Here is a 72,089-nt window from a genome sequence, read left to right on the forward strand (position 1 = left end):
AAGAGCATTTAAATTAGCGGGAGGGCGGTTAACACCCGCAGCCCCGGCTCCCCTGCACGCCTCGAGGCCCGCTGGGGTTCCCTCTACGCCCGGCGTCGGCGCGAGACAGAATCCAGCAGCGCTAACGGCCGCCGCGCAGCAACGGCTCCCGGGCAGCGCGCGGCGAGCGTTGCGCGCTCGGGACTCGCAGGCCAGCGGCGAGTTGGCCCGGCGCAGGGAGGAGGGCGGGCCGAGCCGTGGGCGGCTCTTGACGAACAGTCCTTACGGCCAATTGGAAGCCCGGTCGACTTTTCCGCCTGCCAATAGGGAGCGGGGCCCAGGCCGGGGGGCGCTTCCCGCGGGCTGCGGCTGGATTCGATCCTGCGCGGCGGCCGCGAGGGCGGGGGCGGAGGCTCGGCCTGGGCGGCGGGGAGCGGATTAGGGGAGGAGGGAAGACCGGAAGCCACGGCCGCGTCCCCATCCTTAGATTCGCTCCCCGGGGCTGGAAGCAGAGACGGAGGAGGAGGGAGAGGCTGAATGTGGGCTCCGTAATAAAGGGGAGCGGCCGCTCCGGAGCCTCCTCCTGGGGCGCCCCCCCGCCCCCCGCATCCCGCCCGCCCTCGGCGCCCGCCCGGCTCCCGCGGCCCGGCCGGCAGCGCGGACCTTCGCTCGAGAGGCTCGGCCAGTGGCGGGGACCGGCCGGCGGCGTCCGAGGCCCGCGCCCCGCCGCCACCCCCACCCGCTCGCCCGCCGGTCCCTCCGGCCGCCGCCATGTCCTCCTCCTCCTCCTCTCCCAGGGAGACCTACGAGGAGGACCGCGAGTACGAGAGCCAGGCCAAGCGCCTCAAGACCGAGGAAGGGGAGATCGACTACTCGGCCGAAGAGGGCGAGAACCGCCGGGAAGCGACGCCCCGAGGCGGGGGCGATGGCGGCGGCGGCGGCGGCGCCGGCCGGAGCTTCTCTCAGCCGGTAACAAAGCGCGGCGCCCCGTCCGCGGTGCCTGGCGGCTCCCGGGGAAGCAGGGCCGGGCGGCGGGGCCCTCCGCGCGCCCGGGGCCCCCTCCCTGCTGCTGCTGCGCGGGGCCGGCCGGGATTAGCCTGTCTGCCCTACCTGTTTCGCGCATCCCGACCGCGAACCCGGCTCCGGCCTGGCCGCAGGCCCCGCGCGCGCGCGCTCGTCCGCCGGCCCTGAACTCGGGGAGGGGGGCCGGGCGGGGCGCCGGGGCGGGGGCGCCGGGGCGGCGTTGCTTCCGCGCCCGGGGGGGCTCCCGAGCGCCGCTCGAGCGCCGCTTGCTCTTTGTTAGTTCAACTCCGCCGGCGGGCGGGCGTCGGCACGACCCTCGGTCCCCGCCTCCTGCCGCGGAGCCCGCAGCATCCGCGCGCCGCGCTCGGCCGCAGGACGGTTTGCGTGGGTTCCGCCGGGGTCCCTCTCCGCCTGGGGCCCGAGCACAGTCACCCACTGACAGGTCGCGCCCCGGCGCTCGCACCCCAGTTCCGGAGGTTTAATTTCAAAATTTTCACTCTTGGCAGGCATGGCGCGCGCGTGCATGCTTTTTTCCTACCCAGTTGCAGGATTCTTAGTACAGATTTTAGCCCTTCTCTCCAAAAAAAAAAAAAAGTGTTGGTAAGGTCTTAACACCGCCCTTGTTTTTAAGTAAAATCTTAAAATCGCCTTAGTTCTTCATTGGCCGTTTGCTCGTTGCACATTTGCCCCACGAAAGGAGGAACAGAACTGTGACTGCCTTAAACACACATTCCTGCATTCTTGTTGCTCTTGTTAGCTGGAGGCAGAAGGAATGTGAACAGTCGCCTGGTCCACAGCTAGTAGTAGTAACTCGGCTTCAGTTGCAAGACTTTAAGGAAACAAAGCAAAGCAAGTTGTCGCCCTTTTTTGGGTGTCCTTAAGGGGTCTTAATAGCCTAGGTGTCCTTCAAACATTTAACACAATTGTGATTTTCTTTTTTGAAAGGAAACTTTACCTGAAGTTTAAAAAAATTGTGCACACATATTCTACTTAGGATGTTTTCACTTTTTATAAGAGGCGAATTATATAAGTCTTTAGTAATAGTTTGAATTTTTACGTAAAAAATTCTGGTCAAGTAGTCCGTGTTAGAGTTTCCAAATGCCAAACAGGTTTCAACACGTTAGAAAAAAAGGAACTTTTTCTTCTTCTAAATAAATGTTTCCTCCTGGCTAAATAATAGCTTTTGATTTTTGTGCCTAGGTATTTGGAATATTCAGAATGTAACTTGAACATGCGAATAAAAGAAATGCATGTTTTCTTAAAGTTTCAGTTCAAAGACCATTCCACTGTGGAATTGAAACAGGAATATTGTAACTGATATTTTAGATGGATCTCATGGATCACTGTATTTCTTTTGCCAAAAGTCAAGTTTTTTGCATAGCAGCATGAAATATCTCCCTTCAGTGTCTTGGAAAGATACTTTAATCTGTTTATGAAAAAATTTTTTTTGAAAAATTGATTAAACATTAGGGCAATAGTATTATTTTGGATGTTGGTAAGAAAATAATATATAATTAACATATCCAAAGTGAATTGTATCTGGCAGTGGAAATAGCACTGGGCAAGGCTTGAGGAGTCAGAAGTCTTAGCTAGCATACAATCTATGTGCCTTTGGGAAAGTCAGTTAACTACTACTCTTGAATTTGCTTTGTCTGTAAAATATAAAAAGTTGAATCTTTCCATACGTGATGTTGTAGTTCAGTGATTAATGTAATGCTGCTTTTAAATTACCCAGGCAGGAACTAACATATGCAGATTAAGTTAAAAATTCTAATTTTTATCTTACAGTTTTGTTTCTTAGGGGAGAGTGAATTGCTTTTATTCAACTGTAGAATCCAATACTGTACTGTGAAATCTAATGAAGGCTTATTTTTCCTGTCTTTAAACTTTTTTATTCGTGTAATTTTTGGTACTATTTTGAAATTATTGCAACTGTGGAAACCTGTACATAATAAAATTTTATTAGGATAGACATTCCCTAGATAGAAGTTTAATGTCTAGTGCGTCAGCAGCCAGAAATATGATAATTCATCTAACTGAAATGGGTTTGGCTCAACCTCCAGCCATAGAAGAAATAAATACCTGGTGGTCAAACTGTTAAAAACAGTAAACGTAGATTAGATACAATAATAATCAAGCTTTTCCACTTCAGTTGGAGGTTTGTAAGATGCAAAGACTTCAAAGATTTATATTATTTTGCTTTGGATAATTAAGTTTCCATGAGTGCTTTAAACCTATTAGGTTTAAAGACGACCGTATTTTAGAAAAGCAGTGATGGGGCTCCTGGGTGGCTCAGTGAATGTCTGACTCTTGATCTCGGCTCAGGTCCTAATCTTAGGGTTGTGAGATCAAGGAGTCTCCCCTCAAGCTCTGTGCTTGGAGTCTGCTTGTCCCTCTCCCTCTGCTCCTCCCCTCTCACGTGTGCTCTCTCTCAAATCTTTAAAAAGAAAGAAAAGGAGTATTTTTATAAATATTTATAATTTAAAGATGAATTGATCATTGTGAATGATCATGTTGTTTTAAGGTGTATAGACAAATGAGTTAGGAAAAGAAGAAATGAATTTGGATATGAGAAATAAGACCCTTTAGATTTATGGCTTCTTGTACTTAATTTGAAGATCAAAAATTCCTAGAGTGTTTCATATCCACTTGACTGCATTGTTGCACAAAGCTGGATTATGGAGGTTTGTGCTATGTATTATACAATTACTTTATTCTTGTAGAGTGAGTAGTCTTAAATTTAGCAGTCATGACCTTCAAGATCATATTAATGGTACATTTCTGTATCTGCTTTATTTTATTTTTTTAAAAGATTGTTTATTTGAGAGAGAGTATAAGAGAGAGAAAGCAGAATATGAGGGGATAGGCAGAGAGAGAGGCAGGAGCAGACTCCCTGCTGAGCAGGGAGCCTGATGTGGGGGCTCAAATCCTAGGACCCCGGACCATGACCTAAGCCAAAGATAGATGCCCAACCAACTGAGCCACCCAGGCACCCCTGTATCTGCCTTTTTTTTTTTTTTTAAGATTTATTTATTCGTGAGAGGCACAGAGAGAGAGAGAGGCAGAGGGAGAAGCAGGCTCCCTACAGGGAGCCTCATGTGGGACTCGATTCCGGATCCAGAGATCACACTCTGAGCCAAAGGCAGATGCTCAACCGCTGAGCCACCCAAGCATTCATATCTGCTTATTTTTTAAAAAGCAGTTTGACTTACAAATATTAGGACTTTACTTGGCAAAACCAGTTGAGGAATTAAATTGGGAGGTTACATAGAAAAGATCTTTTATAAAAGACTGGTATCAAAAAACATTTATAGAGTGCTAATTCATTTTGGAGGCTTTTAAATTTTTCATTCACTGTATTGTGCCGGTGAGTAAACAGGCAAATCAGATTGTTAAAGTGGTTTGTTTGCTGATGTGAGAATTTATTTCTCAACTTTTTAATAAATAGACTTACAAGATGGCAAAATGCCAAGATAAAAATGTAGATCCTAAGATTTTCTAGTGATATATATCATATAGAGAATCTAGTTTGAATTTATGATACACTACTATACTTTAAGGATCTGAATTTCAAAGATGCATAGGAATATTATGATGGCTTGTTGGATGAATGTGGGATGGGAGATGAGATGAGGTCACTTTGTTAGCTTAGCTCCCACAGGAAAAGTTTAGAGGCTGACAGTGAGCATGGTAACTATACCCTGGGCAATAAAAAAGTTAAAGGATGTGTGCCCTGGAGGGAAGTGCCAAAGTCTTGAGGCTTCTATAGTGTTCCCTGTCTCCTTTAGCTAAGCTGCTGTAGTAGCGTGAGGATTTTCTGGCCTGATATTAGGAAAGAAGTGAAAAGTAGTAGATTTTACTATTTTTTTTTTTTTAAGATTTTATTTATTCATGAGAGACACACAGAGGCAGAGACATAGAGAGAGAAGCAGGCTCCCGGAGGAGGGGAGCACCATGTGGGACTCTGATCCCAGGACTCCAGGACCACACCCTGAGCTGGAGGCAGATGCTCAATTGCTGAGCCACCCAGGCGTCCCTGCTATCTTTTGGTTTTAACAAGTGACTATATTTCATCATGTTAGTACATAACAGTGAAAAGAGCTGTTAATAGAGCCATAAGCCCAACCAAGGCAGTTGTCTTGGATCTGCTACCAACATGCTTTGTGACTTAACCTCTCTGGAACTCAACTATCACATGGGGAGGTTGGATTAGATGATCACTGTGATCTCTTAATTCATCAAAAAACAATACTTGAGCACCTTTTGTGAGCTAGATGCTATTCTCACTGATGGGGATATAAGAAAAAAATTACATATCTAAAAATCTGTGATTCTACATCTTTAGTACTTTTTTTTTTTTTTTTTTGCCTCTATGAAATTGGATACAACTTTCAAAGCTTGCAGTTGCAGCCACAGCAACAGTTCAGGTGAGCTTAAGCAAAACAAAAAGTTGGCAGATGTGGGGAATTTTACTGGCCCATGTCACTGGAAAGCCAAGTTGTGGTGGTGGTTTCAGGCATGGCTAGATCTAGGGATTTAGGTGATATCATTGTGACTTGATTCTGTGTGCTTTATATCTTCTGTGTAGTTATAAAGCTAGACTTACATTCTTAACGCTAGCAAATAGAGAACACTCTCTTCCTCAGTGTCCATATGTATCCCTTCTGATCAACACTTTTTATCTTTGTTCTCCCTGCAGCTAATCACTGGGCTACCTCAGAAATCGGGCAGGCATGATTGTGTGATTGAGAACACTGGTGGAAGAACAGAGTTCCAAGTGTGTGCGTGTGTGTATGTGTTTAACTAGAAGAAGGGGACGGGGCTCTAGGTAGGCAACCCAAATAATTTCTACTACACGAGCAAAACGAAGATTTTTTTAAAAAGTCATTTGAGTCATATGGCTGTTCTTTTTAATCATAGCTCTGTTATGTGATCAAATGTACCTAAAAACTTTAGATAAGAAAATTAAAGGGTTTCCCATATTTTGGATCTGCTGTATTTCTTTAAAAAAAAGAAAAGAAAGGGGCCCCTCAGCTCAGTCAGTTAAGTGTTTAACTCTTGATTTTGGCTCAGGTCATCATCTCAGGGTGGTGGGCTCCTGCAGCCCTCTTAAGATTCCCTATACTGACCTGCCCTTCCCCCCACTTCACTTCCTCTCTCTAAAAAAAAAAAAAAGAAGAAGAAGAAAAAAGAAGTAAAGAGGTGTGATTTGTTTAGTAAGAAAAATTATGTAGTTAACTCTAAGCATAGTGTGAATTAAAAAATATTTGCAGCTGCCCCTTAAAACCCCTTTGACCTTCGTTTGTATGAAGTATCCAAAGTAAAAGGAATATAAATATCTATTGTGTGTGTTTTTTTAATGTTGATAAATTCTAATTCATCCAGAGAATGATTACCAGCATGGGAAAGACATTTGAAATCACGTTATAAGAGAATTGACAGAAGAATCTGGAGCTGTGTAGCCTGAAGGGTATATTTAGGTGTAATTTGAACAATCATTACAAATATTTGGAAGGTTGTCATGTAGAAAAGGGAAATGTAGATAAGGGTAGGGGGTGCCATTTAATATTTCTTGAACCCTTGTTAAATAACTGTATCAGGGTAGGGGGTGCCATTTAATATTTCTTGAACCCTTGTTAAATAACTATATCTTGCAACTGTGCTAGACATTTTATATTTGTTGTCCCCTTTATTGTAATCTTATGTGATCAGAGTTATTTTTTTTTTTAGTAGTGAAACTGAAGCTCAAAAAGTTAATTAGTCTAAGATCACTGAGCCAGTGAATGTCCAAAGATTCAGACGCTGGTCTGACTTCAAAGGTCATTTTGGATACGAAACTATGGAGAGACAGATTTGGATGCATATTATGAAGAATTTTCTAAAAATTTAATGGATTGTCTCATGAGTAGTATGTTTCCTGTCATTGGAGGTGTGTAAGGAGAAGCTAGATAATCTCTTGGCAGTGGTTCTGTGTCTGGTGTTGGGGACTGAATTATTGAATTTGAGGTTGCTCTTTTTTTTAATCCTCTAATTATATAAGAGGGCAGAAGAGGGTTGTTCAGTTGCTGTTTAGCATTTCTTGTGTTGTTAAGCATGTGTTGTGCATGAAGATGTTGGGAAAACAAAGCCTAATAAGGATGTTGTGCCTGGCCTTTACTGGTTTATAATTGTTGCTTTACTATGTGAAGAGACGTTATGGGCCCTTCCTAGTCCTCTCAGGTAGAAGCTTCATCTATACTCGCCTGAGCTTCCCTTCTCTTCAATAGAGCATGGTCTTCAATCAGCAGTAGTCAAAATTAGCACTTAAAGTTGGTATTATTAGAGTTGGTCCTTGAGATAGCCTTCACGGGACTGGGAGTTTGGAATGGTTATGACTAGACTGGTCTGTAGCCTGCAAAGGGGAAAATAATGCCTCCATTATAGTTGACAAAGTTTGGCTAAAGAAGGGATAGCGTGATTAAAAAAGACAAAAGGTATATGTGAAGTGCAGCAATGGCTTCATTTGCTGAGTGCTACTTGGATTACTGTTTTTAGTCTGATAAGTAATCGACAAATAGATCAGGAGGGAATCTAGATAACTAAATATTTGAAATGGAAAGACTGGACTTCTGTATGAGAAAGGTTTTAAAAAAAACTGAACTGGAGAAGACATGATCAAAGTGTAAATACATGGATAGGGTAAATAATATTTATTTACCAATTTAGAAATTAGATTCATAGTATGATGCTTTAAAGAGGTAATTTTAGGGTAAGTAAAAGAAGTTGTACAGATGATTTCAGATTTCTTATCACCAGTGTATAGCATAGCTAGAGATAAGAAAATACTGATTTGAGAAAAGTTTTAGGGGGCGCCAGGGTGGGCTCAGTAGGTTAAGCAACTGACTCTTGATTTTGGCTTGGTTCATGATCTCAGGGTTGTGAGACTGAGTCCCACATCCGGCTCTGCTGCGCTGAGTGTGGAGCCTACTTAAGATTTTGCCCCTCCTTCCCCTGCTTGCTGCACATATGCTCACACACCTGTGCGCGCTCTCTCTCTCTTTAAAAAAAAAAACCCCAAAACAAAAAACAACAAAAGGGGGGCGTGTGAAAATATTGTTTGAAAAGATGTCACTAATATATTGGTTTTATATTTGGAAACAATCCCAGGGTTTTTTTTTTTTTTCCTTTTTTTTATTTAAACAAAGGATGAAAAAATTTGAAGTTCAAGAAAAGAGATCTAAAGATTGGAGAACTATCAAGGTAGATAAACTCATGAATGGAAGATTCATTAGTGGGGATAAGAGAAATGCAAGGGGGATATGATATATTTTCTGCCTTGAAGTTGAGATAATTGTATCTTCCCCCTAAGTATGTTTAATAGCATTAAAAAATACTATTTTTTAAAAATGTTTTTTTTAATAGCCTTTGCCAAATCTTTTTTTAAAGATTTTTATTTATTCATGAGAGACAGAGAGAGAGAGAGAGGCAGAGACATAGGCAGAGGGAGAAGCAGGCGCCATGCAGGGAGCCTGATGGGGGACTCCATCTTGAGACTCCAGGATCATATCCTGGGTGGAAGGTAGATGCTCAACCACTGAGTCACCCAGGCGTCCCTATTTAATTGCTTCCAGCTTCAGAAGAATGACTTAAGTCTTGAATTGTTCCATTTAGAAAACAAATTAAATAATAATATATTAACAGCAGTTATTTTTGAGGGATTTTAAAAAATTGGTCCTATAATCCACTTCTTTGTGAGAAGATCAATTTGCAAATAGTCATATTTTTTACCATTATATTCAAGGTAGTGGTTATCCATGATGGGAAGGGAGGTAGGAGAATATTCAAATGATTGGTAGTGTTTTTTTGTTTTTTTTTGTTTTTTTTGATTGGTAGTGTTTTATTTGTTCAACTGGGTGGTGAATTAATGACTACATTGTTCTTCATACCTTATTGTAGACCTTAAATATTATATAATAAAATAATTTTCCAGTTTTTTATTATGTGAAATAATCCAATTACATATGCCCTTTACCTAGTTCTTAACATTTTGCCATTTGAGATTTTATCTCTGTACATGTATATCCATATTCATATACATTTTTCCCCCTAAACTGTGAAAGTAAGTTGCACACATCATGACAATCCATCCCTAAATATATCCCAGCTTTCCTAAGAATAAGGATATTCTTTTCACATCAACATTACCATTATCATAATGGTACCTAAGACAATAAATAGTTGTTACATAATATAATATCCTATCTGTATTTAAATTTCTCCAATTGTCCTTAAAATATCTTTCATAGCAGTTTTTATCTGTTATAAAATGAAGACTAAGGTATTACCTTTGATTGTTGTCTCTCTTTAGTCTTAATCTAAGATCTTCCACTATTTTTTCGTGCTAACTTTTTGAAGAGCCTTGGCCAGTGTAGTTTTCCTTTGCACATTTACCTTCGCCAACTGATTTTTAAGGACCGAGATGACTGTCTTATTTCTTGAAGTTTACTGTTGCATTATTTTTAGAGTAAAACTTGTTAACTTAAACTTTAAATATATGTATGATTTAGAGCTTTTTTTCTGAATTGTTGTCCAGTTATATTTAGTAGCTTATTGATGTTAAGGTACATTTGGTTATTGAACTTTACTTAGGCAGAGTCTCATTTAAGGTTGTTAATAGAGTGTTTGGTTGCATAGTATACAATCAGAATGATTCCTTTCAAACTTAGTGGTGTATAATGAATATCTACTTAACCATAGAAAAGACTCAGCATAAGCAATTCAAATGAAATTCCAAGTTATTAGTATTTGGAGAGGACTGAATTTATGTTGAATTTGACAATAGTGTAAGAGAGTGGGATCCCTGGGTGGCGCAGTGGTTTGGCGCCTGCCTTTGGCCCAGGGCGCGATCCCGGAGACCCGGGATCGAATCCCACATCGGGCTCCGGTGCATGGAGCCTGCTTCTCCCTCTGCCTATGTCTCTGCCTCTCTCTCTCTGTCTCTCTGTGACTATCATAAATAAATTTTAAAAAAATTAAAAAAAAATAGTGTGAGAGAGTAGTCCCATGGTTAATTTATATATTTAAATCAGCTCTTTAAACCATTATGTAACTTTTTTATTGGCAGGGCACTAGACTGTTATATTTTTCTAACAGTCTTTATAGTAAAGAGAAATTGGTGAATCTTTTAAACTAGCCATAAAGAGATTTAGTTTTCTTAACATGATTCTTAAGTTTTAAAGGTAAAACATTTGTGCTTTTAGGTTAGTCTGTAAGAGAAAAAAGCTTTTTATTTAATAGATTTTTTTTCTGTGTGTATGGATCATATATGGAAGTCATTTCTGAAGTGATGTAAGAGAGATGCCCAGTGCTAGTTGTTAATACAGATTTTTGTCTTAATAGTACTTGACTAAGCAGGTGAGAAAGCTATTTTCATTTACAAAGTAATTCTTTTTTTTTTTTTTTTTAAAGATTTATTTATTCATGAGAATGCACAGAGAGGAGAGAGAGAGAGGCAGAGACACAGGCAGAGGGAGAAGCAGGCTTCATGCAGGGAGCCTGACGTGGGACTCCATCCAGGGTCTCCAGGATCACACCCTGGGCTGCAGGCGGTGCTAAACCGCTGAGACACCGGGGCTTATATATAGTCCATTTACTTACATTTAAAACTGTCTGCTGGGTGTACTCCAAGACATACAGTACTCTAGAAGCCCTGGGAGGCTTGCATTTTTGAGTGATACTTGTTTGTCAATAGAGAGGTATCTTGTATAAATGTGATTGTACTGCTTAAGTAAGTAACTTCAAATTATAGTGGGACTAGGTAACCAATTAAGAACAAAAGAGGATATAAATAAAGTTTATAATCTTTATATATATATATATATATATTTTTTTTTTTATTCATTTATGATAGTCACAGAGAGAGAGAGAGAGAGAGAGAGAGAGAGGCAGAGACATAGGCAGAGGGAGAAGCAGGCTCCATGCACCGGGAGCCCGATGTGGGATTCGATCCCGGGTCTCCAGGATGGCGCCCTGGGCCAAAGGCAGGCGCCAAACCGCTGCGCCACCCAGGGATCCCTATAATCTTTATATTAAAGAAACATTTAAAATTAAAATATTTTGTTCATTTGGACTACTTGAGATTTTGATTTTATGGACGTGAAACTATAAAATTATGAGTATAACATATAATTCCAGTCATAGCATACTCCGTATCTGCTAAAAATTTTTTGGAAATTGAAGTTGAAATAAGTTATTATGTTGTACTTATTAGAGAATCCTACCTTTTAAGAAATCAAAATTTTCATGCCAAACATTTAATTGATGATTTTATTCTTAGGTCCTTTTGCTAACTTGTGAATGCAGTTTGGTTTGGATTTTTTTTTAATGTTTGCTTTTTAATGCAGAATTGAATTTACTAAAATGCAATTTAGACTTTTAAAGTTTTTAACTAGGGGTGCATGGGTGGCTCAGTTGGTTAAGTGCCTGCCTTTGGCTCCTGGTGGTGCTGGGGGATCCTGGGGGATCCTGTTCAACAAGGAGCCTGCTACTCCTTCTCCTTTGGCCCCTGCTCTTGTGTGTGTAGTGCTCTCTTTCTCTCAAATAAATAAATAAGATCTTTTAAAAATGAAGTTTTTAACTAGAAATTATTTTCTCTTGCTAGGAGGCAGGTGGAAGTCATCATAAAGTTTCTGTTTCACCTGTTGTCCATGTTCGAGGACTCTGTGAATCTGTGGTGGAAGCAGACCTTGTGGAGGCTCTGGAGAAATTTGGGACAATATGGTAAGGCTCATAGGGACTTTGTGCAGATTGAAAACAGTATGGTAAAACAAGCCTTGCTTGCTTGCTACAATCCTTGATGTTTAACCATAATTTATATTAAGTTTGCCTGTGAGTGTATTTCTTTAGAACCCTTTGAGCCTCTTATTTTTAACCTTCTGGGATGATGCATGGATACATTTTTGTGGATCCATGCTTGCCTCTCACTCCGCAACCAGGTGTTGTATGTAAAATAGATTATGGCATCTTTCATCTGATTTTCAAATGAGTCCATGATTTCTTGTTAAACACTGCTTTAATGTTTAAACGAGTTGATTACACTCTTCATCTTTAGAGTTTTAAGTAGTGGTACTTAAAAACTGATTTTTTGTTGTTATTTATTTTGGAATTTTTAAGAATTAATTGGCAAGTAAAAGTGGGTAGGTTAAGGGTAGGCATTATTTGCTTAGGTGTGTTGCTATGAGTTCTTAAGCAGATCATGAGCTGTCAGTGTTTTATCCTAGTTTTATTTTTGTGTTTTGTATTCACTCAGGGTCCTCTTTTCTCTTCCCACAGCTGGTGTGTGCTTAAGAATATTGACTTAAGTGAAAACATAATCAGAAAAGTGAATCTGTTGCCAAAAATAGACACTCAAAAATTCTTTCTAAATTATTTTTGGACTATGCCGGGCTGTTGTTCTCTTCTTAGTATGGATAGTCTAGAGTTGATTTTATTATTTTTTCCTTGGTGAATATGTTTGGAGTTTTGGTTATAGGCCTTAGAAACACAGACTAACTCAAAATACAGAAACAGCAGAGAAGTTTCAGTGTATTTGCAGAGATAAATTGGTTGCTTGATTGCTTCCATCTTATAAAACTTGATGTGGAGTTCTGAGTATTGAATGCATGTATAAATAAATGGTGAGAGATTGATCAGACATGTCCAACGGAAAGGAATCATTGCTTCAAAGGAGTAGGAGTAGTGTTAGGTGACACCTTCTATCATGGTATCTTTTTTATTAATTTTTTTGATGACCATGTTATAAAGAGGTGGATGACTTGGCAAACCTGTTATCTTCAACTTATGTACCTCAGAAACTACAGTTATGTATTGTTTATTCTTGGAGGTACAAATTGGCAATCCACAGGGGCAGAATAAAGCCCATTTCTTAAAGTGTCATTAAGATGACTATCACTTCTTAGTCATTTTAAGTGGATATTGGAAATAAATTTGTCTGGAGCTTTATATATTGAAGCAAACCCCTTAGACCTTACTTAGACTTGCATGTTTGCTCTAGACTAACCCTATGGATTGCATTGTCGCATGGAGTTAGAAAGAGATGGTTATTTCTGGGCTTATTTTTTCTTCTATTCTTTTATATTGGGCTTTTAAAGTTATTTCCTTAAAGTGAAGAAATACCGAAGCAATGTCAGAAAACAAGCTGATGAGCAAATACTGGTGGAAACTTTAGAGAAATAATAACTGTACTGATATTTTGATGTTAATTATGACCATGACCTGAATGTTGGGCCTTAAAGAAATAAGACTATTTGTTGAAGTTGGTGAGTTATTTGAATCCCTTTTGAGTGGCCTCTCTATTTTTAGCCTGTGTACTTTTTGATACTTAGTCCATGATAAAGTGTTTTATATATGAATGTAATTCAGTTAATTTGCATTCTGCCTTCAGGATTGGTAGTTTTGTGGGTAAAAAGTTGCAAAATAATTGGAAAAATTAGTGTATAATTAAAAGTTTAATTGGGATAAATATGTGTGATAGGAGTTTTATTTATATGCAATGATCTTGAATAAGAGATGGCAGCTGTTAAAGCTGAAAGAACCTTGAATAGCCTCCAGTGAGGAGTAGGTATTTTGCTTCAAATGTTGCATTTATAGAATCTTTTCTCTGTTTATTTCTTTAGTGGTGTGTCTGGGATTATAAGATTATATAGAAGCTGCACATATTAAAAGGATGTGTCACTAAGTTCAACACATAGTAAGTTTATGCCTAAAAACTAGATGTGTAGGAAAGAAGTTTAGGAGAAACTATAAGATGTTGAGAATGGTTGTGTCAGTATAATAAAATTCTGTTTTTGTCTTTATTCTTTAGTGTATTCATGTGTAGGATCAAAATAATATTTAAAAATCTATACTGGGGATCCCTGGGTGGCGCAGCGGTTTGGCGCCTGCCTTTGGCCCAGGGTGCGATCTTGGAGACCCGGGATCGAATCCCACGTCGGGCTCCCGGTGCATGGAGCCTGCTTCTCCCTCTGCCTGTGTCTCTGCCTCTCTCTCTCTCTGTGTGACTATCATAAATAAATAAAAATTAAAAAAAATTAAAAAAAAAATCTATACTGAGGGGCAGACTGGGTGGATCAGCGGTTTGGCACAGCCTGCAGCCTGGGGTGTGATCCTGGAGACCCAAAATCGAGTCCCGCGTTGGGCTCCCTGTGTGAAGCCTGCTTCTCTCTCTGCCTGTGTCTCTGCCTCTCTCTCTGTGGGTCTCTCATGGATAAATAAATAAAATCTTTTTTTTTTTTAAAGCATTTATTATTTTTTTATTTATTTAAGATAGTCACAGAGAGAGAGAGAGAGAGGCAGAGGGAGAAGCAGGCTCCATGCACCGGGAGCCCGACGCGGGACTCGATCCCGGGCCTCCAGGATCGCTCCCTGGACCAAAGGCAGGCGCTAAACCGCTGTGCCACACAGGGATCCCAATAAATAAAATCTTAAAAAAAAAATCTATACTGAGTCTCTCTTTCTCCCTTTCCCCCTTCCATTAAAGGAGAGGATGCTATGTATAATTAGCTATGTTGGTTTAAAATTTTAAAACAAAACTTTTGGGACCTAATTTGTATAATAAATCTTTTGCTTCTGTTTTTATTTAAAAATTAGTAAATGTGTTTTGAGTTATAAGTTGAAAGCACTGACCCCCCTACCATGTCCTTAGGCCTTTTACTTTTCTATTTTCTTTGTTCTTCCAATCTTCCTCATATTAATGCTTTTAAAGGTTTCTTACAAATTACATGCCCAATACTTTAGGTGCGTTCTAAAAATATCTGCAATATTCTAATTTCTTCTTCTTTATCTCCACATGATGCCACTTCTTAACTTTTTTTTTTTTTAAGATTTATTTATTCATGAGAGACCTAGAGAGGCAGAGACACAGGCAGAGGGAGAAGTAGGCTCCCTGCAGATAGCCCAGTGGTGGGACTTGGGACTCAGGACTCATTCCGGATCCTGGGATCAGGCCCTGAGCCAAAGGCAGATGCTCAACCACTGAGCCACCCAGGCATCCTGCCACTTCTTAACTTTTAAATCTCTAGCTCACTTAGTTTAGTTACAGAGGGCAGTTTTACTATGACTATGTCTAAAATAGGCCAATAAAGAATTTATTTTTGAACTTTTATAATTTCCTGTGCTAAAGAATAAAAAGGCATTATTATTTTTTTTAAGATTTTATTTATTCATGAGAGACACAGAGAGAGAATCAGGACATACGCAGAGGGAGAAGCAGGCTCTCCACAGGGAGCCCAATATGGGACTTAGTCCCAGGAACCCAGGATCATGACCTGAGCCAAAGGCAGACGCTCAACTACTAAGCCACCCAGGCGTCCATAAAAGGGCATTATTAACATATTTACTTGGTAATACCATTTATTCAACCAACTTTTTTTGTTTTTTGTGAGAGGAGAATGTTTAGTCTTTAATTTCTTTAGTGTAGTCCTGATTCCAGGGTTTTCTGTTTTTTGTATGCAACACTTGAGAACTTCAGCCAGAAGTTTCTAAAAGGAATGTTTCCCTCCTGGGATTTATATTTTGCATTCATGATTGGTAAATCTTTAATTCAAAGTCTATTATTTCGGGCAGCCCCGGTGGCGCAGTGGTTTAGCGCCGCCTGCAGCCTAGGGCGTGATCCTGGAGACCCTGGATGAGTCCCACGTCAGGCTCTCTGCATGGAGCCTGCTTCTCCCTCTGCCTGTGTCTCTGCCTCTCTCTCTCTCTTTCTCTGTCTCTATGAATAAATAAATAATCTTTAAAAAAAAAGTCTATTATTTCTGTATTGTTTAATTTGAAACAGTGTGTGTGGGGAGAGCTAGCAAGCTTCATAGACCAGCAAATATTGATTGAATGCCTGTTAATGTGTCTGCTCTGTTTCTAAATTCCCAAGGATTTGAAGATGAATGAAGCAAGGCAAGCAGTTTGTATGCAGTAACATAATCTTGACAACAATCCTTCCAAGTTTTATAAATGAGGAAGCTGAAAATCATAAGAAATTACATAATTTGCCAGGCCACAAAATAAACCATTTGCCAGTTTCTAAAGGATAGCAGTAGGTCTGGATGCTTGATTGAGAAGCAGTGCTGTCACTGAGTACCCGACCTGATATTTTTTTTTCCTGCAGCCTTCTGTTATTATAAAACCATAATTGTATTTTAAATATTTTTAAGGTGTTCGTTCCTGTGAATAGAGGGCATGTAATCCCTCTGGTGTAATCCACGTGCTTTGATTTCTTTGTTCCCTTCTTCCCTTCATTGCTTTATTTTTCATTTGGTGTACTAAAATATGTTCCTTCCCAAGAGTATACAGTGAAATGTAAATAATATCACCCTCTTGCTCATAGGCAACCGCAGTTACCATAATCTAGTGAGTATCTTTTCATGGATTAATTTTTTTTTTTTTTTTAAGATTTCATTCATTCATGAGAGACAGAGAGAGAGAGAGGCAGAGACACAGGCAGAGGGAGACGCAGGCTCCATGCAGGGAGCCCAATGTGGGACTCAATCCCAGGACTCCAGGATCACTCCCTGAGCTTAAGGCAGATGCTCAACCACTGAGCCACCCAGGCATCCTAGATTCTTTAATATTTAAAAATATTTTGGAGATCATTTATTTGTATGAAATTTGGTTGGTTTGGAGTTGCTTCCATGTATCTTTTGGTTCCCTTGTTTTTAGTAAGATAAATGAAAGTATATAGTCATTTCTTAATTATTAGTGTGAGCACTTATTTATTTAGAAAATTCAATAGGGGTAGTTTCTGTTGTTAGGGGTCCCATCTGCTACTCTACAGTTTTATTCCTATTGGTTTCTGTATCTCTCTATTTTCTAATACTGCTTTGGCAGCCTGAAGAATAAAATGGGGCGGTGTCATTAATGACTGATAACAGACTTGTGCTTGAGAAGGGCAAAAGATGGACAACCTTTCAGTCATAGGAGGATAAGCTTTCAAATATGAATCATCTGCCTGGTGTACCACAATTTATTTGGATGATTTAATAATTGATGAAAACTGGATATAGTAAAGAATACTAATCTGTATTATTTCACACATTTTTATTAAAGTCTACTTTTTCTTGATTGAGAATAACAGTAACTGAATTTATTATATTTGGATATTCCTTCCCAATCTGCCTTTCAGCTATGTTATGATGATGCCATTTAAACGGCAGGCTCTAGTGGAGTTTGAAAACATAGATAGTGCCAAAGAATGTGTGACATTTGCTGCGGATGAACCTGTGTACATTGCTGGTCAACAGGCTTTTTTCAACTATTCTACAAGCAAAAGGATCACTCGGCCTGGAAATACTGATGATCCATCAGGAGGCAACAAAGTTCTTCTGCTATCAATTCAGAATCCTCTTTATCCAATTACAGTGGTATGTATTTTAGGATAATAAGCTAAATTAAAAATGATTTTGAAAATTGCTTCTGGAGTGACTTACAGTTTTCTTCACTGCCTTCTAGATATTTAAAAATAGTGTTTTTAAAAGGATTATTAAGATGAATCTTAATTTTGGCTATCATGTAACAAACAGATTTTGAGCACTGAAGCTGAAAAGGTCAGACATGCAGTTGTTACAATTAAATAAGCACATTATAAATTTTGTACATTCAGCATCAGTGTTAACTCTGTTTTGGATAGGGAATTAGACTTGTTAGAAATGATCAAGAAACTTCTCTCACTCATGTGCAAGCACAATTGTTAAGGGCAACTATTAAGAAAGGACAGAAGCCCAAAGATGTATATATCATTTTAAGTGGTTTGAGATCACGTATTAAAAACCTGTCTGAGGGATCCCTGGGTAGCGTAGCGGTTTAGCGCCTGCCTTTGGCCCAGGGTGCGATCCTGAAGACCCGGGATCCAGTCCCACGTCGGGCTCCCGGTGCATGGAGCCTGCTTCTCCCTCTGCCTATGTCTCTGCCTCTCTCTCTCTCTCTCTCTCTCTCTCTGTGTGACTATCATTAAAAAAAAAAAAAAAAACAAACCTGTCTGATTTTCTTAAAATTCTGTTATACCCTTTAAAAAAAGTGATATTAGCAGAATTTTTATAAAGCATTCATGTCCTGAATCAGTTAAGTTTTTTACTCCATAATCACATGCTGCTTCATAATAAATCAGTGACAAGGGAACTTTATTTTTGTGATGAATAGAGTATCACAGTAAGGGAAGCTTCAATTAGTATGATTTCTAGTAAGGGTATGTGATATTGGGACATAAAGCATAAGCATAAGATACTATTTAAATTTTACTAGATGTTATTTATCTCTGTAATATTTCTAGACTTATTAATAAGCAGTATCAATATAGTTCTAGTATTTTGTGTTTGAGGAAAAAGAACAAATCTGATCTAGTACAAGTACTCTCATTGGTTTATGGTTGTATTCCTAGTACCTAATGGTGCCACCATGTAATTGTAGGTGCTCAAGAAATTTCTTGACAGCTGAAGAGTTGTTGTTAAGTGGGTATTTTAGTTCTTTATTATTTAATTCAGGGATCTTGTTTGTTGATATCTAACATTGTATAAATGATCTTCCCAGAGTCTTGTCTCTATATAGTCATCCCTTAAAAAATGAATACCAAGTTGGTCTGTTACTACTTTTTTTTTTTAAGAAGTAGTAACACTTCTTAATAAGTATTTATTACTATAATTTAAGGGATCATAAAACATTTCAGAATCACATTTGGAAAATGAAACATATATTAATTGATTATAGGTTGGCTTTATTGTGTATTGTCAGACGTTATTTTAGGTACCTGTGAAATAGGAATCAAGTATTTATTTAGGAGATAAAATAGGTAACAGTCCTTTTGAAATATTTCATTGTAATTTTTTTAAAGTTAGATATACTGTATGGATGAGGAAATAATTTAGAAGTGTAACAGTTTTTAAAAGTTTAATAGTAATGAATAGAAATGACATCTTGACAGGTTTTTTTTAAGTTGAAAAAGGTATAGTATAACTTTCTTGTTTTTCCAAATATAAAATGTGAAGAAATCTTGTTTTCTTTCCTTCATAGGATGTCTTATATACTGTATGCAATCCTGTTGGAAAAGTACAGCGTATTGTTATATTCAAGAGAAATGGGATACAAGCAATGGTTGAATATCCTTTACTTATAAATTTTTTTTATTGATGTATAAGAATGCTGTGTAATGTGGTCTTGTTTTCCCTTTATAATTTCTAGACAAGTGGTATTCTCCACTCCTCTCCCCCAAACTACTTTAGATTTAAACAATGAAACTGCAGTACTTACAGATAAGAATATCTTACTACCTAAAAACATTCTAGTGCTGCATCTCCAGAGTGTGCTTTGTCTTTTTAATGGGGAAAAAATGTTTGATAATATGTACATTTGTACCTTTCTAAAATGTGAATCTCTCCTTAAAATAAGTAGTTTGAAAGTACCAAAACTTTATAGAGTTGATAATATAAAACTCTTACCTTTTTTTGTTGAATTTTTTTTTTAAGATTTATTTTTATTTATTTATGATAGTCACAGAGAGAGAGAGGCAGAGACACAGGCAGAGGGAGAAGCAGGCTCCATGCACCGGGAGCCGGACGTGGGATTCGATCCCGGGTCTCCAGGATCGTGCCCTGGACCAAAGGCAGGCGCTAAACCGCTGCGCCACCCAGGGATCCCTTTTTGTTGAATTTTTAAATGGTCATAGTTTATGTAAGAATTTTTCATTGTTAAATTTGTTAATTGTTGAGTAAAAGGTGCAAGTTGCAAAATAGTATGTATTGTATAATGCCATGTAAAAAGAAAATAACTACCCACCCCTCCCCCCACCTATGTGTACATGTGTATGCATAGAAAAACATGAGGGCTTTACAGCAAACTTTTTTTTCCCCCCTAAGCCAAGGCCCAGTTTTATTAACACTCATTCTAGAGCACATGGTTTGGGGCTATTAGACACCTCTCTGGGGAAAGGAGGCTGTAGGCTGGCAGGCAGTGATAGGATATAGAGGAAAGGTACAACAAAGTTGGATGGGTCCCCCCTCTTCAAGTATCCCCCATAGACTCCCACATATCTCTGGGCAGGGGTTGGAGGTATGATCTCATTCAGGATTTGGACTTGGATACAGCAAGTCGGATGAGTCCAGCCAGGTCCACCACGCCTAGGGCTACATCTCCAACAATGGCCATGTCCACTAGTCCATCTTTCTTCCTGGCCTGTCAATGAGCCATTCCAGTTCCTGGGCCTGGTTGTTCTGAGGCTCTGTCTGCAGCAGCCCCCGCACATGCTTTAGTGCCTTCTCATATTCTTTGAGCCAGTAATTCCCCATAGCCAGGTAGAAGACATAAGCCCACTGCTCTTCTTTACTCCCTTTGGGGAGCAGCTACTCTAGCAGTGCAATGCCTTTGCGGATGTCATCGCTGTACTTGCTTCGCATCAGGCACCAGCCATACTCAAACCGTGTGCTCTTTGACACGAAACCTGCTACCTTCCCAGATTTGAAATTTCTTTAACAAACTTCAGCAGGTCATCCACAGACACCAACTTGTTCAGTATGGCCTCCATGGCCGCTGCCACTGCAGTCCTCACACCTAGGTTGCTACTGTGCCACCAGTCTCCATGGTCTACTGGCAGGGAGAGCCACTTTCTTCTACAGCAAACTTTTAATGGTGCTGACTTCCAGCAAGGTGTTTTGCTCTTTTTTTTTTTTTTTTTTTTAAACCACTTTGGTAATTTTTTTTTTTAACTATAGACCAAATAATTTTTTAAAACCAATAAAATGAAGGTAGTTAAGTGATTATAAAACCCTGCCTTCTAAAAAAAAAAAATTTAAAAAAAACCCCTGCCTTCTCAGAAATATATAAAATCAATTATTTGTTTTATATAGTTTTGTTTTTTTGTAATGTTTTTCCTCCTTTAAGAGTAAATTATTTCCTGCTTCAAGAGAGCGGACTGTCGTTTGCCAGGGAATGGGACCATGCTCCATTTCCCCTCTTCCTTTCAATTTATAAAGTACTTCTAATGGCATAGGAGGATTAATGTCGAGTTTTTAGTTTATTATGTTTTCTTTGGCACCCTTGATCTTAAAAAGAAATTCTCCTAAAATTCATCTAGAAATTTTATTGGTAAAGCATTTCTAGAAGTGAGAGTTATGTCTGATTATTTTCAGTTCTTTTCTTTAGGCAGTGAATAATGATTAAATATTTAATTTAAACCAAATTTCCTTAATAGATCTTATGTTTGAATCAGTCCTTTGTGCCCAGAAAGCTAAAGCAGCACTCAATGGAGCAGATATATATGCTGGATGTTGCACACTAAAAATTGAATATGCAAGGGTAAATATTTTTTTCAACACTTTGCCAAAGAAATATTTATGCTTTGGATATACAATTTGAGCTTACTTTTTTTTTAATCTTAACAGCCAACTCGTCTAAATGTTATTAGGAATGACAATGACAGTTGGGACTACACTAAACCATATTTGGGAAGACGAGGTAAGTATTTTATGCATTTTAGAATGTCTTACATCTGCTGACAAATTTTTACGTGCAGTTAGCTTCCTTTTTCCTGAGGTGAGCTAGTTCATTCAAATGAAAACCTTGTTTGGTGAATGCTTGTGTTGCTAAAGGCCTTGTAATGCTGGAAAATAACCTTGAAATTAGTGCCCCCTACTGGTATGTACTGAGTTATTTATATTTAGTTCAACAAGGAGCCCACACATACAGGCACGCCCGCAGTTCAAGGACTTGCATTTCTCCAAGCAGCTCTCTCTCTTTGGAGGAGAGGAAACTGATTCAGAATATTCCTTACAAACTGCAAACTTGCACACTGCTTCTCTATGGAAAGGACTTTTCCCCCAAGCTGGACGAGGCATTAAGAAGGATAGAGGACTCCAGCAGGCTGACTCTACACTTCATCATGCACAACATCGGCATCAGCAAAAAGCCCTCTGAAAAACTCAGACTTGCAATTCACCTTGACTGCATACTGCATGCACCATCACCCCAAGTTTTTAAAGGAGGACACTTAACAGTACTTCAGACTTGCATGGGATGAACACCATGATAGACTGTGCCCATTTATTCAAGTTGTATATGTATATTGGTCTGATTTCCCTTAAGGCTTCAGTTGTAGAATTTAAGACTTTTCACAAAGTACTAGACTTTATTTACGATGTTGTAAATCTTAATGCCCATTAATGTAACTGTTTGCAGCTTAGATTCAAATTGTTAATTGGCAATAACCAGGACCAATTTATCTATAGGTCTTGAGAACTGCTAATGCTCAACCAATCCACACAGATATTAAAGATAAAAGGATTAGAAAGGTGCACACTTGCTGCACTTAAGTTTACTCTTTTGGGTTTTTTTTTTCCTTAATTGTGGACATCGAACAGATTAACATGATGAAAAGATGCATTATATGTAAAAGATGGTTTCTGTGTGGTTTGATTTTTTTTTTTTTTTTGTAAAGTGGCTGTTTATAAGTTGTCACTTTTTGTAACAATTTAAGGTTATCTATTACTCATGTTAACTTGTGTAACTAGAAATTTTGACATTTCAAATATAGGTGAAAGTAACATGTCTGTTCAAGGTACACTATATTTAAATCTGATAAATCTTAAAATAAGCATTTCATTTGAGATGCATTTTCACCTATAACTTATAAATGCTAGATCTCATGAGCATAGATTTGATTGATAAAATTGTTCAACTAATTGTGTGGCAATTTTGGAATATACAAATTAAAATGTGGATCTTGTAAAAACAAGGGGGCTGCAGTATTGGCTACACCTCAACTACAATATCAGTTTTTGAACCACATGTTGGAAAAACTTACCAATATGATCATATCTGTAAAAGTCCATAAAGTAGGAAAAATTTTTGTGGCATCCAAAATATCTTGGGCAGTAGGGACGCAATAGTGCATGTACTCTTGCAAAAAGAAAAAATAAAAAGACAATGCAATGATCTTGTGCATGCTCCAATATTTAGAACTTTGGATGATTGGCCCCTTTAATTCTCAATTGTTAGGAAATCATCTTGCCTTATGCATGGGGTTGCAAACAGGTTTGTATTGTGATGCAGCTTTGGCCAGACCCCACATTTTTCCCTACTCACAAATCTGCTTGGCATAAGCTTGGTACAGTTGAATACAGTATTGGAAAAAAAGCCTTAGTACTCAAACAACAGAACAAGTGGTTGATGAGAAATCTCTCACTTCTGTCAATTTACAGTCTGTTATTGAATACTTTTTTTTTTTTTTTAACTCATTTGAGATAGTGAGTTTTGGTCACATTTCTCTTAATGTCTCTTAAAACATTTGTGGATATGCTTCTTACTTAGTAGTGTTTACATCTGTTCTGTTAGGAGGTCTAAAGTTTATGCAGAGCCAGCCTTGGTTAGTTTTTCCTATAAGAGTTATAATCAGAAAAGGTTAGAAATGTGTGAGGTAGATATTTAAAGAGTGAAATATAAAGAAGTAAAGTAGAATTTTAGTTGGTTTTCAAAGGAAAATAATTCTTGCTTTGTAATTCCTGACAGATACTTGTCTGGCAAGACTGTAGCAGTTTATATTCTTGTTTTTGTAGTGACTTCATCATCCAATCAAGTTGATAACTGAATTGTAACTTTTTCTACCAAAAAGAACTCTGTAATAAATATTACCTCATTTTTAAAAGTCCTTTTCAGCCCAAATTACATTTTAGTGCAAAAAGTTCTTAGCCTGGACTCCAGAAAATCGTTCCAGAAATGTTAAGCAAAACTTGTGTATGTGTGCACTTTTTTGGGGGTGAAGGTAATACAGCTTCCATCAGATTTTAGATGTATTCATGGAAAGTTATAAGCCACTATTTATAGACTGATATAATCAGTATTTGACTCTTCTGCACACTTCTGTTTTATGTGACCTTATATTAGGTAGTGAATACTTCAAATGAAGAGAATTATTAATAATGAGAATGTTTGGTTGAAAGATACCTTGGGAGACCATCTACTCTTAACTCCTTCATTTTATGAATGAAGATTGTGAGTTTCTGTGATTTTTTTTTTAAAGATTTAATTTATTTATTCATGAGAGACACAGAGAAGAGAGAGGCAGAGACACAGGCAGAGGGAGAAGCAGGCTCCATGCAGGAAGCCCAATGTGGGACTCGATCCCGGGACTCTAGGATCATGCCCTGGGCCGAAAGCAGGCGCTAAACCATTGAGCTACCAAGGCGTCCCGAGTTTCTGTGATTATACAGTGAATTAGTGGTTAAATTGGAATCTTCTGATTCCTAATCTAGTGCTCTTTCCTTTATAGCACACTGTTAACTTGTTTCAATAAAACTGAGCCGTGAAGACATAGTGGTTTTGGTTTAAGATTCCTTAGATCAGATAAGGAATTTCATGTAGTGTTTGGTGGCATACTTAAATAGAGGAATACTAACAGAAAGGATTAGCTGACTGGGTTAATTCAAGAGGAGTGGGACTTAAATGGTGATGGTGGAATCCATGTAATGGAAAGAAGGAACTATGAATGGCGGGAGAAGAAATGACTTTGGGGAAATGGAGGGAGGATCTTAATAACTTGGAGCATATGAAAGGGTTTTTGGAGAAAGACTAAGTCTGTGAGGCCCCAAGTGGGATAGAATATGGGTAGAGGACCAATTTCTATACAATATAAAAATTAATTATCTTCTAATTTTGGACCAACTGAAAATGTAAGGGAAAGTAATGAGTACCTTTTTATGGGTTTTGGGGAAGCAGAGGGCTAGATGGTTTTTTTGATTGATAGGGATGGTATAAAGAGAATTTATATACTGAATAAAAGTTGAATTAAATGACCTCTTAGGTCCCTTTTAATGCTATGATAACTTGAAATAGGTACTTAAAATGACAACTTTTCTAGGCTGAAGTGAAAATTATTTCTCATCTCCCATAAACCTCATTTGTTTAGGTGACTAAGGATTTATAGAAAGCCTCTTTATGAATTTTCAAAGATTTAGAATGACCAGACTCAAAGATACATTTTTTAAAATTTTTATTTGGTACTATAATATGATCAGCAAACTTTCTAAAAATATTGTACAATAATTTCTAAAATTTACCAACATAGGAAGTGTTGTTTTAGAAGCTTACAAGTAATTTTTTTTTGATGTCTCAAATTAAATTTAGGAAAATTGGCATGCCTTTCCTAAAAACTTAGCTAGAATTAAAATTGTTTTTTAGGAGTATTGTAGTACTCTCATCCAATAATGTAGCCCCCTTGGTTAGCTTTATCTTGGCATATTTAAACTTTGGGGAGTGCTCATAGTCCTGCCTGGTGTTAAGGTCTATACACAATGACCAATCCATGATATAATATGGGCCAGTGATGTGCAAATTTCCAGCTCTCAAGTCAGTAGGTGTTTGTAAATATGTGTATATACATATAAAATACTCTGTGTTTACTGATTGTGAAACCATGTAATACAGGTTGTTGTTGGCTTATGCTGAACTTCTTGAAAGAAGCCCACTTTGAAAATGTGTTGCTGTTGAAGCTAATAGTATGATTCAGGTACTGTCTTTCAAAAGTACTGCACTTAAAGCTTGTTTTAAAGACATGTATTGGTAAAAACTTCTGTACAGTGTCAAACTCTAGCATTGTGTATGTTCACTTTCTGAAAAGTATCCATTCTTTCCTTAAATTTGAAAGTGTGATTGTATTTGGCATTTGCCAAAATTTTCAAGTTAAGTGGAATTTGTTAGATAGAATTACTTCCTTAAACTCTTGGTGTTTGTATTTAAATTGGATATGAATGGATGTTTAAAGTTAACCAGGAATCATATTTCTTTTATGAATTGTAATGGATGTTTTGAATGGGTGTTTCCCATGTGAGTACTCTGTTAAGTACTTGGGTCAAAATTGTTAAAACCATGTTTCTACTTTTGTGTCAGATAGAGGAAAGGGTCGCCAGAGACAAGCCATTTTGGGAGAACACCCTTCTTCGTTTAGACATGATGGCTATGGTAAGTTTGTCAAGGCAGAAGGAAGGTAGTATAGATGAACTATTAGAATTTTTGCATTTCTGATGAAGAATGGCACATTTCTTGTCTCTATTTTTCCTGCTCACCTGACTTGGTTTATAGGGGATCAGTCCCTTATAATGTACTCCCAAGGAGTTGTCCAAAATCCTTTGTTTTCTTAGGATATTGATATATAATCCTTGAGATGAATGAGAGCTGTTGGTTGGGGATTGAAAGCTTTATTACCAGTTTGGTTTGGTTTGGTTTTGATTAGTAATAGGCTCTGGTCTGTTAGAGGACCAAAAAGAAATATTGCTGCTTAGTAAGTATATTTTCTTCCATTCTAGCAATTACGAACAATGAGGAACTTTGAGTAATAAAGGCAGAAAGAGGGGCATTTGTCAAAAAGAAACATGTTTCTGGTTAGAGCCTAATTCTTTAGTCCTGGAGTTGGTATTTTGGCTTTGGCTAAATTTGTTTGTATTTAATTCCTCTTTTAAAACTTCAGTTTTAATGTTTGCTATGTTGATAAGATGAGGTCATGAAACCTAAAATAATAGTCTTCCCAAGGAAAAAGTTAGGTATCAGACTATTATCCTTGTAGGGGTAGATGTTGAGAATTGTTATTGATAAGACTTTCAACTGGTTATAAGGTTTGTGTTTTTTAAATGCTTTTTAGTTTTTAGTAGTAGTTATTGACCCCACCTATTCTGTGGTTTAAAGCTGAAGTACAATGCTCTTAGAAGTGATAGAAAATAGAAATTGCTATACTGTACTCTCGGGATTTATTTTTGAAAAGCACCCGGTGTTGGCTCTGAAATGTTTTCAAATTGCATTCCTTAGTGTCTTTTGTTGAACTCTGAATTTATTAACTTGTGTGTGTGTGTGTATGTGTGTGTATGTTCAAGTTATATGGTAGTCTATATGGCAGAAGTGATTGAAACAATCTCTTTGTTGTCAAAACAGTAAATGTGATATGGAATGAGAATCTTATTACAGCTGTTTTAGTGTGTTCCTTGATCATTTTTCTTAGCTGTTTCTTTAACAGCATAAATATTAAGTTGGTCATTAGGAGCCCTTATTAGGAGCCCACTGTGCTTTCCATAATGGAGGGTAACAAAGAAAGCCCACTGTGCTTTCCATAATGGAGGGTAACTTCTAATCATAAGTTTTTTTTTTAAGATTTTTATTTATTTATTCAGAGAGAGAGAGAGAGGGAGGCAGAGACACAGGCAGAGGGAGAACCAGGCTCCACACAGGGAGCCCGACGTGGGACTTTATCCCGGGTCTCCAGGATCACACCCCAGTCTGCAGGCGGCGCCAAACCGCCGCACCACCAGGGCTTCCCTAATCATAAGTTTGTAGTGTAGTTGTGGAGTATATGTGTTATGGCAGTCAGGAAAGGGCTAAAAATAGTTTAAATATTTTGCCAAAGGAATCTAGAAAAATCTGTGAAAAAAATAAATGAAGGACAAAGAACCCTGCTGTGGTAGTGTTGACACAGACTATTTTCTCAGTATGGGTTTTCAGGTTTGCTTTTCTTTTTTATAAACTATATCTCACTGAAAAATTGTATAAATAAAAATGTTATATGTCCTAGAAGAACTTGATATTTTTAAAAAGCCCAAGTGAAATTCTTTGTCAGTTTCATACCTTAATTGATTTTGTGTGTGTGTATGTGTGTGTGTATAAATTTTAAAATGTAAACTTAAAGAGAGGTGCAAAATTCTTTGCATTGGCAGATAAATAGGGTCCTACTGAGGAGGAATGGTTGTGGTGGGGTTATGTAGGGGTATACATTCTGAGCTATGTCCATTGAAACAGTTAACTCTGATGATAACTTGTTCTGCTTTCCTCGGGAAGTAAGCAGAATAGAGTATTGGAGGAGAGAGAGAGAGAGAGAGAGATGACTAAAAAGAGGTGGAGAAGTAAGGTGAGGAAATTGGGGAAAAGCAAAGATGGGAGTAGGTGCTAGTGATATGTTGAGCCTTTTTAAAAACTGCAAATCATAGCTGTATCCCTTCACATCTGCAGTTCAGCAAAACAGGTATTTTTGCACTCTGGTGTCATATGATACCATGGGTGGCTTTTCCTTTCTGATGGTATATGAGAATGAGGGAATAGAAAGGTTTAATTGTTTAATTATATTAAATTTATACATCAGTTTGTTATAGTATTAAAGATCTGTGCTTTCAGAATTCTTTAAATCTTTTACTCTGGGAAGCCCTGTCGTAGGAGGTGAACTAGTAGACGCCCTCATACTTGAAAAATACTATTTTTGCCACTTTTACACAGATTTATTTTCTGTAAGCCTCAGAAAAAATTGTATATTAATTGCTAGCATCTTTGGATATGGCCCCTGAACCAAAGGTTTCAAAGTATAAGGGTGAAAAATGCCTTCAAAATTATAATAATGCCATTTATGTAGCATTTTTCCACATAAAGTTAATTTTTTTAATACCCGAAGTATTAGCTTTTGAGCATCAAAACATGAGAGACACAGGGAGAGAGAGAGAGAAGCAGAGACCACAGGCAGAGGGAGAAGCAGGCTCCATGCAGGGAGCTTGATGCGGGACTTGTTCCCGGGTCTCCAGGATCAGGCCCTGGGCTGAAGGCAGCGCTAAACTGCTGAGCCACCCAGGCTGTCCAAGCATCAAAACATTTTGTGTGAACTTTTTGTTTTATGTATAGAAAGCTTTTAAAAGATTTCTATTTTTTCTTCTTAAAATATAGGCAACAATTTAAATAGTGTAGACACATAATTTAATCCTGAAAGCTGAGGTCATGATTACAAATATCAGTTATATTCTCTTGCACTGAATATAGTTGTTACCTATGGCAGTGGATCTCAACATTTTTGGACTTTAAATAGAGTGGAAGTTTCCACTGCTCGTCTGCCACACATCTTTCTACTTTCTATGACAAAATGTAGCGATAATAGTGAAGTGTCATTACTGTACAAGCAAATGGTGGTAGTGGAGGGATGATGTGGTATGGATATGTACTTTTGCAGTAGGGATAAGAATGAGTGATATTTGACCTTAGCTTATGTATCAAGTTTAAATTAGAGGCCAAAATATGTATAGTCACTAACAAGTAACTCACCATGAGCTATAGTGTTTGTTTTGATAAACTACTAATTATCAGTGAGAAGGGCAGTTGAAAACCATTCCAATTTAAGGCAACACTGGTGATGATGCATTGATGAAGTGTTTCTCCCTCCATGAAATTGTAGGAATTCACACTGTGTGTATGCTCATTGGTAGTATTGCTGTGTTGTTAGGAATGGCAGCTATATTTAGAATACTAAATACTAAATTGGAGTCTGCAGAAACTCTAATATGAATACCAAAATGTGGTTTTAGTAACTTACCTGATAGATGACAAGTGTCCCTTAGTCTTACATAAAAATGAGAGCCAGTAGCATTACATACTCTTTATTTCTTGAGAAATGAGGAAAAGACTTGGGCTTTTGGATTGGTATCTTGCACATCAGGAGGAGCTTTGCATGTACAAGAGTATGCTTCTGTAATCACTAACTCAGGAACACCTAACATGTATAGGTTTATAATTCTGAGTTATATCTCCATTTTAGTTACTGCTGCTTTTTTTTTTTAATTGAGGTATAGCTGACATACAATGTTATATTAGTTTCAGCTAGACAACATAGCAATTGGACAAGTCTATACATTGTGCAGTGCTCACCATGTAAGTGTAGTACCATATCATGTTATTACAGTGTTATGGGCCATATTCCCTATGCTGTACTTTTCATCCAGAGACTCTTTTTTTTTTTTTTTTTTGTAGCTGGGAGTTGGTACTTCTTAATCCCCTTCATCTCTTTCACCCCCTCCCTTTCCCCTCCACAACCACCACTTTATCAGTCTTCTTAGTTGCTTCTCAGTTCTTATGACTCTCATCTTGCTATTGTGAATGTGCCCTGTGCCTGCTTTTAGTATCAGTTCTCCAGACTCCCCCATTCCTGTCTGTTCCATTCACTTTAGCTTTATTTTCTTGTTTTATGGATGGGAAAACCAGATAAATCAAAGTTGTTTAAAACTACTCTAAAATTAGCAAGTTGATTCTTCATAAGGATTCTCAATAAGAGATGTAGATTTGTGTGTGTGTTGTGACAACAGTTTCAGATACTCGGGCATTATTTTCTTCTGGGTTCTTGATGTTTCAGATAATGCAGATGCTGAATAAATGACACCTTTCAGTAGGTGTGATATTAACAAAATTAGAGGTTTTGTTTCCTAGATTAGAATTAGGGGAATAAAGTACTAACCAGAAAGCACATTACAGTAAAATCTATTCAAGGGGATAGCCTTTCAGTGGATTAAAGAGATGTTCTTTTTGTTATGTCTGTATATAGATAGTTTCCGAGATTTCACTGTATATATTATCTCCAAAAGATATTGACAGAATGGTTTTTAAACAAATTTGAGATAATTATAATTTATACACAGTGGCCCAAAGTTTTACATTGATACCCCTCCATCATCCCTGCTATCTTTGGCCTGATCTTATATACACTTTTTTGTTAACAGTATTTTTTAAAATATAAACTTAAAAGCCTGACATATATGCAGGTCAATGCATCTTGGATCTGGTACAAAGAAGTACAGATTTTATTAATCTCCACAGGTTATATTTGAAAACACATTTGAGTTTTCCTTGGACATACATCAAACTAGCTAATATTAAGAGTTTACTTTTAGTGTGAAGTGTGTCTGCTAAAGTTGTGTTTTGTTTATCATTTTTATAGGATCCCATGGTCCATTATTGCCTTTACCGAGTCGTTACAGAATGGGCTCTCGAGACACACCTGAACTTGTTGCATATCCATTACCACAGGCTTCTTCCTCTTACATGCATGGAGGAAATCCCTCTGGTTCAGTTGTAATGGTTAGTGGATTGCATCAGCTAAAAATGAATTGTTCAAGAGTGTTCAACCTTTTCTGCTTATATGGAAATATTGAAAAGGTAAGTTTTGTTTTATACTAATTTCTTTTGCTAGGATATCTAGTAGGGAAGTGTGAAAAGTCAGCAAATATGTGTGTCTTCTTATATTAGGAACATACAAGTTCTTCCAGTAATAACCCACATAAGCTAAAAATTCATTAGGTACAAGCTTCAGAAATTGGGTTTCGTTGGTAAGTCATCAGTATAGGTTGTTGCTACTAAAAATACTTTAAAAATAGCTAATATAAATAGAAATCCAAAGCAGTAGTTTAATCAATTACTACCCTGTTTTGATTGTAATGATACAAAGAGTGTCTAGCATTTAACCTGTTAACTGTAGAATTAGAAAGAGCAGTTACTTTTATGGAGCTTGGCCGTAAATCATGAGTTTCAGGAGACTTCTAGATTTAATACTTGCCTCCTAAGTGCTAGGGCTCTAGTATCTTCTGAGGAACAATGTGCTTTTAGGTCTATCAGTATCTGAAACAGTGACCCACTTTGAAAGAATGTGTCCAAAACTGTATCTGGAGGCTTGCCTTTTAAGATTTTATGTATTTATTCATGAGACACAGAGAGAGAGAGAGGCAGAGACACAGGAGGAAGAAGCAGGCTCTATGCAGGGAGCCCAATGCGGGACTTGATCCCAGAGCTCCAGGATCACGCCCTGAGCCGAAGGCAGATGCTCAACCACTGAGCCACCCAGGTGTCCCACTAAACTATTTTTTAAAGAATCATGGAAAATTTAACTGGGGAAATGATTGGTTGTTTTAAGTTACCAGTTATTTGATACACTTGTTAATTTGAATTTCAGTACGGAGATAATGTTATTTTTCTTTATTTTTTTTATTTTTATTTTTTTAAAGATTTTATTTATTTATTCATAGACACAGAGAGAGAGAGAGGTAGAGACACAGGGAGAGGGAGAAGCAGGCTCCATGCAGGGAGCCCGATGTGGGACTTGATCCCGGGTCTCCAGGATCACACCCCAGGCTGCAGGCGGAGCCAAACCGCTGCACCACCAGGGCTGCCCGTTATTTTTCTTTATTGTTATTTTTCTTTATTCTTTTCACAATAAAAAAGGTACAAGCATGAGTCATAAATGTGTGTGCGTGAGGGAGCCTGGGTTGAAAAGTTGGTACTCTTAGTTCTTACTTCGTTAATTCTAAAGGCTTCTTGATCTGAGAAAGCAACTCAGAAAATCTCTGAAACAAGAATTTCCTCAACATAACCATTTGACCGCATTTAGAAAAGAAAAGAAAGAAAATCCCACATTTGGTCTAGGGATAACATATGGGATATTTCTGCTTATATAACTTGCCAGGAATACATGGGACAGATTTAGCAACATTGAGAGAAGTAGTTCAGATTTTTTCACACAGACATTTCTCTTAGACACCTAGGTGTTAGTTAAGGTGTAGGAACTGCATGTTTGATAACTAAATGGGCTTTAATGTGTATTTTAACCTTATCACATAATGTTACTTTTCTGTTTGTGCTTTTCACATTTATAGGCAATCAAAATCAGGCAGTTTAATTAACATCTTTAGTATATTTTTGTCTTTTCTGTTATGAACTAATTATCTCATGATTTAGAAACCTAAATCGCTTGGTCTGATAAACTTAAGTTTTCTGTGTGCTATTTGAGCAATTCCGGTCTCACATCTCAAAAATGTTTAAACAGGGGCACCTGAGTGGCTCAGTGGTTAAGTGTCTGCCTTTGGCTCAGGTCGTGATCCCAGGATCCTGGGATTGAGTCCTGCATCGGGCTCCCTGCAGGAGCCTGCTTCTCCCTCTGCCTATGTCTCTGGCTTTCTCTGTGTGTCTATCATGAATAAATAAATTAAAAAAAAATTTTTTTTTTAACATTTTAAGTGATTATGATATATAAAACTTAAGCTATGGTAATCTTTTAAAAGATTTATATATAGTTAATTATGCCTCACCTTTTTTTTTTCTTTGAAATTTACAAGGATAAGAGTTACATGTTTAGCATTAGATATTTAGTCATTGCTAGATTTGCAGGTTGATTAAATCAAGGTATAGAAGTTTTGCCCACACGAAGGTAATTGATTTCAAGTTGAAAAGTTCTGCTACAACTGAGTTTTGTTGAAGTATAGGTATAGTATAAAAATGCTAGGATAGCCCATTAAAATTGGTAGTTGCAAGGATGGATATAAATACTATGTTGTATTTGTTGTATAAATGCATTTGTAGTAGTCTTTTACGGTTAACAAATAAGTATGTTCAAGGTATCATGAATGTTAGTGGTACAGAATAGCTATTTAAGGACTTTGTAAAGGGTGGGTAATATGCTGAATGACTATCCTACTTTAACCGATTTAACCCTTATTACTACAGTGTTACCTACTAAAACCAGAATAATATAAGAGGATAGGTATGAGCTTTTGCCCAAGATGCAGTGGAAACTTGTGAAGTGTGCCTGGTTTTTAAACTGCCCCTACGTTGTACAAGCCTTCCTGCTGTCAATGCTATCTCAAGGCTGTCTTGCAGTATTTCTTATAGCATCTTGTTAATTGCTTTAACAGCATTCTGAATAGTTTTAAGTTTTTTATCCTACCTACCAGAATATAAGTTTCAAGAAGACCAGGTCTATTATGTTCACCATTAATCCCCAGTATCTAGCTCAGTGTTTATTAAAACATTTTAGGCACCTAATATTTATTGAATGAATAAATATTGATGAACCCTATCAGATGTTATCATTGTCTCTGTTTTATAGGGAAGTCTGTAGCTTGGAGAGGAAAATTACCCTAAGTCATGCAATACATAGCAGAGACAGAGTAAGCCTGTGTTCTTCTTCATTGTGCTACACAGTAGAATTACAGTCTTCCTTTTACCTTTTATCTTTGTTGAGTTTTGGTCAGAGTTAAGAGTGTCTTTTTTTTATTTATTCATGAGAGACACACAGAGAGAGAGGCAGAGGCACAGGCAGAGGGAAAAGCAGGCTCCATGCAGGGAGCCCGATGTGGGACTCAATCCTGGGCTGCAGGCGGCACTAAACCGCTAAGCCACCCGGGCTGCCCTCAGAGTGTCTTAATAGCACAGCAGAATAAAGTCAAGATTCTAGATGATCTTCTGTATTTGACCTCAACCACTTAAATCATACTCTCAGAAATTCTGTTATTGTAGAAGGGAAACAGTCACCTTTTTGGGATTTTGTATTTGCAGGTAAAATTTATGAAGACCATTCCTGGTACAGCACTGGTAGAAATGGGTGATGAGTATGCTGTAGAAAGAGCTGTCACACACCTTAACAATGTCAAATTATTTGGGAAAAGACTTAATGTTTGGTAATTATCTTAAGTGGTAAATTTTAAATGTATTAAAAAATCTTCATCGTTTTTATTAGATATTTCAGTTTTAGAATATTTTAATGTAATTGAGAGCACATTTGAAACTAGCACCTATAATGTTACCATTTTTGACATAGCATGTTAAGGTCATATAATTCAGGTTTTGCTCACCTATACTTAGTTTTTAGTGTTATGATTATAAAACAGCATGTTAAAACGGGCAAGTTTTATGTAAAGTTCCCTAATGTGAGAATATACCTAAACTTATAAGAGTCGTGGATTATAACTTAAATGTAAATATTCAAATAAGCGTTTAAATATTAAATATTTGAATCATATTTAAATAGCTATGTGTATTATTTGTTAAAATTGGTGCAGGCATAGATACTAACATTTTGAGACTGCCTACTTGCTGCTTTTTATCTAACATGTTTTTTTACCTTTTTCCTTTCCAATCTTTAGTGTGTCTAAACAACATTCAGTTGTTCCAAGTCAAATATTTGAGCTGGAGGATGGTACAAGTAGCTACAAAGATTTTGCAATGAGCAAAAATAATCGCTTTACAAGTGCTGGTCAGGCATCTAAGAATATAATCCAGCCACCCTCATGTGTGCTGCATTATTATAATGTTCCACTGTGTGTCACAGAGGAGACCTTCACAAAGGTAGGTGTTAAAATACAATTACGTAGAATGTTCCTATTATTTTAAAATTTATAACATTTTTACCTCATTTTAAAGTCTTGCACTATTCATCTTCTGCTTTTGATATTCTTGGTGTTCTGTTACTTATTTGGTACTTTATAGCTCACTGTTTGACCATTGTGCTTTTCTGGCCTCCATTCTGCATTATTAGTATTTTTAGTCTTTTGTTGGTTTGTGGCTCAGTTATTTTGAGAGTTGGAATGAAATACCTGACTTCTGCATTCAGAAAATTATTTTACTATGACCTTAAATCTTGTCCATAACAAAATTTTATATATCCCTGCCTTTTTACCAAACTGTAGGAAATGCTTCAGAAAATAATTGATTTTTCTGGAACTCTACTCTCTACCTTAGGTACTAAATAAATCCTGACAACTCTGAGCATACATGTTACATAAAATTTGTAGTTTTATTGTATTAGCACTAAATTACTTACATAGTTTATAAGAAATATCACTTTTTAAAATTGATTTTCTCATAGAACTTACCAGTCTAAAAACATGTTTGACTTAATTCATTCATGCCGGACTTAAACGGTACCACAAAGTTTACTTTTTTTTCTTTTTTCTAGATAGAGAGAACATGCAAGAGCATGCACACATGTGCACATGCAGGAAGGGGGGAGGGGCAGAGGGAGAGTAAGAATCCTAAGCAGGCTCTACACCCAGCATAGAGCCTGATGTGGGGCTTCATCTCATGACTCTGAGATCAGGAGGTCAGCTGAAATCAAGAGTCAGACACTTAACTGTCTGAGCCACCCATGTGCCCCCATAAGGTTTACATTCTAAAAAAAAAAGAAAAAAAGGCAGGAATATTATTTTGGCCATATTTTTAATGGGGTTTTACATTTCTTTGACAGTTATGTAATGACCATGAAGTTCTTACATTTATCAAATATAAAGTGTTTGACGCAAAACGTAAGTGCACATTCCCTCTTTTTAAGTTTTCTGGTTAAACTGATGACAAGCAAATAACTGGATTTTTGTTTGTTTTGTTTTAGCTTCTGCCAAAACGCTTTCCGGGCTGTTAGAATGGGAATGCAAAACTGATGCAGTAGAAGCCCTTACAGCACTTAATCACTACCAGATAAGAGTTCCAAGTAAGAAAGATGTGTCATAACTATTCAATAGGAGTTACTTTAGAAACATCAACAATTTTAAAATAACACTTTTTTTTTAATATAGAGAAGTATGAAGAAAAAAGGCATGTAAGTCCTGCAACTCATAACAATCCTTTTATTAGTTACCTGTTGCTGTGTAACATTACCATACCAAGCAGCTTAAAACAGCAAACTGAGGGTCAGTAACATGTACAGTGTAGCTTGGTATTTCTAACTTAGGGTCTCTTGAAGTTTCAGTCAAGCTGTTGTCTGGGTCTACAGTCATTTCAAGTCATGATTGGGAAGTGGGTAATCCATTTCCAAACTCATTTATGTGCTTATTTGCAAGTCCAGTTAAGCTACATTGGCCATTTCATTGTAGCTGGTTTACTTCGAGTGAGTGATCTGCGAGAGATGAGAGAAATGACTAAAACAGAGGCCCCAGTATCTTTTATAACCTAACGTTGGAAGTGACATACTATCACTTATGCTGTATCCTTGTGGTCCCACAGATCAACCACAGTACAGTGTGGGGAAGGGACCATACAGAGCTGTGAATACCAGGAGGGTAGAGACCATTGGGGCCGTCTTGGATACTGGCTCCCACAGTCCCTGTTGATCTTTTTAGAAGAAAGCAATATATATATGGTTAAAAAATGACACACAGTGGTACAAAATGAAAGTTAAAAAGCTTTCAGTAGCTTCTAACTTGTTTGTCTCCTTTTATTCCTCCTCCTCAGTGTATGTATATCTATGTTTTTAAAAGTTATACAAAATGGTTTTTCTATACATACTCTTCTATGCCTTGCTGTTTTCACTTAATATGTCTTGGAGCTATTTCTGTATCAGCATATGCAAGGCTACTACTGTTTTTTCCCCCAAAGCACAGACAGAGTAGCTATTCATAGTAGAGATACACCACAGTTTATTTGATTTACCCATTTCCCTACTAGTGAATACTGTTTTTTTTCAGTTGTTTTTTCTGTTACTATAATAACATCCCTATCATTGCACTTTTTCTATTTTGTAGGGCAATTTCTTAATGGTGGAGAACATAAAGGTTTATATTCTAATAAATGTTACTAGATTGCCCTTTAGAAAGGTTGTACAGTTTACATCTCTACCTGTGGTATATGAAAATGCCAATTGCCCAACATTCTTACCAACACTGAGTCTTGTCAGACTTTCAATTTTTAGCCAGTATGATAGATTAAAAATGGAATTCCATTGTTTTAATTTGTATTAAGTGAAATTGTCACTGTTTATTCTCTCCAGAATGGTAAAGGCTTCTTTTTCTATCATACAAAATACACTCAAGTATTTAACTTTTGAAGCTTTGTGCTGTGTACTTTACTTTGATCCTGGATTTAAGGAGTGTTAAACCCTTATTTTTCTAATAGTGGAAGAAAAAAGTATTAATTTTATTAGGTGTAATGTGGAAAAAAAGGAAAAATACACACTGAAGGATTAATGGGTGTAATAATATATCTAGGATTTACTTTAAAATATTCCAGCTCCCAAAATGTGTGTGGAGAATAGGTAGATGAAATAAGACTGCCAAATGTTGACAGTTATTAAAACTAGGTGATAAATGGGAATTTATCATATCAATTTATATATTTTTTATGTTTGAAAATTTTAATTAAAGAATAAGAGTACCTCCTTTCATTTAACTTTGAGTCAACAAAAATAAATTTTAAGTAGTGAATCGAGTTTAATCTTTGATAGAAGGCTTTTAAAGGTTTTAAAATTATATACATATTTGAGACATACTCAAGATGTATTTTAAACTACTTGGGGCAGCCCGAGTGGCTCAGCAGTTTAGTGCCGCCTTCAGCCCAGGGCATGATCCTGGAGTCCCAGGATCAAGTCTCACGTCAGGCTCCCTGCATGGAGCCTGCTTCTCCCTCTGCCTGTGTCTCTGCCTCTCTCTCTCTCTCTCTCTCTCTCTCTGTCTCTCATAAATAAATAAAATCTTTTAAAAAAAAATTGAAAACATTTGTTTAAATAAATAAGTAAATAAACTACTTGGAGGCAGGAATAATTATTTATCTTTTTATCCTCTCCAGTGTCATGCAAATACCTGTTAATTTATATGCTTTTTCCTTTATAGGAATTTAAAAAAATTTAATCCATTAAGATACTGGAATTATTTCTTTGCATAATTAATTGAGGAGTTCTCTTTGGTCTGAAAAGAAAGAAAAATGTGTAAAATGGAAAAAATTTTGTGGATTATACTCTTTTTTGAGTAATTCTAGAATTTTTATTTTTTTAAAGAATTTTATTTATTTATTTATTCATGAGAGACACACAGAGAGAGAAGCAGAGACACAGGCAGAGGGGGAAGCAGGCTCTACACAGGGAGCCCGATGTGGGACTCGATCCTGGGACTCCGGGATCATGCCCTGGGCTAAAGGCAGGCACCAAACCACTGAGCCACCGAGGGAACCCTTAATTCTAGAATTTAATACTAGATCCTGGAACTTTTTCAGCTTATTAATATCTTCCCTTACATTCCATTCTTATCCCATTTCCCAGCCTCTATTTGAATTGGCTTTTTAAAAAGCTTTAAATTCAATTAGCCAACATACAGGAAGGACATCATTAGTTTCAGATGTAGAATTTAGTAATTCATGAGTTGCATACAACACCCAGTATTCATCACATCACATGCCCTCTTTAATGCCCATCTCATAATTATCTCATTCCCCCACCCACTTCCCCTCCAGCAACCCTCGGTTGGTTTCCTGGAGTTAAGGGTCTCATGGTTTGTTTCCTTTCAGTTTGAATTGGCTTTTATAGAGGAATTGCCATTCTAATATATTCTGCAAAATGAGCTTCACTAATGGACATAAGCTTAATACTGTTTATCTGTAATGATTAACTAATTCACTAAGAGATGTTGAGTGCCTCTGTGTGTCAGATAGGGTTTAGAGCAGTAGCAAGAGTGTGTAGCTGTGGATAAAAGTTCCTGCCTACATGTAGCTTACCTGCTGGTGGAGATATACAAAAGTAATCTTCCCCTTACCTTACTTAGATAAAAATTTTCCTTCTTTATGTTTCTGCTTCTGATTCTATAAAAAGGTGAAATAATTTACTCTGCCAACTCAGAGTAATCTTGAAAGTGTGATGAAGTGAGCTGTTAACTTTTTTTTTATTTTTACAGATGGTTCCAATCCCTACACGTTGAAGCTTTGCTTTTCTACATCATCCCATTTATAAGAAGAGAAGAGCATGTTAGAATTTATGTTCACCTTTATTACAATTTTAAAGCTACACTTCATTAAGAAAAATCTAAGATGGTTGATCTAATGTTGCCTTGCTTACTTTGATTTAAGATCCTGTTCTGTAATAAACAGATATTTTGCCTTGAGTAAATTTGTTGTAAAGTTAAATATTGAATTGTTTTCATTTTAAAAATAGAATGTCATAATGTAGACTATCTACAGCTTTCTTGTAGATTACACAAATATATGATTTCTAATCTTATTATTTTTCTTCCACAGTGAAAATATATTTGCATTCTTAATGCTAATTATCTGCAAGTATTTTTCCATTGTGTATGAGATTAATGCAGGTGAAAGTATTGCATTTTAATATTATAGAGTTCCTATTATATGTTTAGATGTTTAAGTATGTTGCAGTTATTCATATTAAACATAACTTGTATTTATTAAGTATTTTAATCAAGTTTGAGAATAACATTGCACATAATGAATTTTAAGTACTAAAGATTTAGCTGATTTTATATTTCTGAAAGGCTAACAGACATGGATACACTTGTACAGTATGCACTCAAACTTATTTAAATTGGTGTATTTTTTTTTTTTTTAAGTCATTGTCCATTTGTATTGACATGCCTCTGTTTCTAGTTCCAGTTTGGAGATTTTATAAAGTTACAACAATGAGTTAATGTGTTCATCTTCATTTGTTGCATGTGACTTGATCTTGAAAACACACTTGGTATTTGGCATTGAGATTTTAATAGAAGTTATTAACAATTCTTAACCTGAGATCCATGGAGGGGCTTTAGGGAGTCTGTGAACCCCTTAAAATTGTATGTAGAATTTTGGGTACTTGCATTTTTATTTTTTACTCTTGAATCCATCAGTAATATATGTATTTTTCTATATGGTGCAAGGTGTAAGGATCTAATTTTATTTTTATTCCAAACAGATAGCTGTTTGTTTCAACACCATTTATTAAACATTCTCTTTCCCACTGGATCTGTTTTTTTCCTTTTTTTTGGAAAGTACTACATCTCAAGGAAGGTGTAAGGAAGGTGTAAACATGGTATTAAGAGACTGTAGCACACTTAGCAAATTCAGAGCTTTTTTATAATAAAAATGTCATATAGCCATTTTATATTTTTATCTTTAATGAAAGGGAGAATATTTCATCTACCTAAAATAACTGAAGTTTATAGTTGGCAATAGCAGTTTTGTGATCTTGAGAGTTTTAAACAAATTTGCAAGTAGAAGTTCCACTTAGATCTTTTGTAAAAGTTTTATTGTGAATTTTAACTTAAAAAAGACATTTTGCCTTAATCCTTCTAGAAATGAGGCAGGGATGCCTGGGTGGCTCAGTGGTTGAGCATCTGCCTTGGACTCAGGTCATGATCCCAGGGTCCTGAGATCGAGTTCTGCATGAGAGACCCCACAGGGAGCCTGCTTCTCCCTCTACCTATGAATCTGCCTCTCTCTCTCTGTCTTTCATGAATCAATAAAATCTTTTAAAAAATAAATGAAATGAGGCAGGATTTTAAAAAGTTTTAGAATTATTGAACAGTAAGTTAAGATGGATACCAAACGCATTAACATTTATTTCCCTTTGAATTTTAACAGCTTTCAACCAATGTCCCTTTAGCCCTCTCAAGACCTAGAAAAATTTAAGTTCAGTCTTGAGGCGTTTTAGATTCTTATGGAACCCAGTCAGTTTTGCCAAGGGTAACTTTGTATATGAACTGTAAGTGTGTGGTACTCAGTGGTGTATATTCCTCATTCATTCATTGCCAATTTAATACCTAAGTTTACATAACTCTGCAATAAACAAAGCTTTATCCCCCCTCTCCTATAAATACTTTTCTACATTTATTGCAAAATTAAAATGCTTTCATTTTAAAAGGTAACTTCTGAGTTGGTAGAATTGTTTCCTTCCCTTCCCCTCTTCTGAAAACTAATCGTGATGTCAGTGTTACAGATTATTTTATGTTGTACCTAAGGTTTTAGGAAAGAAACCCTTGGATGGTGACAGGGCTTATTTAATTTAGATTTGGTTTAAATGGTATTACTATTTTTTATTTATTTTTTTAAAGATTTACTCATTTTAGAAGAGTGCAGGGAGGGAGGTGGAGAGAGTCATAGGAAGACTCTGCACTGAGAGCTGATTTGGGGCTCGATCCCACGACCCTGAGATCAGACCTAAGCTGAAACCAAGTTAGTCACTCAACCAACTGCACCACCCAGGCACCTCTAAGTGGTATTGACTTTTAGGTATGAACTCTATCTTAATGCTCTTTCCCCAACAAAATGATCAGTAAATTCTTCAGGTGTAAAGTATGTTAAGTTGTACCTTGTTTATTCATAGATCACTGATACGTCAGCCCTATTCTGTTGCTATCGGTAATATCTTTGACAGTTTACTTGCTTGGGCAGCACTGCTGTTGAATATCTGATATTATCTGATCCTAGAATGGAATTGGCTCTGACAACACTCTCTCTTTCCTTAGCCTTAACAACAACATTCTTTATGCTATCTTTCCACTTTTAGGAGAACATGAAGGAGCAGATTCTAGAGCTGTAAAGAAATAATATTAGCTGTCAGTTTATTTTTTTAAATAATGGAATCCTGTTCCGTATCTAAATTCCAGTAAATGGGGATCCCTGGGTGGCGCAGTGGTTTGGCGCCTGCCTTTGGCCCAGGGCGTGATCCTGGAGACCCGGGATCGAATCCCATATCAGGCTCCCGGTGCATGGAGCCTGCTTCTCCCTCTGCCTGTGTCTCTGCCTCTCTCTCTCTCTCTCTGTGACTATCATAAATAAATAAAAAAAAATAAAATAAAAAAAATAAAAATAAAAAATAAATTCCAGTAAATGTTTGATAATACATCTGTATGACTGAGTTAAGGAATATAAGCTGCCTATTAAAAACCCCACTTTCCTACTGAGGGTACTACCCCAAATTTTAAAAAATTGCAATTGCAGCTGACCTGAGACTTACCAGCATCCTAGTGATTTGGTTATCCAGACTATACTTTCTGGGACTGAAATGAGAGAAGAGAATAAAAATGACCGAATAGGGTCAGCTAATGTTTCATTTTTAAAAAATCACTATCTGTAGGGTTAGGTTGCTAGGTAATTGCTTTTTAGTGGTTATTAGTGATACTGTATTCCCTCTCTAGCGCAAAGCAATTTTGACTAGAGCATTCTTCCATAATTAAGAATCAAGCACAAGGAGCTTTGCTTCCAAAAGTTTTTCAGGTGACAAGGGTCCTTGGAAGAAAGATAACTGCAGTAAGCCTTCCTGCCTCCATATGGTCCTTTGGCTCAAGAGACTTAGTCCATTTAAGGGACCATGTAAAGAGTAGCAAAAATTGGGGGGGCACCTAGGTGGCTCAGTCCATTCAGTGTCTGCCTTCTACTCAGGTTATGATCCTAGGGTTCCAGGATTGAGCCCCAAGTCCCACTCCCTGCTCAGTAGGGAGTCCGCTTCTTCTCCGTCTGCCTCTTTCACCCCTACTCATGCTTGCTTGCTCTCTCAGATAAATAAAATCTTTATTAAGAAAAGTAGCAAGGCTTTTTCATAATTCCACTTGTTTGCTCACAGAATTAAGTCATAAGCAGATTTAGAGGAAACAAAGTTAAGATTCATAGTTTCTGTCCCTCAGCATGTTTTATTCCTTCTAAATTATTTCTACTATGGTAGTTTCCAATGTCAACCGAAATATAAGTGAATGTGCAAACATGATTCTTGTTTAAAGCCGAGAAAGTTATTGGGAGTTTGAAATCTAGTGGATATTTAATTTGTAATATTGTTGCTTTTTCCTAAAACCTACCATTTCTACCAAATGGATTCAAGTGCTAATTAAAAACTGATATATTTTATTTAGTTCATTCAGCTTATCACCTTTCTGGCCATCTCAATTTTAACATGCTTTGAACTTGAACAAATACAAAAGACTTTGGTTATTAGTAGACATTTCTTGAATATAAAGCCTTTTATCTGAGGAAGCAATTGAAATTCTCTTGGTGTTTTGTTTTTAAGTTTTTATTTTAATCACCCAGTGCTCATCATCACAAGTGCACGTCTTAATCCCCATCACCTATTTAACCCAACCGCCATCCACCTCCCCTCTGGTAAACCATCAGTTTTTTTTTTTGCCCCCTTTGCTTATTTTGTTTCTTAAATTCCACATATGAGTGATATGTGATATTTGTTATTTGTCTTTCTCTGACTTTTTTACTGAGCATTATACCCTAGCTCCATCCATGTCATTGCAAATGTCAAGCTTTCATTCTTTTTTATGGCTGAACAATAAATATTCCATTATATGTAGGTGTACAAACTTTTTATTGGAGTTCAATTTGCCAACATATAGCATAACACCCAGTGCTCATCCCATCAAGTGCCTCCGTCAGTGCCCGTCACCCAATCACACCCCATCCCCTTGCCCACCTTCCCTCCCACTACCCCTTGTTCCTTTCCCAGAGTTAGGAGTCTCTCATGGTTTGTCACCTTCTCTGATATTTCCCAATCATTTTCTCTCCTTTCCCCTATAGTCCCTTTCACTATTTCTTGTATTCCCCGAATGAATGAAACCATATGATGTTTGTCCTTCTCCAATTGACTTCCTTCACTCAGCATAATACCCTCCAGTTCTATCCACGTTGAAGCAAATGGTATTCGTCGTTTCTAATGGCTGAGTAATATTCCAGTGTACACCACATCTTCTCTATCCATTCATCTTTCGATGGATGCCGAGGCTCCTTCCACAGTTTGGCTATCATGGACATCGGTGCTATAAACATTGGGGTTCAGGTGTCCTGCCATTTCACAGCATCTGTATTCTTGGGCTAAATCCCCAGCAGTGCAATTGCTGGGTCGTAGGGCAGGTCTATTTTTAACTCTTTGAGGAACCCCCACACAGTTTTCCAGAGTGGCTGCACCAGTTCACCTTCCCACCAACAGTGCAAGAGGGTTTCCCTTTCTCCACATCCTCTCCAACATTTGTTGTTTCCTGTCTTGTTAATTTTCACCATTCTCACTGGTGTGAACACACACACACACCTTTATCCATCAGTGGATGGACTTTTGGGCTGTTTCCATAATTTGGCTGTTGTAAGTAACACAGCTATAAACATCAGGTTCTTGTATCATTTTGAATTGTTTTTGTATTCTTTGGATACATACCCAATAGTGGGTTGCTGGGTTGTAGGGGAGCTCTATTTTTAACTTCTTGAGGAACCTCCATGCTTTTGTCCCTAGTGGCTGCCCCAGTTTGCATTCCTGCCAGTGCTAGAAGTTTTCTTTTCCTCCACTTTCTCGCCAATGCCAGTTGTTTGTTTCTTCTTTATTTTAATCATTCTGACAAGTGTGAGGTAGTTTTGATTTGCATTTCCGTGATGATGAGCATCTTTTCATGTGTCTGTTGGCCATCTGTATGTCTTCTTTGAAGAAATGTCTGCTCATGTCTTATGCTCATTTTAAATTGTATTTTTTGGGGTTTGGGTGAAATTCTCTTAGTTTTAATTTATGAATGAGGAAGTGGATATTGCTGCCTCTCACCTTTCTTCATTTTGTAAAGTAATTGAGGTTTGAGTGAGCCTTACTGACTTCATCGGATTCCTACAGCCCGGTCGGTGGCTCTTAATGCCCCCTTAGAGAACATTTCAACAGCATGTAGGGGTGCTTCTTCATGGTTTGGGGGATACTACTACCAATATTTGATGGTCAGGGACTAGGAAGAATTGTCCCTGTCCTATATGACTTGCCAGTATCCCATCAGATACTATCTGATCTTAGAGTGAACAATATTTTGTAGATATTAACGGTGTTTTTTGTATACAATACAAAATTTCCTAGGAATGCAACTGCCTTGTAAATCAAGGAAGGATGATTATTTTGTTTGGAATATTTCCAAGAGTTGTTTGCTATTTTGGAAAATTATGTCATTACAGTACTTGACATTAGAGCACATCAGGGTCAGTTTTCATTTGCAGCAGTCATACTCCTCTTTTTCCTCTATTATAGCCATTCCTGAACATTTATGTATCACACTATGCATTTTATTATAAGTTTTATTTCTCCCTGATAATATAATTAAGTTTTAATGTTGTTTTTCTTCAAAAACTGTGTGTGTGTGTGTGTGTGTGTGTGTGTGTCTATATTAGGTAGATAGGTATTATCAAAGACTTTTAGTTCAGCATAATGTAAGGATGTTAGATTGTCTGGGCTGGGTTGGGAACTGTTGATTTAAACTAATCTGGTTCTGGGTTGAACAGGTAAGGGGGATAGATTGATCCAAAGACAGTGAAGACGAGGATTTGTTGAATGGAGGAGGAAATACTCTCCCAAAGGGGTGTGGCCTACATCTGTGAGGTCGGCCTGGGACTGCAACAGCCAATTTGCTATCTTGAGAGCAACCAGCAGGTGGAAAAAAATGATACACAGAAGGAGGAGAACTATAAAGACACCCTAATTTAGATAGCTTGTGGAAACCACCATGAGCATAAGCAAGTTTGATCATGCTCAGTAGACTCTTGTCTTCAGTCTTCAGAGTTCCCTTTTCAGTTTGAAGAATGTTTAAGTGCCTAAATCTCATCTTTGGCCATTGTAATGTAAACACAATCAGGGATGCCTGGGTGGCCCAGTGGTTGAGCCCCTGCCTTCGCCCAGGGTGTGACTCTGGAGTCCTGGGATCGAGTCCCACGTCAGGCTCCCTGCATGGAGCCTGCTTCCCTCTGCCTATGTCTCTGCCTCTCTCTCTCTCTCTCATGAATAAATAAATAAAATCTTAAAAAAAAAACAAAACCACAATTGAATGAAAGAGCATGGAGAATTGTTTGACAGGTAGCCCTATTTTTATTTTTTATTTAAAGATTTTATTTATTCATGAGAGAGAGACAGGCAGAGACACAGGCAGAGGGAGAAGTAGGCTCCATGCAGGGAGCCTGACGTGGGACTCGATCCCGGGTCTCCAGGATCATGCCCTGGGCGAAAGGTGGCGCCAAACCACTGAGCAACCCAGGTGTCCCGGTAGCCCTATTTTTAAACCTGAGATACTTCTTTTTGCTAGTCTGGGCCTATGACCCATGGTGTTTTCTCACTTCAAACTTTTTGTCATAAGTACTATCAAATTTAAACATAAGTAAAATATTTCTGGACATTTCTACACTGAAACTATGTAGATTTGTTAATGAGTTGCTTTATTTTCAAGAGCAGAAAATTTTAATTTTTTTTAAATTTTTTTTATTTATTTATGATAGTCACACAGAGAGAGAGAGAAGCAGAGATACAGGCAGAGGGAGAAGCAGGCTCCATGCACCGGGAGCCTGACGTGGGATTCGATCCCGGGTCTCCAGGATGGCGCCCTGGGCCAAAGGCAGGCGCCAAACCGCTGCGCCACCCAGGGATCCCAAGGGCAGAAAATTTTAATATATACTCAACCACAAATTCTCCCTATTGTGTAACTTAAATCTTTTTATGAAAATTTTACAGAACTTAATTGAATTTAGTAGAAGTACTGAATTAGTGGGAATTTCTGATTTGAAAACATACACAGCTCCCTTAGGTGACAGTAATCAGGCTAAAGCTGCTGAACAACCTTGAAATATTTGCTTTGAGTTGATTTGATAATTTGGTTATCTTTTTTCTCCGCAGAAATACCAAGAGAAATCAAGAGCAATATTAATCCTTTCTGGGGATTATTGAGAGCTTGGAAACTTAAACCAATAAATGGCCTGAAATATTGTGATTATTACTATAATTTGAGTATAGTTGATTAGATAACTGAATACCGGTGGAATAATTTGGGGACTTGAAACTTGATTACAATTTATGATTATGAAATTTAGGTTGTTAAGATGATTATGGATGTGGTTTTGTTTGTTTGAAATTCCTTTTAAGACAATAGGAGAAAAACGTAAATGATGCCTTGTGTTGCCCAGTAATAGTTGACAGTGATTCTGAACAGAAAAGAGGATTTTGTAGGGGTTTGGGGGGGGGGGGGGGCGGGTGTTGGAGGGCTGGAGGAGGGGAATGATTCCCTGAGTAGAAACTAGAATTATACTGGTCCATCTGCAGATTTTGACTTAATTGAAATATATGTTTGTGTTTCTAATAGTCAAAGCAAATTGTATTATTTGTTGCTTTTCATTTAAAATTTGTGATCTTATGATGTCACAAAACAAATGTAAAGTAGTTAAGATTATTTTTGTTATTACTTAGAGGTGCAAAGGAAAAATGACAATTTGAGCCAACAGATAATAGTTTCTACAAAAACCATACCAGAAGTGTCACTTGCAACCATTTAGCTTCTAGGACATTTAACTTTTTTTTTTTTAAACATCTGTTAAGTGCACAGAATGTGCCAGACATTAAAAGTTGGGCTTTTAAAAGTCAGTGGGTCAATTTGAGCTTACAAAGGAGCCAACAGAAGAATGGCAAAGGTATCTTCCCAGATAGGAAACACTATTTCCTAGGAAGGAGGAACCAAAAATCGACTAGTGAATCTTTAATCTTTGAGTAATATAACTTAAATTTGTTCTTTTATGAATTCTAAAAAAAGGAAAAATGAGATCAAGCAGTGATTAGCACTACACGGAGTATGGAGGGAAATGGGGATGGTAATTAATTTTACTTGACAAATTAATGATGAGGGACCCAGATATGGTAATCTGTTAAGGTTTAACAAAACCTACAGGGATATTATGACCTGAAGTTAAATTGGATTTAGAATCCAGATGTTAGTCCTTAAAATTCTTAATATAAACAAAAATCCCTTTTGCTTCATTGAATTAATTGGTCCTTCTCAGTGTAGTATTAGCAATATTAGCCCAAACTACTAATTGCTGTGGTAAATGACAGCAGAATAAGTAGTTTGCCAGGGGGCTAGGGGTCGCATGAATGGAGAGTGGATACAGGAAGGTGATGATAGTGCTCTGGAACTGGAGGGTGGTAACGTTTAGCTAAACTATGAAATACTAAATGCCATGGAATTGTACACTTTAAAATGGTTGAAATGATAATTTTATGTGTATTTTACAATGAAAGAAAAGGTCTGGCCCAGCAACCCTTCAGTTTGGATGAGGTCCAATATAGTGAGGGTGTCAGGGCTTTCATGTAGCTAGTTAAATAGGTTGAGGAAGTGGGCATGGGGGAGTGTGGATTAATATCCCCTAACACCAGTGGAAGATGTGATTCTAAATCTGGCTTATGGTTGAATTGCTCTGTTGGTTGGCTGCTTCTGTTCTGTCATCGTGGACTATGGGGCAGGAGAGTAGGAGCCAGGGAAGAGAGTCCATTGGGGTCTCATGAACAGTGAGCAGTTAGGAAAGAGGGTTTGAGAAAGGATGGGTATGATTCCATAAATAGAAAGTAGAACTTCTCAGCACTCCTAAACCAGAGTAGTACACTAGCTGCTCAGTTCAGGGGGACTCTCTACTAAAACAGTTTTGAGCTGTCTTCACTTAGTGAGCCTCAGACTACAGACATAGTTATGAATATACCCAGTTTCCTTGAAAGTTAATAGGCTATCTTATCCAGTCTACCCTGTTTTTTTAGACTTTGATCCATGTATTGCATTTATAGCTGCTTCAAAGTCTTGAGAACTTCAATAAGAGACTGATATATATATGGAAAATAATACATAAAACCAAAAAAGTTTATGTATATATGAGTTCTTATGGTTTGCTCAAGAGGGCTTTAGGGGACTTTTATCTAAAATGAGAATGCTAATGTGTTTTGTTTTATGCATCGGTATGATACATGATAAAACCTGAGCTTTTTCTGCCCAATACAAAGTAATTGGGGGCACCTAGGTGGCTCAGTCCATTAAGTTGAGTTATGATCTCAGGATCCTGGGATCAAGTCCCATGTCATGCTCTCCACTCAGCGGGGAATCTGTTTCTCCCTCTCCCTCTTCCTCTCTCTCAAATGGATAAATTAAAAACAACAACAACAACAAAAACCCAAACCAAAGTAGTCAAAAAGGACTGATTCCAAAATCAGTGACCTCAATCACGGTAGAGCTTTTCTTGCTAAACTATTATAAGGATAAGTAATATTTACAGGACTTTTGCTAATACAAATTTAGATTTGTTCTTCAAAGACCTCATATGATTATTTAATACCACAGTATTTCTCAGCAAAGTGCTATTGAACTGAAATTTCTACCACTGTGCCAAAAATAGTTCCACGCCTGTTGAATGTCCTCCTGCTGTGTAATAACCCTGTAGTCCCCAGTTTCTGCTCTTTTTTTTTTCCCCCAGTTTCTGCTCTTAACACTAGTCATGGAATCAGTAAAACCTGTTATTTTCCTTTGTTCATTTATGTTTCTGAGGAAGGTAGGACTGCTTTGGGGAATTATTTCCATTATGTGTGAATGAAGACTACATGGTTTATAAATTATAGGGTAAGTCCCTGAAAATGCCCAGGAAAAACCCCTGGGAGCTCCAACGCGCAACCTACTTGCCACCAGGTGTGACACATTGGATTGTTTGATGGGCTGTGATGTTCTTCCTGTGAAGAGCACGTGACTGCATATATAGTGCAAAGGGCAGAGACTGTGAGGAAGGAGACCTGGATTATAGTAATGGTTCCTAGGTCTAATTCTGCATTGATACAATGCAGAATTGATACGATTTGGGCTAGATGACACTGTTTGCTCAAGAAAGCAGTTCTATTTGGTGGTGTTCACTTTTTTTTTTTTTTTAAGTTCTTCTCTGACCCAGCAGTTATCACTGGGGAAAGGGGCTGTCAAAACTATTTGAATAAAATGAGTAAAATTGTTCTTGAGTGAGTTTTTTTCTTGTCTGAATTATGCAGATAATTTTCGTGAATTGGTTGAATTTTTAAAAAAATATTTTACTTATTTATTCATGAGAGACAGAGAGAGAAGCAGAGACACAGGCAGAGGGAGAAGCAGGTTCCATGCAGGGAGCCCAATGTGGGACTTGATCCTGGGACTCCAGGATCAGGCCCTGGGCTGAAGGCGGCGCTAAACCGCTGAGCCACCCAGGGATCCCCTGATTGGATTAATTATTCTTGTTCCCTAGTAACTTTGCCCTTATAGCATAAAGGAATAAAGGAAAGAATCAGGCTGCCTACCAATTTCTTACATCATGAATGTTTATGTGAGGATCCTTCAAGTTGGTATATATCATAGAGGTAACTTGGATTAGAGGAAGAAATTTCTATCCCAGGTTATGGGAAGCTAGCTGAGGAGATTGCTGCCAAGCAACAGTGCTGCTTTTCCATGGTATTCCCTAATGATACCAGCCACCTCTATTCAGGTTATAGGTAAGGTAGATGGGGCCAGGTTATGGGATGGATTGCTGTGATGGGGGAGGGGAACAGTAGTGTTGGCACACTCAGGTATTGGTTTGCCTTTCTGAGCTTGAAGAAATATCTGAGGTGCACCAGCTTCTGACTCAGAGTTGGAAAAAAAGAAACACAGTAGCTAAAACTCTGATTTTTTTTTTCTCCTGAAGCTATGTGGCTTTGAGAAAAATCTAGACATCTATGATCACAAAAAAATCTCACTGTGCCATTGGCCATCTAGTGAGAGGGAGTGATCATAGATAGGCATTTTAGAAACAGCTCCATTGAATGGGAGACACCTTACTGGAAAGACCTGGCTTAATAGTCTGTCTGCATTATAGTCCTGTCTCAACCAAAAGTCCTGCTTTGATCATGTATACAACTTGCCAACTCCCAAAGATTCTTAGAAATATCTTTCTGTCCTGGCAGACAGGTGACTGGATATACTGCGGGAAAGTGGTATTTTTCAGTTAAGGCATAATTTATACATATTTCAAGACAATGTATTGAAATTAAGAAGGGACAGAAACAGAACTCTTACTACATTCTGTTGTTTTGGATGAGTGAAAAATAATTGCTAATAACTTTGAGGTAGCACTGTGTAACAGGACTTGTGAGATCTGACTTCTTGTCCCAGCTGTTCGACCAATGAGCTGTGTGACCTTGAGCAGTCATTTAAGGTACCTTAAGCCTTAGACTCTTTTTGTGTAAAATGAGAACAATATTATCTGTCCTACTTATCTCACAGTGAAAGAATATAAACATGCTTCTGATGGTAGTCAATATAAATCTTCAGGACAGATAGGGGGCACTTCCATTGGAGAGGACCTCTGCACTGCTATGGGGTTGACACTTGGGAGAGAAATAGAGGCTGTCACAACCCAATCATTGTCATTTCAAATTTATGGTCAGCTGCTCCTTTGAAACTTCTTCAATAATAAAAATGGGTTTGTAGATTAAAACGTAATAGCTCAGATAATAGAAAATCCAGTAAGTTGCTGGTTTGAATGATTTCAACCTATCTGGACAGTGGTTTGTTTGTTTGTTTGTTTTCTGTAGACTTATACAATCTCCATAAAAGACCTCCTAAATTCTAAAGCCAGGCAAGATTAAACTGTTAGTTTAAAAGAAGTTTATGTGATAGAATTTCACTTTTAGTATTGAATATATATATGTATGTTTGTATACACGTTATAGTAAATTGAGATCTTACACAACCAGGATGTGGTACATATCGACCCTCTTATGAATATGGGATTTTGAAGTCACAATATTGGATTTTCATCTATGTTGGCCATATCTGTGATTTAAAAAAATATTTTATTTATTCATGACAGTCAGAGACATAGGCAGAGGGAGAAGCAAGGAGCCCAGTTAAGGACTCGATCCCAGGACCCAAGGGATCATGACCTGAGCCAAAGGCAGACGCTTAACCACTAAACTATCCAGGTGCCCTCTTTTTTTTTTTTTTTTAAAGATTTTATTTATTCATTCATGAGAGACACACACACAGAGAGAGAGAGGCAGAGACACAGAGAGAGAAGTAGGCTCCATGCAGGGAGCCCGATGTGGGACTTGATCCCAGGACTCTGGAATCACGCCCGGGGCCACTCAACCGCTGAGCCACCCAGTTGTCCTTTTTTTTTTTTTTAATTCTAATGAAGTAGCTCTTCCTTCATCAAAGGCCCAGGATTTCTTTCTTTCTTTCTTTGTTCAATTTCTGTTTATTTTATTTTAAGTAATCTCTACACCCATTGTGAATTTACAAACCCAAGGTCAAGAGTCACATGCTCTGCTGACTCAGCCAGCCAGGCATCCCTCAATTTCTGTTTCCTTTTTTTTTAATAATAAATTTTTTATTATTTAAATAAAAATTTTGACAATTTTTTTTATTGGTGTCCAATTTGCCAACATGCAGAATAACACCCAGTGCTCATCCCGTCAATTTCCCCCCTCAGTGCCCGTCACCCATTCACCCCCACCCCCTGCCCTCCTCCCCTTCCACCACCCCTAGTTCGTTTCCCAGAGTTAGGAGTCTTTATGTTCTGTCTCCCTTTCTGATATTTCCTACCCATTTCTTCTCCCTTCCCTTCTATTCCCTTTCACTATTATTTATATTCCCCAAATGAATGAGAACATATAATCTTTGTCCTTCTCCGATTGACTTACTTCACTCAGCATAATACGCCCCAGTTCCATCCACGTCGAAGCAAATGGTGGGTATTTGTCATTTCTAATGGCTGAGTAATATTCCATTGTATACATAAACCACATCTTCTTTATCCATTCATCTTTCGATGGACACCGAGGCTCCTTCCACAGTTTGGCTATTGTGGACATTGCTGATAGAAACATCGGGGTGCAGGTGTCCCGGCGTTTCATTACATCTGTATCTTTGGGGTAAATCCCCAGCAGTGCAATTGCTGGGTCGTAGGGCAGGTCTATTTTTAACTCTTTGAGGAACCTCCACACAGTTTTCCAGAGTGGCTGCACCAGTTCACATTCCCACCAAGAGTGTAAGAAGGTTCCCTTTTCTCCGCATCCTCTCCAACATTTGTGGTTTCCTGCCTTGTTAATTTTCCCCATTCTCATTGGTGTGAGGTGGTATCTCATTGTGGTTTTGATTTGTATTTCCCTGATAAGGCCCAGGATTTCTTACATCATTTAGTTATCTCCTTTCTGGGGCTTTTCAGGTTCTGATATGTGGCAAGCAGAACTGTATGCCAGTGGTGTGCTCAACCCAGTTCACAGGAAGCTATTTTTCATTGTGATTTCCATACCCTTAGAAGGAAGAGTGCTGAGGGGGAAGGAATGTAGAATTTCGATTCAGAAATCCTGGGTTCATGGCTTCCCTCTGCCCTTCATTAGCCAAATGAGCCTAAACAAGTCCTTTAAAATGTCCTGAGCCTCGGTTGTTTATTAATCTATAAAATGGGGATGTTAATATCTCCTTTACTTACCTCATTTATCCACCTAAAACTAAATTGTCTTAGAACAGGCTGTGGTGCCATTTGCAGTGACCCTATTTTTTTCTTGTTTTGAGAAGGGTCATTAATTAGACTAGGAATGTCTTGAGGGCAGAAGCCTTTGTATTTCCTTTCCCTTTCTCAGCACCTGACCCAGGGAGTCAGGGCCTTTCACATGAAATTGTTCTCAAAGAGAAGAGTTGTCTCCATGGGTGCCAGAGCTACAGTTTGACCTTCCCTAACTTTGTGACCAAAATGAAGGAGCAAGTGTGCTTATCAAGGGGAAGATAACACAAATCTAAAAGGAAGTTATAATATTGCGGACCACAGAATTGAGATTAAAAACTATCTTGACAGGCTGTGGCGCTGGGTTGGAAACAATAATATGAAATTTGAGATTAAATGTTCCTCATTTAAGTTTAATAATAGCTAACAGTTATGTTTGTATGTTAGGCACCTGCTAAGTATATGTGTTCTGTAGTTTTTATGAGAGTCAGTTGGAGTCGATGCCATTATTATAAAAAAGAAAAAATTTAAAGTAACTTGTCCAAGATTCTTTGCCTGTTAGGTGTTAGAACCAGACTCCAACCCCTGAGGATTCCAAAGCATACACACTTAAATGCTCCCAAAGATGTTGAAGTCCTAATCCCCAAAACCTGTAAATATATAACCTCATGGCAAAAGGGATTTTGCTGATGTGAGTAAATTTACTGACTTTTGGTTGGGGAGAATATCCTGGATTATCTAGGAGGGGCCAATCTAATCACACGAGTCTTTGAAATTGAGAACTTTCCTTCAGCATTGAAGGAGGAGATAGGAGAAGGAGGAGATATTCAAAGAGAACTTGACCTGCTATTGATGGATTTTAAGATGGAGGATTGAGGCCACAAGTCAAGGAATGTGGGTAGCCTCTAGAAGATGAGAACAGTCCTTAAACTCACAATCAGCAAGCAAATAGGAGTCTCAGTGCTACAACTGCAGTGAACCGAATTATGCCAACAACCTGAAGGAACAAAGAAGTGGATTCTCCCTAGAACCTCCAGACAGGAACACAGCCTTGCTGACACCTTCGTTTTAGCCAAGTGAAACCAACATCAGATTCCTGATCTATTGGACTGTATGGTAATAAATTTGTGTTGTTTAACCCATTAACTTTGTGGTAATTTGTTATGACAAGAATAAAAAACTAATAGAGTTGGTTAGTTTTCCAACAGAAACCTGGTTGGATGACTGGGGGTCTTTTTACTGACCACAGTCTAAATACAGGTATAACCTCAGAGGTATTGTGGGTTGGGCTCCAGACCACTGCAATAAAGAATATCACAATAAAGCAAGTCAAATGAATTTTTAGGTTTCCTAGTGCATGTGAAAGTTATGTTTACACTATACTGGAATCTATTAAGTGTGCAATAATATATCTAAAAAATAATGTTCATACTTTAAAAATACTTCATTGCTAAAAAATACTAGCCTTCATTTGAGTTTCCAGGTAATCAATCTTTTTGCTAGTGAAGGGTCTTGCCTCGATGTTGAGGGCTGCTGACTGAACAGGGTGGTGGTTGCTCAAGGCTGGGATGGCTGTGACAATTTCATAAAATAAGACAGTGAAATTTGCCTTATTGATTAACTCTTCCTTTCATGAACGATTTCTCTGTAGCATTGATGTTAGCAGCATTTTACCCACAGAACTTCTTTCAAAATTGGAGTCAATCCTCTCAAACACTGTTGCTGCTTTATCACTTAGGTTTATTTAATATTTTAAATCCTTTGTTGTCATTTCAACAATCTTCACAGCATCTTTACCAGGAGTAGATTCCATCTCAAGAAACCACTTTCTTTGCTCATCTGTAAGAAGGAACATCTTATCCATTAAAGTTGTATTGTGACATTACAGCAATTCAAATATAATGATAATAATGAAAAAGTTTAAAATATTGCAAGACTTGCCAAAATGTGACAGAGACATGAAGTAAGCAAATACTGTTGAAAAATGGTACTGATAGACCTGCTCGATGAAGAGTTGCCCCAAACCTTTAGTTAATAAGAAAAGCAGTGCCTGCAAAGTGCACTAAAGTGAAGCGCAATAAAAGGGAGTATGCCTCGATGAAACCACACTGTGATAAGGCTAAAACAACACTAACAAAATAAGGAGAGGGAAACATTAGTTTTCAGGTCATGTCTTACTGTCCTGCAGGTTGGCCAGAATATTTCTGGAATATTAGGTCAATTCTGAATGCTATATTTAGAAAGTCATCAGCAAATCAAAGTGAATCAAACATAATGAACATAGCAGAATGCTAAGCATAGGATTCACAAAATTTTAATATTTTGGAAATTGAAGCATTTTGCACATAGCTTTGTTTTAGTTAATTATCTTCTGAGAGTATTGATATATTTCATCAGAGTACATAATATGAATTTTTTGTTTGCTTTTTTCTAACTGCAAAGATAATCAGACAAAATTCAAACATCTTCAAAATATAAAACAGATGATGAAAGTCCACTGTAATCCCACTTCCTAGCCATATTACAGCCTGCAGGATCTTCCTCCAACTTTTTGTTTACATGTATATTAACGTAGCTACATATTTGTGTAAAATTTTAAAATAAACATGAGGTTTATAGATTAAAAATCCTTATTTGAAAGACAAAATCTATTCTGAAGTTATACAAGTATTTCCCTATAGTTTAATAGTCTCTTTTTTTAAGATTTAAGAGTTTTGATCCAGTTGAGAATTCATTTTTGTGTACTGTGCAACACAAAGATCTAATTTTTCTCCTTATGTGTAACCAATTGTCTTAACATAGTTTCTGGAATAATCCTACACAGGCGGTATACTAAATCCCTTTAATGCTTGTGTCTGGTTTTGTATTCTCTAATCTGTCCCACTGAACCCATATTATGCTTTTAATTTGATATCTGGCAGAGTAAGCTACTCTAGCTACTCTCATGCATCTTATTTTTCACATTTTTCTTGCCTATTCTTAAGTACTTATTCTTCTAGATTAATTTGAGGATTGAGGGATCCCTGGGTGGCTCAGTGGTTTATTGCCTGCCTTCGGCCCAGGGCGTCATCCTGGAGTCCCAGGATCGAGTCCCGCATTGGGCTCCCTGCATGGAGCCTGCTTCTCCCTCTGCCTGTGTCTCTGCCTCTCTCTCTCTCTGTGTGTATCTCTGATGAATAAATAAATAAAATCTTAAAAAAAAATAATTTGAGGATCAATTTACCAAGTTAAAACAAAGGCCAGAGTTTTCATTAGAGTGGCATTAGGTTTATATTTTGAGAGGAATTAATGTATTTTTACGTTATTATATATTTACATTTACTCTGTACATGTAACATATAAAATATAAATATATAATATCTAAATACATGTTTACATTATTATTATATTATTTACATTATTCTATCTAGGAGATTTAGGTCTTCTTTTAAGTCTTTCAGCATATTTTTGTGATACTTTTTTTTATTTTTTTATTTTTGTGATACTCTTTACGTGGAGTTTACTTCTCGTAGGTGTTTTATTTTATTTTTGTTACTGTAAATTGAATCTTTTCTTTCATTATATTTTCTGACTAGTTACTGCTACTATCGTGTTTGGCTATTGAATTCAGAATGTTTAAAATGTCAATTCTTGCTGATTGATCTATAAATTTAAGACGATCCCATCAAAATCCTAGCAGGCTTTTTTTCCCAATTAAAATGTATAACTTGATTCCAAAAAACTTATATGAAATGCAAAGGACCCAGGATAGTCAAAACAACTTCGAAAAAGAACAAAATTGGAGAACTGAAACTATCTGGTTTCAAACTTATAAACATAGTGGGTGGTGGCACAAGATAGAAATAAATCAGTGGAACAGAATAAAGAGTGTGGAAAGAGATCTATACATACATTGATGATATAAAGATGAAAAGATAATTCAGTGGTGAAAGGATAGTCTTTTCAACAAATGTTGCCGTAACAATTGGCTGTACAAAAGCAAAAAACAACAAAAGAACTTCCAACTCATATTCTGTAACATACACAGAAAAAATTAATCAAGATAGGTCATGGATCTAAATATAAGAAAGAGGGGATCCCTGGGTGGCTCAGCAGTTTAGCGTCTGCCTTCGGCCCAGGACGTCATCCTAGAGTCCTGGGATCGAGTCCCACATCAGGCTCCCTGCATGGAGCCTGCTTCTCCCTCCACCTGTGTCTCTGCCTCTGTCTCTCTCTCTGTGTCTCTCATGAATAAATAAAATTAAAAAAATAAATGTAAGAAAGCTAAAACTATAAAACTTGTAGAAAAAACATAGAAAAATCTTTGTGACCTTGGTTTAGGCAAAGATTTCTTAGTTATGACACCAAAAGAATGCTATAAAAGAACAACTCATAAATTGGACTTAATCAAAATTAAAAACTTCTGCTCTTAGAATGAAAAGACAAGCCATGGACTAAGAGAAAATATTTGCAATGTACATATCTGATAAATGACTTGTATCTAGAAAATATAAACAACCTTTGAAACTCAATATAGGAAAACAATCCTGGGGCACCTAAATGGCTCAGTCAGTTAAGTATCCAACTCTTGATTTCTCTCCCTCCCTCTTCCTTCCTTTCTTTCTCTCCCTTCCTCCCTTTCTGTCTTTCTTCTAGTTAATCACTCAGAAATCCATCAAATGTCCATTAAAGGAGATAGGAAAGCACAATTGTTAGCTAAATGGCCTTTGCAGTCTCATAGAACTAGTTTGAATACCAGCTTTAGCACTTACTAGCTGTATGATATTAGGTATTTTTCTTAACATCTCGAAATCTGTTTTCTTGTAGGTAAAGTAGGAATAGTGATAGAGTCATTAGGAGGACTAAACAAGATAATACATTTATAGCACATAGTCTCAATAAACAGTAGCTATGACTTTTATCACTATTATCACTAATGAAAGGGCAGCAAATGCGCTGGGCTAACTCTGGAAGTGCTTCATATGTATCACCTGCCTTTCAGATAGAGGGTGTTTCCTGGAAAGCAAAATGAGCTTCTCTTCCCTGACCCTCATGGTTGATTCATAAATGCTTGGAAAATAGCATTATCACTGCCTATTTGTTCCCTGACAGTCCCTTAGAAGTCTGTGGAATAATGGGCCTGAGTCTTTGGGCACGGGAGCTATACACAGCACAGCTGCCTCAATATTTTGCTGGGAAGTCTCAGGTCCAGTTTCCACAGAATGGAAAACTGAGGACAGGAACTAGAAGAACGGTCTCCAATCTTTTGAACTCGTCTTTTCTGGCTACATTTTGCTTCTTATCCAAGGTAAGTCTGAGAAGGCAAGATTTCCTTGGCAACATGATTATTGCTACCCTATAAAGGAAGAAGACTTCTTTTTAAAGATTCCTGTTTTCCTAGCAGGTAGAAACTTGTGTCTCTAAGAGGCTGTGTTCTGTTCTTGTAGTTCCTGTGTTTGTTTTTTCCATTTTGAGACAGGAAATAAAACATCCATAGGAAACAATTGGTAGTTCTGTCTTCATTTATACTCATTTAGTGGGGAGAAGAAAGAGGGTTGGGTTTTTGATTTTTGGTTTTTTGCTTTCTTTGTCTTTTGTACTTCCATTCTATAACATTATCACCTATATTTTCTGAAAAGTCAAGAAGCATCATTCAACATACGGTCTGATAAAATATTTGAAATAGGAAGTGTCCCAAATACTCTCGGGGTCTTCTGGTTATTGTGCTACTACCTCTCAAAGGGGTCTGAGCAGCTTCATCCAAATATATGTGGGGGATCAGAAAGTGTGCCCCAGGTATGTCCCACTTTATGTAAGGCCCAGGGAGAATTTTACCCTGAAACTAAAGGAAATTAACCTTTAGCATCCTTTAGTTGCTGGGGCCTGACCTTTTCTAAGGAACTAGAAGGAGGCCTAGTGATGCTGTGTTCATATGTTTGTATAAATAGCAAAAATAAGATTTTTTGGTATTGTTTCCCATTAAAAACTATCTCAAAAATTTTATAAGCTGGATCCATTCATTCCTGATCAGGGTTTCCTCTATGTCCATGCCTGGTGGATTTCATATTTATATAACCAGCTAGTGAACAGCCCCTAACTCCAGGCCAGTGTGTGCTGGAATGCCAGGGATCATGTGGGAATGTGAGAAAGGAGGTCCATTCACCACTCAAGTCACTGCTGGATGCAGGGAAAACTGCCAGCTGGAACAAGTGCAGACCTGGGGAAAACAAGCATTGGCTTAGCATCTGGTGGAAAGAGTTCCCTCTTCAGGAACTCTAGTCTCTTACCTGTTTGTCTTTGAGAAACAGTAATAGTTTACTTTTAAATCTTCCTCGAATACAAACACCATGGCCTATGTGCTGAGCCCCTCCGTCCCCAAGCCCTGGAGGGACTGTGTCCAGCAGTGGAGGGAGCCCTGGTGTGGTCCTAGCCCAGCTGCTCTGCTGAGCAGCCATGTGACTTTAGCAGGTTATCAATTCTTTCAAGCCTCACTTGGTTCATCTTTAAAACAAGGGTGTTCGATTAGGCAGCCTTGCTCTGAAACTTGAATTATTTTATGGTGCAGAGGGTTGAATTTAAATAATTTCTGTAGTGATACAACAGTATTTTCAAAGGAAAATTTGATGCACATGTTGGGAGGGAGATTGACATACGGAGAAAACTTGGACTGTATGGGATTAGGAAATTAAAAATTATCCCCTCCTGCTCAGTAAATGTGCCAAATATGGGTCTCTCATCCTAAGAACTGTCTTCCTTTTAGCAAATGAAAAGAAGACATTATGAGCATTTCCAAAATTAAAAGAATATTCATGTCATGTCAAATGTGTGATGTGTGTAGGCAGTGATGTGTTAGGTTCTAGGAAGGAAATTTGTATTTCAGACATGGTCTTCGTTATTTAAGAGATTACAACCAAACAAGACTAGCCCAGACATTACCATTAGCAAACAAAGCTGATAAGATGGAACCCTAAACCATGATTCATGTCGAGCTGATTTCATAAATTATGGTACATCCATTTTATGGAATATTAGGCAATCCTTAAATAAAATGAACCACACATTTATACATATTAACTTGGAAAGGTGTAGAAGACATATAGTTAAGTTCAAATAAGCAAGTTGTAGAATAATATGAAGAGCATGATCATATTTTTATAAAAAGCAAAAGTGAGACTCTAAATAAGCAATTCTGTATAAGCAGAGAAGTATGGGATGAACTACACGGAAATGCTAACACCAGTTACTTTAAGAGAGTAGGATTGGGCAGAGGAGGAAGAAACAATTTAAAAAAAAATCTTTCTGGGATGCCTGGGGGGCTCAGCGGTTGAGTGTCTGCCTTCTGCTCAGGGCGTGATCCTGGGGTTCTGGGATTGAGTCCCACGTCGGGCTCCCTGCATGGGGCCTGCTTCTCCCTCTGCCAATGTCTCTGCCTCTCTCTCTCTCTCTCTCTCTCTCTCTCTGTGTGTGTCTCTCATGAATAAACAAATAAAATCTAAAAAAAAAAAAAAAACTTTCTGTAATTCAACCTGTTTAAGTTGTTACAGTGAGGGTATTGTCATCTTTAAAAGTGCTTTCCTAAGACACAAAAATAGCCCAGCCTTTGTCTCCCAATCTATGGATGTATGTTGGATCATATAATAGTCATACCGTACATTTTGCAGTACCCGCAGCTCCTGGTGATTTCAGAGCCCGCCTCCTGGGTGTCGGGAGGGACCTTGGCACAGCGTCCAGGCAGAGGTACCCGCTAGGGTACCCGCTAGGGTACCCGCTAGGGAGCCCAGTCTGTGCTCAGGGCTCTGCCAGAGTTACAAGGTAGCAGCATGTGCCCTCAGAGGCCCAAAGTGCCAGCAGCGCCTTGGTTCCTGGGGGGAGGAATGCCTTCCCTGCCCCTCTGCCGTCACACTTGGCTGGCTGGTCCCATGGTGGGCCTGGCTCCCTGCGCCCATCAGCTCTCTCACGCTGGTCCCACTCTTCTCCAGAAATGCCTGCACCCCTCTACCCGGCTTCAGCCTCCATAGGCATGTGGACACACGAGCACTAAGTTGGTTTTTTTTTTTTTTTAATTTTTAATTTTTAATTTTTAATTTTTTTTTAATTTTTATTTATTTTTGATAGTCACAGAGAGATTGAGAGAGAGAGGCAGAGACACAGGCAGAGGGAGAAGCAGGCTCCATGCACCGGGAGCCCGACGTGGGATTCGATCCCGGGTCTCCAGGATCGCGCCCTGGGCCAAAGGCAGGCGCCAAACCGCTGCGCCACCCAGGGATCCCACGAGCACTAAGTTGTATTTGGAGGCAGAAATTCAGTGACGGGAGAGAACCAGGGTCCAGACAGGGCCATGGGGAGAGGACATCGAATGTGTAAACCAGGGCAGCCTGGGTGGCTCAGAGGTTTAGTGCTGCCTTTGGCCCAGGGTGTGATCCTGGAGACCCAGGATCGAGTCCCATGTCGGGCTCCCTGCAGGGAGCCTGCTTGTCCCTCTGCCTATATCTCTGCCTCTCTCTCTCTCTCTCTCTCTCTCTCTCTGTGCCTCTCATGAATAAATAAATAAAATCTTAAAAAAAAAAAAAAAGAATGTGTAAACCAGAACACCAGCTCTACGGAGAAAGTGGAAGAGAGAAGAGAAGAGCAGCTGGCCGCACACCACTGCCTGTCGTACACTCTTGTTCAACATGAACAGCCTCACAGAACACTTGCGTCAGACAAGGCCACTCTGTCACTCTGGTGGGTCAAGACAAAAACAAGACCCATCTGTCATCATGTGTGACCATCATTGGAAGCAAGAACTTGTCCAGATCACAAAAATGACCACCTAGCCTTCCCCTACTCCTGGGTAATAGGAGAGCCTGCCTCTTCCTTCTCCCTTATAGCTGTAGGCTTGCTTCTCTCCTCCTACCTTCTAGATAAGAATTAAGGTACCCATCAGAGCATCACTGCTGCTTCCTGCCAACATCCAATCCAGAGCACCGTCCCACTTCCTGAATCCTCCCCAGAATCACTGAGCACAATCCCAAACCCTATCATCAACTCCTTTGGACACCCTCTCACTGAGGCTCTGTGGTCCCCTTCAGGGCAGCAAATCTCAAACTCTGAACTTGACTGTAGGTGTGTTCTGGTGGCTTCTTTTGCAGGAGGTTGCAGGCAAACGATAGGCTCCCAGGGGGCCCAGTGAGGGCCATTGAAGGCAGAGGCCAAAGAGTCTTCACCCCGCCTCTTACTTTCCCAGGTGCAAGAAGATCATTTCCACATTTGCACCTCCAGGATACATTCATTGTGTGAAGGAGCCAGGTGTGTGAGGGCCTTTCAGAGAATGATCTGACTGTGGAAACTGGAAGGTGGGTGTGTTGGTTAGGTAGGGACAGATGAGGAAATGTCTGAATTCCAGAGTGCTTTACCCATCTGTCTTCTGCTCTCAGGAGGACAGATGGTGTGGAGGGTGTGGACTTTAGGGTCAGTCTGATTCTACTGTTTACAAGATGTATGACTTGGAGCAAGTTTCTTAACCTCTCTGAGCTGCAGAGCCTGCATTTTATGAATGAAGAGAATATCCCTCACCCACAGGCTTCAATAGAGTATGTGTAAATCCCTGGTACATAGGGTAGTGGGTACTCACCAAATATGTCACCTTTTTTCCCGCCCAGTAGGCAGTGGACAGCCACAGTAGATTCCTGAAAGAGAAGCAGCCCAAGGAGAGTAGGAATCTTAGGAAGATAGACATGATGGTGGTGTGCAAGACGATATAAGGATGAGGTGTAGGCAGACCTCAGAGAGGCTGGGACCCTCCAGATCGCATGGCACTTGCTGCCCACTGCAGAGATTGCATTATGTTTTCACGAGCAACACGATTGTCCTGGATGGACATGGGCAAAGAATGAATGCTGTAGGCATGCCACACAGCATGTCTTACCATAAGCCTTAGCGGGATAGGGTAGAAAGAGGAAATGTTGGGATGTCTGGGTGGCGCTGAGGTTGAGCATCTGCCTTAGACTCAGGGCTTGATCCTGGAGTCCTGGGATCAAGCCCCACATTGGGCTCCCTTCAAGGAGTCCCTCAGCCTCTGTCTCTGCCTCTCTCTCTCTCTGTCTCTCATGAATAAATAAATAAAATCTTAAAAAAGAAAAAAGAGGAAATGTTAACTTTAGGGACACTTGTAGAAAGACAGTCAAACTCTGGGCCAGTTGGAATAGCAAGAGGAATAGACTCCCTCAGAGTGCAGCAGTCAGCAAAAAGATGCCCATTTCTAAAAAATAAGTCCATGGGCCATAACATATTCTAGCTGTGGATTGTTGCCAGGGCTTTGCAGTCACACAGAAGGAGTCTGCTTCACATAAAGGAGTATTATGCTGAGCCCAAAGCTTGGCTTGGGCTTTCTTCCGTGTATTACTTGTTGAGTGACCAGGGCAGACGACTCCACTGTAGCCCAAAGGCACATGACTCCAAGGAGGGGAAAATGGAAAAATGGATGATTGATGCAAGAGCTACATTTTGCAATCACTCTTTTCTCACCAGCTCCACTTCTAGTAGTTCTTAAATTTTATAGTTAATAGTACCCCAGGGACACTTGGAGCTGGCACATTCCTCACTTAGCAAGGAACTTTTGGATCTGGAGCATTGGTATTAACAAAACAAAACAAAACAAAGCAAAGCAAAGCAAAGCAAAGCAAAGCAAAGCAAAGCAAAGCAAAACAAAACATCACAATGCAAAACCCCAGGCAATTTGTGAATGATGTAAAAGAACTACAACAGCATGTAAGTTAGCCATAGATGGTATAAGAGTCAAGTTGCCCCAATGATTTGAATCATAAAGTCAATCAATATTTATTAGGCACCTACTTTCTATGGGGTTGGGTCCTGAGGAATCTGAAGATGAATGGGCCTATCTCCTCCTTCTCTACATTTGTCATGAAGTGGGAAGGCTAACAAAGATATCAACTGATAGAGTGCAAGAGCCTAGGAAATGTGCCCAAGCTGTCATGGTAATGTGAAGAAAGGGATGATTTTTATCTTCCTAGAAGGATCAAGATTTTATTTTATTTTATTTTTATTAATTAATTAAAAGTAGGCTCCATGCCCAGTGTGGAGCCCAACACAGGGTCTGAACTCACAACCCAGAGATTAAAACCTGAGTGGAGAGCAAGAGTCAGATGCTTAATGGGCTGAGCCACTCAGGCACCCCAAAGGATCAAGATTTTAAAGGAAGAAAAGGATTTTGGAGAATTCTTTTTTTTTTTTTTAAAGATTTTATTTATTTATTCATGAGAGACAGAGACAGAGAGAGAGAGAGAGGCAGAGACACAGGCAGAGGGAGAAGCAGAGCCCATGCAGGGAGCCCGACGTGGGACTCCATCCCGGGTCTCCAGGATCACGCCCTGGGCTGAAGGCAGCGCTAAACCGCTGAGCCACCCGGGCTGCCCCAGAATTTTGGAGAATTCTTGATCTTGGCTTCCGATCATTTGCCAACAGCCATAGACATAAAGGTTACCTCCCAGGCCCTCTCCTGGAAGTGTGAGGGCCCAGGTTCCTACAAGACTGTACTGTCCCAGACCTTTAGCGTTGCTACTCAGCTTTATTGATACCCAAGGAGTCTCATTCTCAAGGTGCAGAGGCTGAAGGAATTGGACACTTTACCCTATGGAGTGCTCAGAATCCTAACCCAGACACTGGAGACTAATGATCAGAAAAAGGCTTAATTGTGCTAGATAACTCAGTTTGCTAAAAGAGAATGGAGGAAATGGGGAATTATATACCTAGGTCTAGACAGTCTCTCTGCTTGATATAACATGGTTACATTTTTTCCTGTGTTGAGAATGAGAGGAAGACAGATGCCTACTTTATAAATATAACAGGAGAACAGCACCAAGATTTGTATACCATTTTGATTCAGTGAGAGAATTCACTTAGCTCATTAAACTACAAATTGAAATACTCTGTGTGTGTGTGTGTGTGTGTGTGTGTGTGTATGTATTCCCAGATTGTCTTGAATTTTGGTTGCAGTGTCCTCCTTTGTAAAATGGGTATAATCCCAACTTCATAGAGTTCTGAGGATTAAATAGTCTGTTTCTTATGAAAGTCCCTTATTAATAGTAATATAAATATTACAAAATCTGAGACACTCTGATATTGGCTACTGTTACTAATTATACTGTAAATAAGATAACCCTTTCCAAAGAAGCTCAAAAGTATCCTAGAGCGCACTGAGATCCTGCTTCCCATCACATTAACTTTGTCTGCCACTCAGGCAGTGTATAGTAACACAAGCGCTGAATTTCAAAAGGATATAATTGAAACAGGACCTTATTATTTCTTTGGCTTCCATATTCTTTTCTGTCTCAAAGGGCTCTCAATGCAAGGAATAATATTAGGCACATACACGTATTCCTTATATTGGAATATATATATGTATATCTCTATATACCTATATATCTAATGACAATAGTTTAACACATTAACATAGTTCCAAAGTGCCTTGAGGAAAAAAATTTAGTTGAATTTTCAGTGTGAAAATGACATTGGTACTGTGTCAGCAACACTCTAGGCAGACAATGAATTATCCACTGAAGTATTGAGTGTGTATCCTAAAACCTTCAAGTGTCTGGAGAAGTGATTTCCTTCTTGAAATGGATCATACCCTGCTCTGAGTGCAGGAATCTGATTGTGTAATTTAGGAGAAATCTCCTTCCCTGACTGTGATAATTCAACCTGGGCTGGGTCTCCATAGATAAAAGAGCAGCCTTGGGATTCTCCTGGGAGGGAGCCAGTGGCTGAAGGCAATGTTCCTTCCTTAGAACACATCTTTTGAGAAGTGGAAATACTTTTCCAGCAAAAAATCTGTTGCTCCAAAATTTTCATTACTGATTCAGTATTCAGTTCCAATTTCTGTGTCAAATGATGCTGTGGAAAAGATACTCAGTGTCATGGGAAATCTTGGACTGATGAATACAACAGACTATTCATAGAGGCAATATTAAATATACATTGAGCTTTAAAAGTTATTGTGTAATAGGTAAGTGTGTAGGAATGAAATAATATGAGATCTGGGGTTTGCTTTAGAATAACCCAGCTGACTGTGGGAGGGGACACAGGGTATAGATTAAACAGAATTGACCATGTGTTAATAATTATTGAAAGTAGGTGACGGTCCATAGGGGTTCATTATACTATTTTTGCTGGTTTTATAAACATTTGAAAATCTCCATATAAAAAGATAACAAAAAAGCTCCAAAGGTGTGACTTTCTTTTGTTTGAATGAAAGATGTTTTTATTTTTTGTTTTTGTTAATTTTTTTGAAAGATGTTTTTAAAAATAAATGATTCATAGACGTTGCATAGTGAAATATACAACAGAGCTGACATTGGTGCTCACTATGTTAGATGTTTGTATACTATCACATATACACCTATAATTTTGTATATATAAAATACAATTTATAGACATATACATATACTCTTACATATATAGTTAATATGTACATATATTAAATATACACACCAACATATGTGGTGTGTCGACTCATTTAAGTTCTAGGTTACCTATCTGCATTTGCAGATGAGGCAGTAGGATATGGGGATTGATTTACACGGTCATTAGGTAGGATTCGAACTCATGGAGACTCCAGAACCCACACTCCTTCTTAAACACAGTCCTCTACTGCTGTCAGTATTAAGGATGTTCTGTACTATTCCATTGTCGCCAACAACTTCCCTTACCACAGTTTATTTTTAAATTGATGCGAGAGTGGTGGGTGGGATGGAACTGTTCAGTAATTCCACTGATTTTTTTTTTTTTTTACGAGACTGTTCAGTAATTCCGCTGAAACTGCCTGCCCCCAGCCCCAGGCACGAGCTGGTGTGACGGAGCAGTGAGGTGGGGCGGCTTGGCTCGGGTGGTCCTTGGTCCTCTGCTCCCTGGGCCGCAGCCACCCGCCACCCCCCCCCCCCCCCGCCGCGGCGCGCCGGCAGCCGAGTGGCGCCACCTGGTGGCCAGACGCCCCACCAGCGGGGGGCTCCCCGACGCCCGGGCCTCCCGGGCCTCCCGGGCGGGGTGCGCGGCCCTCAGCGGTGGGACCTGGGCCGTGGTCCCGAGGCGGGGCGGGGGCGGTCCTCCTCTGGGGATCAGGCGGAGGCCTTTGACCTTGCCTGGAGCGTCCTGTCTGGGCGGAGCAGGCCTCAGGCCTCGGGAGCCCTGGCCGGAGAAACTGAGTGAAGAGCCCGCCCTCCAGCCTGTTCCACCTTCCAGAAAGTGGAAGTTTAGCTGAGAAAGGGGTGATTTTGCCTAAGGACTCTTAAAACGAGCTCTTTAGCAATTCCAAGTACTTAAAGTTCACCTATTTATGTACATACACATGTATAGTTCTTGGTATCCTCAATTCTTTGCAGAAACCTTATTAAAGCTGGAATCGTGCCATGTAATGTTATTTTTCCCCCACCACAGTCATCTTAGGCTTGTGAGGAATGCAGACCTGCAGTCCGCCAGAGCCAAGACAGCGTGAGCATGCCTCCCAAGGGCATTTGGCCAGACTTGAGGACCGCCAGCACAGATTCTGAGCACCAAATTTTTGGTGTCTGCAGACAAGCCTTTCGCCCCAGGGCTGGAGGACGATGAACACCACTGTGAAGCCAGAAGAGTCTGTGGGGGCCCTGGCAGAGGGCACAGTGCTCCATAGCCTGCAGGCCCGACCCAGGTAGGGACCTAGGCACCAACTCTCCCTCTCTCATGAGCCTGCCAAGATCAGTGAGGTCCTGGTAACTTACAGCCACACAAGGTGAATTTGCAGGACTTCATTGGCTACCTAAACCTGAAGGCAGTTCTCTGGGGGCACATGCTCTCTTTCCTATGGTCTGCACTGCTCAGAGGCTAGGCCCATCCTGAAGGGAGCTCTCTGCTGGATCCTCTTCAGCACACAGGCCACCTCTCGTTATATGAAGCAGGTTCTGGATGCCACAGAGGGAGGGCAGTCCCTCTGAGGGCAAGGCCTCATCCATCATCCAGAGCTGCCCAGAGTTTCTGCAGTGAAGGCCCAAGTCCATGGAGGCCTGCCCTGGCCAGGGACTAGACTGGCCTTTTCCTTTGTGAATACTGCGTTAATGTGCATAACCTCACTATGAAAAGGCAGGGTCCTGAAGGGCAGGGTCATTCATTATTAAGGGCACTCTCTTAAGGAGGAGGGACATTTCTCATATCTGATTCCATGATCTGAGCAGCATAAAGTTGGTCAGTCTGCAGAGTGGGTGCTCTCACTTTGTACAGAGATTGAAGATGTCAAGACTGCCAATGGGGGGACTCCGGGGGGCTGGGCTGCAGGATGGTGCCCTCCATGTAGAAATGAGGAATGCAAAGAGGATACTTGAAGACTTATATCAGACTCTTTGGGCCAGTGTATGGGTCTCTCAGACAGCGACTGACCTGGGTTAGAACCTAGGGACAAAATAGCTATGTTGGAGTCAATCCCTATACTGGCAAAGCCACTTGGGTTTTGCAGAGGCAAGGGAAAATCAACAGAGAAGGAAAGGGGGGGTGATGTCTGCATTTAGATTCCAACTGTAAGAGAAGGCTGCGGCCCCAGGTACCAGTTCAGGGTTGACATGGTAATGGAAGTGAGAAAACCTGAGGGTTAATGATAGAGTGACATCCCTTCCTCTTTGACTCCTCCTTCTGATGCTAAACCTCGCAGAATCTAGGGTCAATTTTATTTAGGAAAACATTGTTCCTCGTAACCCATGATTTCAGTAAAAGCCAATAGTGAAACTGGTTCAAAAGGTAAATGCAATGTGTGTTTGCATCAATAGCACAGCACCTGGGCCGTGGGATGTAGTCATCCCACTGTAGTGTACTCACTCTCTGTTGGTTGTTGGCTGTTCGTTGTTGGAAGGAGGTGGAGATGGCTCAGTCTTGGCCAGCTCTCTTGGCTGGGTGGGCCTCAAGCACTCCTTTACCCTAGATCTAAGTCCAGGCCAAAGGCAGGGGAGAAGCCTCGCTGGCCCCCCCTTATCTGGCCTTTTTACTTGGTTGATGAGAAGACCTGGGTAAAGGGACCAAAGCCCTTCTGGGCCTTGAGTACGGTTGAAGGCCAGACACTCTGCATCTCCTTTGTCTGGCTTCCCTTTTCCTAAGGGCCCATTCTCTGCTCATACAGGAGGCAAACACTGGTCCCTTTGATAAGAGACCAGAGGTGTGTGTTTCCAAGAGATAGAGATGCTAACAGGGAGAATGGAAGAAGCCAAACGAATGTTTGCTTAACTCTGTACCCATTTCCAGGAAAGCTAGAAAGCTTCCTTCTCTTCTAGGGTGGATTAAGGGAGCCTTGAGATTCCTCTTGTGGCTGAAGTATGCCACGACTCTGGTCAAACCATCTTTCTAAAAAGACGCATCATACATTAGCGTATAATTAACAAGGCATTGTGGATGACAGGCCAGGGAAACAAGAAATATTCACAGGAATTAAGGATGTTTGGTTTAGAATAAAGAAGACATGCAAGAACTAATCCCTCTTTAAGTATTTAGAACACGAGGGCACCTGGGTAGCTTGATTGGTTGGGCATCTGACTCTTGGTTTCAGCTCAGGTCATGATCTCAGGGTCATGGGATCAAGCCCCGCATTGGGCTCTGTGCTTGGTGTGGAGTCGGCTTGAGATTCTCTCCCTCTCTCTCCCCCTCTGCCCCTCTCCCAGCTCTTGCTCTCTCTTCTCAAATAAATAAATAAAATCTTTAAAAATTTTTTAAAAAGGGATGCCTGGGTGGCTCAGCAGCTGAGCATCTGCCTTTGGCTCAGGGCATGATCCTGGAGTCCTGGGATCTAGTCCTGCATTGGGCTCCCTGCATGAAGCCTGCTTCTCCCTCTGCCTATGTCTCTGCTTCTCTCTCTGTGTCTCTCATGAATAAATAAATAAAATCTTTAAAATTTTTTTTTTAAAGATTAAAAATATTTAGAATGTGGAAGAGAAGGTATTTATTCTGGGGAAGATAAGAGAGCAAATTGGGATCAAGGAATAAGTTAGTAGGAAGCAGATTTTTGCTTCAATATTGAAATTACCCCACCCCACCCCCAGAAATATTCAAGAAGGTGCTGTGGACACGTGGCAGTGCCCTGGGAAGGAGCATCCTGCCTGGAAAGCTGCCCATCCCTGCGATCCCTCGTCACAAGCTTTCAGGCACAGCCCATAGCCACCTGTGATGGTGACTCTAAACAATGACCTGCCCCGGAGACTCCAGGATGCCCACATTCACTCGACACCCTCTTGAAGACATCTTGCCTTTGGAAATAGAATAAGGTCGTTTTGCCTAATAGATTCTGGCTTGTGGTTCATAAAAACGTGGGCTGTGTGTATATCCACCTCGGGCGGGGACAAGCCCCGGTGTCATCTGATGTCCCCACTCTGGGCTCTACTTGGAGAGTCTGCTCTTGCCTTAGAGGCTGTGTGTCCTTGAGGGCAAGCAGCACCGACTCATTACTCTCAGTCCCCAGGCAGCTAATAAGGTGCTACCCCCCATGGGTATTTGCTAGGCCTTGAGTGTTGACTTCTCTCCTCCCACAGGTAATCTCGAGATTCTATCATCCACGGAGACGGTTCGACCTGTCGCTCCTCTTCCAGGCCCAGCGTCGGGCGATAAGGCTTTGGAAGCGGAGTGTGTCTTCCCACAGACGGCTCTGGTTTAAACTTCATGTGTTTATTTGAGTACCGAGATGCCATGGTGATGGGTGCTATAGAAATAGAAAGAGCAGGGAGGCAGAACAGAGCAAGGGAACACCCCAAACACGGGGGGGGGGGGGCCTGGAAGCAGTGTTTTGTGACACTAGTGTTTATTTTGAGCTGGCACTATTATTTATCATGTCCTCTGTGCACAGATCTCTCCCCTGGGAGCGCACATGCTGTCTGCTTCCTGATGCACTTAGAGTCTCTGGGCTGTGAGAGGAGAAACGTTGCCTTTGGCGTACAGAGCTACACATCATTGTCACTGCTTCTTACGTATGTCTGTCACGACACTTCTCAAGTGCAGGTTCGTGCATATGACTTCCCTCCTTTGAGCCTACGTCAAGGCAGATTGTATTCACCCCATTTTCTGATCAGTTTGAGGTTGAGAGACTAACGTGTCCAAAGTCACATGGCAGGTGAGTGGTCAGAGCTAAAGTCCACCTGTCCCCTTGAGTAACTCCCCCCCCCACCCATAAGGTCGAGCTGTGCGGTGGTGGGAATTCAGGGCAGGCTGGCCGGATACGATGCATTTGGGGCTGTGTCCTTTAGGTTAGAATGAGCTGTGTGGAGTGGTCCGAGTCACAGAGAAGCAGCTGGCACTTCTGCAAGAAGCCCACAAAAAAATGTGATTGACTGCAGAACAAATTTTGCTGATTTTACGTCTGGAGACAAAAGAAAGCACAAGCAGAGACGCCTGGGTGGCACAGTTTATTAAGTGACAGACTTTTGAATTTGTCTCAGGTCATGATCTTGGGGTGGTGAGATGGAGCCCTGAGTCAGGCTCCCCACTTACCAAGGAGCCTACTTGAGACTCTTTCTCCCTATGCCCCTACCCCTGCTCGAGTGTTCTCTCTCTCAAATAAATAA

At 39.1% G+C, this 72,089-nt stretch overlaps 1 protein-coding gene and 1 pseudogene across 2 annotated transcripts; one reads left to right on the plus strand and one right to left on the minus strand.

The window, feature by feature from the left end:
* Window positions 1-473: 473 nt before the first annotated feature.
* Window positions 474-40,267, plus strand: HNRNPLL (heterogeneous nuclear ribonucleoprotein L like). Of its 2 annotated transcripts, XM_026018936.2 has the most exons (13): window positions 474-948; window positions 11,642-11,760; window positions 17,153-17,390; window positions 19,033-19,118; window positions 21,213-21,309; window positions 21,396-21,468; window positions 25,894-25,965; window positions 30,731-30,948; window positions 34,117-34,238; window positions 34,704-34,905; window positions 35,804-35,861; window positions 35,945-36,043; window positions 39,210-40,267. In XM_026018936.2, the coding sequence occupies exons 1-13, from the start codon at window positions 751-753 to the stop codon at window positions 39,263-39,265; spliced, it is 1,638 nt and encodes a 545-aa protein (XP_025874721.1). In that variant the 5' UTR covers window positions 474-750; the 3' UTR covers window positions 39,266-40,267. The 2 variants fall into 2 exon arrangements, with proteins under 2 accessions (XP_025874721.1, XP_025874722.1); XM_026018937.2 differs by lacking the exon at window positions 25,894-25,965.
* LOC112935277 (mitochondrial fission 1 protein pseudogene) lies at window positions 20,080-20,539 on the minus strand (annotated as a pseudogene).
* Window positions 40,268-72,089: the final 31,822 nt, after the last annotated feature.

The sequence above is a fragment of the Vulpes vulpes genome, chromosome 8, assembly GCF_048418805.1.
Source record: "Vulpes vulpes isolate BD-2025 chromosome 8, VulVul3, whole genome shotgun sequence".
NCBI classification, from domain to species: domain Eukaryota; kingdom Metazoa; phylum Chordata; class Mammalia; order Carnivora; family Canidae; genus Vulpes; species Vulpes vulpes.

Bases quoted from the DNA above. Each gene is read 5' to 3' on its own strand.
- HNRNPLL (XM_026018936.2), top strand. From the start codon at position 751: ATGTCCTCCTCCTCCTCCTCTCCCAGGGAGACCTACGAGGAGGACCGC. The intron at 21,310-21,395 runs GTAAATATTTTT...TAATCTTAACAG, and splicing joins TAAAAATTGAATATGCAAGG to CCAACTCGTCTAAATGTTAT. The intron at 36,044-39,209 runs GTAAGAAAGATG...TTATTTTTACAG, and splicing joins CTACCAGATAAGAGTTCCAA to ATGGTTCCAATCCCTACACG.